Consider the following 69,584-nt stretch of genomic DNA (forward strand, 5'->3'; position numbering starts at 1 on the left):
CTCACAATTTACAGCTGGAAAATGGATGTATTCAGAATGCTTATCATGCACTTATTTGTTTCTGCATTTTTATTTGTGCCTTCCTATTAACCGGAACGTGCATCTGTTAAGAGGAAAAAGCACAGAGATCCATTTCCTTGAGCATCCAAACTTTCTTGTAAATAGACTCAGAGTGTTCCTCTTACAGCAGAGCTCTGTCCTGCCCAGCTGGCCCTCTGGCAAAGCAAAGCACTGTTTTCAGAAGTAAATCTTACAAAACCAGAAGTTGCAGGTTGTTTCTCATTCACAAATACGCATTTCACATATAGACGTGTATATAAAGAGATGCATGTGAAAATCTAGTTGTACATACGTGAAAAATGTATTGTTGTAAGCTGCGTGGGTGACCAGAGGATCAGAAAACAAACGGAAAGCTCAGTGCCTTACTGCTGTGTTCTGCTTTATTTTAACCTCAGCATCATTGTTTCTGTTGCATAGTCCAGAGTGCATTTTCCAAATGATTGAACTTCATCTTGAAATGACCACGTGCGTCATGGAAGCTGCCAATAAAAGGGATAAGGACAACCTGAGCGCTGTTTGCCCATTGCCTCCTCTGGGTTTAGAACTCCATGCAGCAGCACTGGGGGGGTCCTGGAGCCCTGATGGTTGGTCTCCAGCTGCAGAGCGGTGCCCCGTTGCCCCCCAGAGACAGAGTGTCCCAAGCTGCCCCCAGCCCAGTGTGTGGGAGGAGGTGGAAGTGTTCTACTCTGTCCTTCCCTTCCCGTAGCCAGGCAGGCTTAGCTGGCAATGGCTGCTGAGGAAGAACCCTGGCCACTTCCCATAATCAGTGATGCTCTGCAATGACTCCATCCGGCTGAAAGCCCCTCATGCCTTCTCTGTCACAGATACCCCGTGTCCCAAAGCAGGTCCCAAGGGCCCATCCTTCCTTGCATGGAGGGACCAAAATACCATCAGCAGAAGGTCACTGAGGCTGCACAGCCCAGGCTGGTGGCTGCCCACACCCTGTGCGGGAGCCCACAGGTTCCTGTCCCCCAGCCCTGGGAAACCCCACAGCTGCGATTCTTCCTCAGGCATGGGGAACCTGGACCCCCATATCTGCACTGCATCCCCTGGGATCTGCAGTCTGCGCTGGGACCAGAGCATGGTGCTCACCTTCACCCTCAGCATCCTGGGCTGCTCTGCTCTGCTCCTGGCTGCTGTGAGTGGGCAGCAAGGTAAGGCAGGACCTTCACCTTCCTTCTACATCCCTCCTCTGCCTCCTCGCTGCTCCTCTCCATGATCCTCTGGCTTTCCCCAGTGCAGGGCAGGCAGATCCCTTGGAACAGGGGGATGTGGGTGTGCCAGATCCTGAGCATCACAGAGGTGATGGCCTTTAGCTGCACCAAGGAAAGGTCAGGTTGGATGTTGGGAGAAATTTCTTCTCCAAAAGAGCTGTGATGCAGCGGCACAGGCTGCCCCGGGAGGTGGTGGGGTCACCATCCCTGGGGGTGCCCAGAACTGTGGGGATGTGGCACTGAGGATGTTGGTCAGTGGGAATGGTGGGATGGGTTGGACTTGGGGATCTCAGAGGTCTTTTCCAGCCTTAATGATCGGATGCTTCTGTGATTCTATAAAAAAAGCATCTGTCATCTTGGTCAAAGCCTTGCTCCTGTTCTCTGTGTGGGGCAGGAGAGATCTGGGGCTGGCTGGTGCCAGAGTAAAAGCTGTACACCAGCACCTTCCCTTGGCACTTGGCTGAGAGTGCTTGGGCCCTGCAGGTTAATTCTGGACGGGAACTTGGAGCTGAGCTCCTGCAGCAATCAGGAGGAATGTTTTGTGGGGCAGCACCAGGGGATGGGGCACAGTCTTTCATAACTTCTTCTTGGAACAAGGGGCTCGGCCTGCATGTTTGAGCTGCCAAAGTAAAGCAGGGCATGAATGAAATATTACTCAAGAAGCCTGTTCCAATAATAGCTTGTGTTTGGGATTTGTCAAGTTGAAACTTGTTGTGATAAACAGAAGTGAATTGGGATGGGGCAGAGCAAACAGACTGAGCTCTGCTGTTGATCTGACAACCTGAGGTGCCCGGAAATCACAGCCCAAACCCACAGAAGCTTGGTTTGCCTTTGCCATCAGAGCTGCTCCCCTGCTGATTTGGGTTTGCAGGCTGATTGGGCAGCGCTGGCACAGCACTGCAGATCTGAAGGCTGTGTGGCTGAACGTTGCTGTTGTCTCTATTTCCAGTCAGACAGCGCCGATGCCCAGTGCCACACATTGAGAATGGGAGGAGTACTCCTTCTCACTACATCTACCGGCCCGGGGACGTAGTAAGATTCACCTGCAATACGGGCTACAACTTGCAAGGCTCCCACACGAGTATTTGCCAAGCTGACTTCAGCTGGAGCCCACCTTTGCCAGCATGCAAAAAGGGCAAGTGTTCTGTGTGTGCGAGTGGGGCTGCTGCAGGGCAGTGCTTCCTCCGTGTCCTCTCATATTGCTGAGAAAGCAAAGCCAGGATGTCCCTGCTGCTCTTCCAAAAGTGGGAGGGAGGGAAGCAGCTCTGGAAAGACGGGCTGGGATGGGGAATGGAGTTGGCAGCAGCCAGGGCTCTCAGAGGATGCGGAGAAATCCAAGGCTCCAATCCAAGGGGAACGTTGGTGATGTGCTGCTGTGCAACCAAAGGCTGCAGCCATGGGGGACTGCACCATCTGCCTCCCAGGGGGAACTTCTGGACTTCTGCTTATGGCCACACATGGGATGTTTCCATCTTCCTCCCGGAATGGGAAGTAATCAGAGTTTCCCACTTGAGCTGCTTCTGTGCTCAAAGCGTGTTCTCTGCCTGAGCTGTGATGTGCTGTTTCCCTATTGACACAGGGGAAGGAGTGCCTCTCTTATGAGTGATTTCCTCCGGATGCAACGCGATTGTAATCTCGCGCTGTTCTAATTTAACCAAACACAGAATGAGCAGCAGTCAGGCTATCATCCTGACCATCACCCTGTGTACAAAATAGTGACTCCCAGTGCAATTTCCTCTCCCCCTGCAGAGGTGATGTGTCCTCAGCCACCGAACATCGCCAACGGGCTGCACAGCAGCCAATCCACGAACAAATTTCTCCCAGGAGCAGTTGTGCACTACAGCTGCAAGGATGGCTTCAAGCTGGTGGGGAATGTCTCCATCAGCTGCTCAGATGTCGGGCGCTGGAGCCGGCCCCTGCCCCGCTGCCAAGGTGGGTGGAGGCAGCCCTGTGGGCACTGCTGCTCTGTACCCGCAAGATGTGGCCCTGCACTGACAACCATATCCATGTTCCCACAGCCATCGGCTGCCAGAGTCCCACAGTGCACAATGGGAAGGTGCAGGCACTCAAGGACACCTTCGAGGCTGGGGAGACGCTGCGGTTTGACTGTGATGCTGGGTATGCTGCAGAGGGCAGCCATCGGGCTCGGTGCCAGCCTGGGGGGAGCTGGGACCCACCAGTGCTCAGCTGTGAGCGAGGTGAGTGCACTGAAGGACCCTGCATGGTTGCTATACAACCCCGTGTCCATCACAGCCACTCATCCCCTTCATGTGCCTCTCTCATTCCATCTCCTCTTTGCAGTTCAGCCATGCCCCATGCCTCCAAAGATCAGCAACGGAGATCATGATGGCCATGGCAGAGCAGAGTTCACCATGGGGATGCACGTGACGTACACTTGCAATCTCGGCTACTACCTGGCTGGCAACGTTGAACGTGTGTTTTGCAAAGCAACGGGGAAATGGAGCCAGCCCAGCCCACACTGTGAAGGTACACGTGTGTGAAGGTCACCCTGTCTGCATACTGTCATCTCACTCTGTGGCCAGCATGGCATGACACATCTGCTGGCCATGGCACTGAGCCTTCAGCAAGGGATTCGATTCTCCTGAAATTAAGTATTCAGTTTTATAGCATGCAGAGAATGAGCTTATACCCACGAGCCCTGAGCTAAGTGTTTCTGAAGCTACAGGTGCTGTACCTCTAGCATTGGGTCTAGCAGCACGGCTCAATCCTGGGCAGTGCAGCTGGGGTTGAGCCATGTGGAGTGCTCCAGGCACAGCCCAGCAGGGACTGCTGCTTCCTCCAGTTAGAGCAGATTTTCCTGTACCAATTCCCTAAGAAATAAATGATATGACAAAGCATTTTAGTGCCAGTGTTTCTGAGTGAAAATAGACCTTAAACTCTGAATATTTCTACAAAAATATAAAGCTAAAAATGGCCATTTGTAGTGCCAACATGAGCCCAAGCCATTTGCAGTCTTCATTTCTGGACTAAGCCCTGTGTTACTGAACCCAGTGCCTGGCCAAGATGCTGAGAGCCACCGGGCCAGATTGAGATAACACACTGGGTCTGCAAAGGCAGTTTCAGGATGAGGCTGGTTGGGCTTCATTAAATCAGCTAACATTTCCTTGTCCTGAAAGGAAAGCCTGGGCAGCTGCAGCGGGCAGAAGGGACACAGAGATGTGCAGGACACTGGATACCAGCCCTCTGCCCCACCTTCACCTTTTCCATGCTGCCTGCTGAGCTGCTTTGAGCTGCACATCCCCACAGCATCGCTTGTCCCACATCCCTCATGGCTTTTCCAATTCCCCTGCAGAAGTGACGTGTCCTCCGCCACCGAACATCGCCAATGGGCTGCACAGCAGCCGCTCTTCTGCCAGGTTCCCTCACGGCACCGTTGTGTACTACAGCTGCAAGGATGGCTTTGAGCTGGTGGGGAATGTCTCCATCAGCTGCTTAGATGTCGGGCGCTGGAGCCGGCCCCTGCCCCGCTGCCAAGGTGGGTGGAGGCAGCCCTGTGGGCACTGCTGCTCTGTACCCGCAGGATGTGGCCCTGCACTGACAACCATATCCATGTTCCTACAGCCATCGGCTGCCAGAGTCCCACAGTGCACAATGGGAAGGTGCAGGCACTGAAGAACACCTATGAGGCTGGGGAGACGCTGCGGTTTGACTGTGATGCTGGGTATGCTGCAGAGGGCAGCCATCGGGCTCGGTGCCAGCCTGGGGGGAGCTGGGACCCACCAGTGCTCAGATGTGAGCAGGGTGAGTGTGTGCAGGGCCAGGAGGACCCTGCAGGACTGCCACCCATCCCAGTGCCCATCACAGCCATCCGCCCTCTGCACGCTCCTCTCTCATCTCCCTGTCTGCTCCCTGCAGTTCGTCCTTGCCCCATGCCTCCAAAGATCAGCAATGGAGATCACAACCGGCACGGTGAAGGCTTTTTCACCACGGGAATGTCTGTGTCATACACCTGTGATCCCAGCTTCTACCTGGTTGGGAATGCACATGTGGTTTGCAAAGCATCAGGGACCTGGAGCCAGCCCAGCCCACGCTGTGAAGGTGTGTCCGTGCTCACTGTGGGCAGACCCCCCCCCTCCTACTACCTCCAGGTCCTTATAATTAATCCCACGTGAAGTGCTGCATGGTGGAAATTAATTTCAAACCCTTCTATTATCAAAGCAGGGCTAGGGATGTTTGGATAACGCCATGTAGATTTGTGCTGTTGCACTATTAGCAGCCCGTGGGTTTGGGGTTTTTATTTGCTTATTTTTACTCCTTTTGCTCATCATTTCTGCACATCTTCCCTTCCAGCAACCATCTGCTTAAAGCCGGATATACAGGATGGGTGGGTAGTTGATGATCACGGACTCATCTATGCGCCGGGGCAAATGGTGACGTTTCAGTGCCAGGAAGGCTACAGCTTGCGGGGCAGTGCTCAAGCCCTGTGCCAGGAGAATGGCAGCTGGGACCCCCCAGTGCCCCTCTGTGATCCACTCCACAGCTCCGTGCTGCCCAGAAGGGCTGAGAGCTCAGGTAACGATTCTGGAGCTGCCTGGGGTGGGTGGCTGCTTGCTAGCCCCTAACCCAGCAGTTAAATAATGTGTTAAATCCTGTAAGAAAGCAGAAGATTTAGTTATCTGCTGGGAACAGGAGCCTGAAATCTGGAATCCTTTGGGAAAAAAAAAAAAAAAAAAGATGATTCTATGGTTCTGTGTTGTGTTTGCTTAGTAGCGTCTACATCAGGCCAAATAACCAAATGTTCAAGGCAAAACAAACATCTTTTCTGGTAATGGTGCTCTCTCTCTGCTTTCACCCAGTGATCCTGTCCTGCCTAACTCTGCCTGTTTTCTCTTGGTAGGTGGCTGTGGGGTTCCCACCAGGCTGACCTTTGCTGAGCTCAATGAGGAGCACAGAAATGAGATTGATTTCTCTGTTGGGAAGACTGTGGGATACACTTGTCGGCCCGGATTTGCTAAGCACCCAGGAATGTCACCCACAATTACATGCCTGCAGAGCGGAGTGTGGTCAGAAGCACTCGAGTTCTGTAAAAGTGAATAGCTCCTTGATTTGGTGTTGTTGTTCCAGAAAGGAATAGGTGCTGGGTTCTGTCCATGCTGCAAAAACCTTAACGTGATTCTGGTGTTCCAATCCTATGTGACTAGTAAAGCCATGTAAACTTACTTGTTACTTGAAACCCATTTTGGGGGCAATTGGAAGTGTGGGAGGATTACTGGAATAGCAGTTGCATCTCTTGGGCTGTGCTATAGGGAGAAGCCTACAGGGAGATTCTCTCTCCCCCAGGGAAACAATGCAATCACCCCGGGGAACCCGAGAATGGCCGGATTACAGCCCTGGCAGACCTCTTCTTTGGGTCAACAGTGGTCTACAGCTGTGAAGAAGGGTAAGTCCAGAGTTCGGGTCTGCTCCTTAAAAGGTCAAGCAAGATGTGTTAGGTAAGTCTCCCTCTTTTTGGCCTTTTCATCCATTCATTCTCAATGCATTGATTTTACAAAGAAGCCCAGCTATAGAGCTCTGTACCCATATGAGCACATAGGGTTTTCCCAATCTTTTGCTGTGAAAAAGGTAGACAGGTGCTGAGCTCAGAGGGGAATCTCTCCCACAGTGCCAGGGTTCCACTTCCAGCAGTGCTGAACCCACTGCAGGAGGTGATAGCTCAAAGCAAAGTGATTGGAGTGAATGCGAGTCCTTCTACCTCCAGGCACAGGCTGATCGGGAAGTCCAGCCGGCGATGTGAGATCTACGGGGGACGCGTTGCATGGTCCGGTGACATTCCCACCTGCCAGCGTGAGTAGCTCCCGGCTCGGTGTCTACATGGTGCTGGTATTTGTGTCCCAGCAGCAGCTCCCAAATCTCTCAGTCAGAGCTATCCCTGCTCTGCGGGCATGAAAATATCAGAAGGGTTTGATTTCATAAAGAAATATTCTGGGAAGAAGTACAAAATCACAGAGAGAAATAGATTATTGAAAGTGAGGGGTCACGGGCAGTGATTTCTCAGCAGTGCTTGTATAGATTTTGCACAGAAGACTTGAGGTTGTTGGGTGGTTGTTTTACTTCTTGAACAGTAGAAAGGATAAAGCATGTAGAAGCTTCCTCCATAAGAGGAATTTCAGTCGTTCCACCTGTAGGCCAAGTGTGCCCTCCAGACTGTGTGGTTTTGAGTACTTCAGTGCTGTGGTTGAATGCAGAAGGTTCATTGTGCCCCACTGCAGGTATTCCCTGTAAGGCCCCCCCCAGCATTCCCCATGGGAAGCACACGGGACGGCTGCTGGATGAGTTCCACTACGGCACCTCGGTCACCTACAGCTGCGAGCCCGGCTACCCAATGCACGGGAATGCCTCCATCTTCTGCACCACCCAAGATGGGAAAAACGGGGTGTGGAGTGGGCCCCCCCCACTGTGTGGAGGTAGGGCTCAGAGGGAGCAGGTGGGAGTGGTTGGGTGCAGCAGCCCAACCATTTTCTGTTTGGAAAGGCGAGGAGACCTCAAGATGGTTGCATGTGTTGTCTGGGTGCCTGCTGAGGCAGGGTTTGCTGCTTTGGGGTGGGAATTGTTGTTTCAGGGTGGGATTTATTGCTTTGGTGCAGGATTTGCTGCTTTGCTTTTGGCAAGAATTGCTTTGGGGCAGGTGCAGGCAGGATGCTGTAGAAGCACGCACCGTCTGCAGCACTCCCAGCCTCACCTTCCAGCTGGGTCTTCCCTGCACTGTCAGACAGTGCATCATCAATAGGAAAATTACCTTCAGGCTTGCATCTTGAAAGTGATCACAGATGCAAGTGCTTTGCAGTGCGCAGCTGTGCCCGCTCTGAGGACAGCTCTTCCCTTCCAGAAGCAGGATGCTCTGCCCCGCAGATCCAGAATGGGAGGATAGTGCCAGCTCCTCGGAGCACCTACGCACACAAGGAGACCGTCACCTTTGAATGCAAGCCAGGCTACGTCATCCGTGGCCCCAGAGTGGTGCAGTGCCAGCAGAACAACACCTGGCAGCCCCCAGTGCCCATCTGCGAGCAGGGCAAGTGGCCAGCCAGCACTGCGGGTGCCACCCTGCCCCAGTGTCCCCTGACCCTTTGATAAGTTGTTGGCTTGTGTCCCCGACAGCTGGCTGCAGGACACCTCCCAGGCTGGCGTTTGCTGAGCTGAAGGAGCCCTACAGGAACCAAACTGCCTTCCCTGTGGGTGGGACTGTGGAGTACATGTGCCAGCCTGGCTACGCCCGGCACATGGGGATGTCACCAACCATCACGTGCCTCAGGAATCAGAGCTGGTCTGTGGCACTGGAGTTCTGCAAAAGTACGTCCTGCATGTGCTGTTGGGAAATTCATACTTCTTGAGTGCAAAGCCTTCTGGTCCTGTGGGTTTATTCCTTTGGGGCAACATGCTGTTTTTTGAGCATCCCCAGGGGATTTGGTGCACAATGCTGATGTGCAGTGCTAATAGCAGCTGTGTCCTCTTGCAGGGAAGCAATGTGCAAACCCTGACGACCCACAGAATGGCAGAGCCATGGTCCTGACTGACCTCCTCCTTGGGTCCAAAGTGAATTACACGTGTGACGAGGGGTGAGTTTGTGGCCAGCTGAGCTCAGCTGTTATTTGAGAGTAACGCAGAAATTAAGTGGCAAAATGGCTTTACCATTTTGACCTCATAAAGTCAGAAGTCTTAGCTGCTATTAATAAGGCTTGTGAAGAAGTCTGGAGCCTCTTCATGTAATTACCAGTGCTTCTGTGTGATGCAGATACAAGCTTATCGGGCGTTCGCAGAGGACATGCGAGGTCTCTGGCACACGCGTTGCATGGAGCGGAGATGCTCCCACCTGCCATCGTAAGTGGGGTGGGATGGGGCTCTTGGGGTGTATAGAGGAAATGGAGAATCTTTCAAGGCAAAGGTGCCATTGCAAAAGATTTCTTGGGTCACTCTACCTGTGAAATATTTCATGTTTCTTATTTCTTATGCTTTGTTGTTTTGGATATTTCTGAAGTTGTTTTCAAAGACCTTTTATCTTGGTCCAAATGGGGACATTGTTCATGTTTCAAACTTCCTATTCCTGTAGCAAGAATTCCTCGCTGCTCGTGCGTAGGAATGTTTGGTCAGTTTCTCTCTGTGTGAGTCACAGCGGTTATGGAGAGGGCAGTAAGAACTGTGCCCCCACCCTTAGCAGGATAGTGAGGAAATGACTGACCCAAGGTACAAATTTGCCTTCCCACACATTATCTCAGGATAATTTCGGTCATTTTGCTCGAAGATCTTAATTGCTGAAATGAGTTTACCTTCATCCATTCCTTTCTGGAAATAAAGGGTCCCAGACCCCAGTACTGCAGCAACAGTGCTAAAACCTCACATGTGTACTCCCAGGTATTGTCTGTGACCCACCCCCAGACATCCCACATGGGACGCACAGTGGGGGATTGATGGATGCCTTCCCCTACGCGACTGTGGTCACTTACACGTGTGAGTCAGGCCGTGTTTTGGCTGGGACAGCCTCCATCTTCTGCACCACCGTGGATGGGGAGCGCGGTACATGGAGTGGGCCGCCGCCGCGCTGCGGAGGTGAGTGCTGCAACGATGGTGGGAGGCAGGTATTTATTAATGGGGTTCATTGTCCTCCTCCTTTGGTTTCTGAAGGTTGAGTTATTTTCTTTTCCATATTTAATAATATTCTCTCCCTCCCTTCTGCAGATGTGCAGTGTCCTCCCCCTCCAAACATTGCCAATGGGAAGCACAGCAGCCAGCCCTCGGACACGTTCCTGCCCGGTGTGGCTGTTCAGTACACCTGTAAGGATGGCTATTTGCTCACTGGCAATGCATCCATCACCTGCACTGCTGCAGGAACCTGGAGCCAGCCCCGGCCACGCTGTGAAGGTATGTCTGTGTCGGCTGTTTGGCACCTGGGTCATCTCTTTCCCCTTGGCTCCAGGTTTAACCATTACTCACCCAATCCCCACAGAGGAACAGCCAAGGGGTCCCAATATTGAGAGCTTCTCGAGCACAACTGGATAATGAGATTTCAGGTTTTGGGGGTCAAGAATATGGATCGATATTGTTGACACACCCACGGTGTTGATGGCCAGGCTTGATTGCAGTTACCACCCTGGCTGGGCTTTGTGTCCCAAATATGCCTCGTAATCTTCACTTTCAGCACTAGGTTGCAGAAGACCTGAGATTGAGAATGGAAGAGTGACTGGGCCAGAGTCCGTCTATATGACTGAGGCCATCGCTGTCTTTGAATGCAATTTTGGTTACGCCTTAAAGGGCTCTCAGGAGTCTCAGTGCCAGTTTGGGGGCACATGGGATCCTCCTGTTCCCACCTGTGAAAAGAGTAAGTGTAAGCGAGGTGGTGGGTGGTGGGTGACTTCTGAATCCACCCCAGCAGGTGCAACCACCTCACATTGGAGGTAAATGGACCCTAAGAGTCCCCTTAGGTAGCAGGACAGAAATGGAGGCAGGAGATGGGTGTGGGCTGGGTGGAATCATATCCAAACTTTGGCACCTTTAGATGCTTGGGAACAGCTAATGGGGAAGAAACAAATAGCAATGCAGCCTCCTTACACAGGGTGTAGACCTGGGGTGTAGACCTTCACTACGTTTGATTTTTTCCCCTTCCTGTAGTGCTGCAGTGTCCTTCCCCTCCAAATATCACACACGGTCAGTACAGCAGTGAGGATGTGAAAGTGTTTGTCCCCGGAACCTCTGTGAGGTACAAATGTGACCCGGGGTACGTCCTCACGGAGAAAACAGCAGTGACTTGTTTGACATCTGGAGTGTGGAGCATCCCTTACCCGCGGTGCGAAGGTGAGCAGAAAGGCTCTGGCCCATGGGCTGCATGCACAGAGGAGCATGGGGGAGTGGGTGAGCAGGGATTTAAAGGATTTCAAGTCCATGCACTCCTTTTCATGTGGATGCTCACTGAATTTTGACCTCATAAAAACACAGGGGGAAGCCTGGCTCTGGCAGCCACTTCCCCAGCTCAGGCTTTGCTGCTCTTTGCTCCCAGTGGTCACCTGCATGAGCCCTAGCATTAAGCATGGAGAAGTGGCTGAAGGGCAGCAAGCTGTCTATCATCCTGGGACCATCATCACCATCCGGTGCCACCCAGGCTACATGCTGCGGGGCAGCCAGGAGCCCAAGTGCCATTCCGATGGCCGCTGGGTCCCCTCTATCCCCAGCTGCGAGCCAGGTGAGCGTGGGCACAGCTGCTGCTGGCTCTGTGGGAAGACAGGAACTGGGCAGCCCTGTATGGGGACAAGGACGCACAGGGATCCGTTGCTTTTGCATCATGCAAAATCACTCCAACTTCATTCTCTCCTCACACCCTGCTAGCGCTGCCTTGCCCTCCACCACCCACCATTGCCCACGGCACACATGATGCCGAGCTCGGGGCCAACTTCACCAGTGGAATGTCTGTGAACTACAGCTGCCAGCCTGGCTTCTCCCTGCTTGGGGACCCCACTGTCCGGTGCCTGGAAGGGAGCTGGAGCCTCCCGTACCCACGCTGTGCAGGTGAGAGGACGGCACAGTACAGCATGGCATGGCATGCAGCCCCCAAGCTACGCTGTGGAAATGTTGGGGGTGAACTTCAATTCCAGCACAATGCTCTCTCGTATCTGAGCCTGCAGATTCCTACACTCTAAGGCCAACAGCCAATCCCAAAGGATGTGTGGAGGAGTGTGGAAGTATAAAACTGGCTAAATTAAGGGTTTTTAAAGACCATATAAATTTCATGCATGCATCGTTCCACGCTAAGAGTTATTCATGTAGATAAATGTCAGAACACAGGATAGAAGAGATGCTCCCATCCCTTGGTTTTGTAATAGAATCTACCAGTGCTCTTGCTTCTCAGCTGCATTTCACTACCAGCCTAATTCCTCATGTGCTTTTTTTTTTTCCTGCAGTTGGATGTGGGACACCAACAGTGTTACAGTTTGCTGAGTTAAACAAGGAGTATAGGGATTGGACTGAGTTTCCAGTTGGGACCACAGTGAAATACACCTGCCAGCCAGGATATGCCAGACATTCACAGATACCACCCACTATTACGTGCCTTGAAAATCAGACATGGTCTGAAGCTAAGAAGTTTTGCAGACGTAAGTTTTACAGATGCTTCTTTGTCATTTAAATCACAGTGTGACAATGGAAGCCCTGTAGCTTGGTGGATTTTTTTGGTTCTCTACCCTGGAGATTTGGTCAGATCCCTAGAATTCCAATGCCACTTTTCCTTTCATGCTGAGTTAAGCTGAAAAACACCTCTTGTTCTGTCCAGGGAGAAGGTGTGAACATCCAGGAGAACCAGAAAATGGCAGAGTTATTGTTACAACAGATCTCCTCTTTGGATCAACTGTGAATTACACTTGTGATGAGGGGTGAGTCCTGGTCAAACTGTGCTGCTGTGCCCACTGAGGAGACCCAGGGCCAAGTGAGCTCGGGTCCACACCTTCAAAATGGTTAAAAATTGTTGTATGTAGTGGCAAGTAGGGAGGTAATTGGTGGCTGTGGGAGATGCAACCTTCAAAGAGAGTCCCACAGTAACAGGAGTGCTGTTGTTTAACCCCAGGTACAGGCTAGTTGGAGCTTCTCAGCGACACTGCATGATTTCAGGCTCCGGGACACGAGTGACATGGACTGGGGTCATTCCTGTCTGCCAGAGTAAGTACATATGGTGGGAGCTGAGCACAGCACAAAGAGATTCAGAACAGTGTTTTACTTGGGACAGCATGACCACAGGAATGGGTTCAACCTCATCCATCCCCTCCTGGAAGTGAATGGTCCTGCAGTCCCCAGCACTGCAGCAGCAATGATACTAAAACCCCACATGTGCATCTCACACAGGTATTGTTTGTGACCCACCTCCCGACATCCCGAATGGAACACACAGTGGGCACTTGATGGATGCCTTTCCCTATGCAGCTGTGGTCACATACATGTGTGAGCCCGGCCTCGTGCTGGCTGGGACAGCCTCCATCTTCTGCACCACGGTGGATGGAGAGCACGGGGCCTGGAGTGGACCAGCACCACACTGTGGAGGAGGTACAGCTTCATGGAGTCATAGAATGGCTTGGGTTGGAAAGGACCTCAAAGATCATCTAGTTCCAACCCCTCTGTTATGAGCAGGGTTGGAATCCTGCATGGATTCTTTCATTTTTCCATACTTCTTTTTTTTTTTTTTGTATGGATGGATGGCTTTGCCCTCTTTCCCCAGATGTGCAGTGCTCTCAGCTCCCAGGCATTGCCAATATGGGAGGCACAGAGGCCAAGGCATGGCAGTCTTTGTCTGTTGTCCATGCCTGTGATCCTGGCTATGTGCTCAGTGGAGCAGTGCTGCTGAATTGTACTGCTGCTGGAGTGTGGAGTGACCCTGCCCGTCGGTGTCTTTGTCACTTGTGGATATGCCATGGACACAAAGGGATTACGGGAGATGTTGAATTTGCAGAGATTGAGTTCTCTAGTAGTAAATGGGAATAGTAAACAGAAAAAAAAAAAAAAAAATTCTTTCCCTGCAGGGCAGCTGTGTCCTTCCCCACCAGTGATTGACCATGGCCAGCATGACGGCATGGACGTGGACTTCATCCCTGGAATGTCCGTAAATTACAGCTGTGACCCTGGCTATTCTCTTACTGGAACAGCAGCTCTGTACTGTACTGACAATGCAAGCTGGAGCAGCCCTCAGCCCCTCTGTGAAGGTGAGCTGTCCATGCCATCAGTGCCACAAAAGGGAGGACACCGTGGTGTTTCAGCAAGAACCAAGGGTAGCGGGCTGCAGCAGCCTTTGTCAGGAGCAGAAGAGCAAATGAGTCAGGATTTAAATCTCCAGAGCCCTCTATTCCCTGCATAGCTGCTACTGGAGCCAGCAAACTGCCATTGCACAGAGCCGAGGCTGCACATCAGCTTGCTTCCAGCACACACTGGATGCTGTACTCACTTTAGTGGCACTGTGCAAGCATCCTTCCAGCATGTTATCCCATTTGTGCTCTTTTTCAGACCTTTTTCTTCTCTTTTCAGTGTTACAATGTCCTTCGCCTCCAATTATCGATGGAGGCAATCACGACAGCCAGGATGTGGAAGTTTTCTTTCCTGGGATGGCTGTGAACTACAGCTGTGATCCTGGCTACAGCCTGCTGGGGGAAGCATCCATTTACTGCAACGAGTCTGGAAACTGGAGCCTGCCCGCTCCTCAGTGTGAAGGTACAGTGGAGGGGCAACGGCTGGAGCCGGGCTGTTTGGAAACCTCTGGACATGCTGATGGACACGATCTCTCTGTGTTCTCCCTCCCAGCAGGTAGCTGCGGTGTTCCTCCAAGACTCAGCTATGCTGAGCTGGCCAAGGAGCACCAGAACACGACAGCCTTTCCCTCTGGGAGCACGGTGCGCTACGCCTGCCGCCCAGGATTCATGAGACTCCCCACAGTGCTGCCAGTTCTGACGTGCCTCAAAAACCACACGTGGTCTGATGTGCGAGAGTTCTGCAAAAGTGAATAGCTCCATCCGTTTGGTGTTGGTTTTGGAAATGCGTCTAAATTTAAACACATGGGTTTCTAAAGAAATTCTTTGGTGCAAAAATGATTCTTACATGGCTTCACTAGTCACATAGTTTGGACAGCTGTTGGTCTTTTATAAAAATTTTTGCTGGTGTTTGCACGTGGACAGATCCTTAAGATGTTTTCTCATAGCATATTGTAGAACTGCAGGAGAAGAGTTTAAACTTAGCCTTGTTCTTTCCCAGGGAAAGAATGTAATTATCCCGAAGCACCACAGAATGGCAGAGTTGTTGTTCTGACAGATCTCCTGTTCAGGTCCATCGTGAACTACACATGTGAAGAAGGGTGAGTCCCACGCTGCCTCTGCTGATCCATTTACTGAGCTTGTGTTGGGCAATTTAAAGCGAGGGGACACTGCTCAGCTCATGCCAGTAAGCCAGGATTGGTACTTTTGGCCCAGGAAGAAGGAACCCGGTGCTTTTCATCCCCACATATCCCACTAAGAGAATTATCCAGAAGCAAGAGAGTGTTCTTGAAACGCTGGGGTAGTGCAAAGCCCAGAGTGCATGCCTTGGTATCAGCTGCTATTCCTTCTGTGTAACTCCAGGTACCGGCTGGTTGGACAGTCCCTGCGGCGCTGTGAGCTTTCTGGAGCAGATATTGCATGGAGTGGTGATCCTCCCACTTGTCAGAGTAAGTAGGTCGCAACTAAATCTGGTCTAGAATTGCCATATCAAGTCCTGAAAATCAAAAAGTGGCATTTCCTTAAAATAAATAGAGCCTTGGTGAATAAGACATTCTAAGAGTATTCCTCTGAGGTTGTTTTGTTTTGCATGCTTGTTTGGTTTCTTCTACAAATTTTCCAGTTGCCAGCTTTTGATCTTTCAGAATTATGTGGATGGAGGAGTTGTCAGATGCCTGCCGGGATTTGTTCCTTTTGTTTCACAACCACAATAGATGAAGGAAGAGATGTGTCTCGCATGAGCAGAGCTGGGCTGAGATCTTCCACTGCACTGTTATCCAAGCCACAAGACTCTCTTGCAGGGGTTGATCATGGCAATTAAGATGTGGTCGTTCCTTCAGATGGAATTGCCTTGGAAAGCATGAGCTTGGTGCAGTAAAACAGTTGTGAGAATGCTTAACTTGATTTCTACAACACTTAACATGTTTACTTGGAATGTATGTGCATTATTTTGTTTATAGACACAAAATTATGTTTACATGTGAAAAACTGTGATAATCCCATGGTACACAAAGACACTAAAAAGCCCTTCATTCTTGAAATCATTCTTCTGTGAGTCGCTGAGTTCTGCCTGTACAACTCTGCTGAGAGTCTGCCCTGGAGCAGTGGCCAGGATGGGTTTTATCTGGGCATCAACTACAGCATGTGCTTGCTGTCTCTTTAAGGTGATGAATTTCTTTTCCAGAGGTGGTGTGTCCAGTGCCACAGATCCAGAATGGGAGAGTATCCATTCCCAAACAGCGCTACAGATACAAGGATACTGTCAGCTTTCAGTGTCATGAAGGATTTGTGCTGAAAGGCCATTCCACGGCCCAGTGCAAAGCTGACAAAACATGGGATCCTCCCATGCCCGTCTGTGAGCAGGGTGAGTGCCAGTGACTTGGTGACATTGCAGGATACTCCTGGTTGCTGCTGCCTGCTCTCTGAAGCCACATCTGGCTTTCCCTTTCCTGGTTGCTCTGACTGCTGTAAGGAGAAAGCAGAAGGTGTTCCTTTCACCTATGACTCCTTCCTCACACAGGCGCTAAGCCAGGTTGAGGGCAAAGCAGTAAGTGGGATTTGTGCTTTTCTTCCCTGCTTGTTGCAGTCTGTAGTCCACAAGCTCTTCCATTTCTGATAGATAGAAACTCGATAGCTGTATGGCAGGATGCTGACTATAAGAGAAGAGGGACTTATTTGCTGGAAATATAAAGGAAGGATGATAGGAAATGAAGGTAAATTTGTGCATTGCGTGTGTTCAACAAATGTGTATTTTCAACTCTTAATGCAATTATCATCCTGCTGCTGCAACGAGTCCAGGTAGGTGATACACGGGAGGCAAGACTTATCAAACCTTAACTGCTCCCCCCACACGGTCCTGTTTTTTGAGGGGAAGAGGAGTAATTATCCATTTTACTCCTTTCTTACACCATTGTTTTTTCATAATTTAGCTTCACCTCCTTACCTTTCTCCTCTCCTCTTTCAGTGGTAAAGTGTCTACCTCCTCCAAACATCATCAGTGGGGAACACAGTAGTCTCTCAGATACTTTTGGCGTCGGTGCAGTCGTGCACTACCACTGCAAACCTGGCTTCTTCCTCATTGGCAATAAGTCCATCCGCTGCACACCGCATGGGGTCTGGAGCCATCCTCTACCTCGGTGTGAGGGTACGTTCACACTCTTGTCATTGATTCTCATCTTTCTAAACGTGTTAAGCATGTGGTGACACATGGTTAAAGAGTTGGCGAAACAAGTTGTTTCTTGAGCAAAATCCACCTAAGGAAAAAATGCGTTCTCTGTGGCCAAATGGCCTTATCCATCCTGCACAAGTTTTGCAGTGTAAACAATTCTCTCTGCCCTCAATTCCACAGCTGGCTGCGTGAGCCCAGGGGTTGGGCGTGGAAAAGCTATTGGATCAGAATCTTTCTACATGCCTGGAGACATCATCACAATTGAATGCAACACTGATAATATCTCAAAAGTCCTCCACAAGTCCCAGTGCCGATCTGGGGGCACATGGTTTCCTCCACTCCCTGCCTGTGACCGAGGTAAGTGCGTGTCACCCATCCTTAGCACCTGTCCCTTCTGACCTTGCGCTATTTGCAGCACATGGCAGGATGTTTAGGGGGCAAGAGGAATCTTAGTTTTTAAACCTGAAGATCCATCTACCCTAATTTTTCCCATTCTTATCACTGCAGTATAACTGGTGCCTCACTTTTCCAACATGAACTTAAAGCTAAGGTCAGCCTGGTTTTGTCAGACGTAAGGGACCTGTATGGATACTGCTGTAAAATGGTCTTACAAATGTGCAGTTCTCATTATATACACCAGCTAATCACTCTTCTTATCCAATGCATCAGGGAAGATGATGCTCCTTTGTGTAAGAAGAAATTCGTGTGACACCAAGTCAGATGCTGTAGGGTGAAGTAGATGCATGAGGTTGGGCAGTGGGCTCTGTGCATTAGTGTCAGTGGTGTGGAGGTGGGCATACAGTCATGCACAGGTGCTTGGAGGTTCTCCTCTTGCCTCCAAGAGTGCTTTTTAATCTATACTTCTCTCTCCTTAGTGCTGCACTGTTCCAAGCCCCCAGCTATCCTCCACGGGGGCCACAGTGGCCTGGAAAAGCAGTTTTCACTCCTGGAACATCTGTAAACTACAGCTGTGAGACTGGCTTCTCTCTCATTGGGATGGCATCCATTTACTGTACAGAGTCTGGAGCCTGGAGCCATCCTTTTCCGGTCTGCCAAGGTGTGTTTTTGTTGCAGAGAGCTAAGAAGAAAGTTTAATACATAATGTGTCTGAGGGAAAGATTTATATAAGGACTAAATCTGAGTCCTTTACTACTACATAAGTGATAAGAACAAGATAAAGTTTATCCATGTTCACAAAACCTGGTGGAATTAAAGAGCTACAGAATTGACTGTTGAAACTAGATGAAGAAATGGAAAGGGAAAGAGCAAGGCTGCAAGAGTACAGTGCCTTAGCTATTCTCTGGCTGTCTGTGAGGATTCTTATTTCAACACTATCATCTGTCTCTCCCTGACTTCCAGTCGTGAAGTGTCCCCACCCTCCAGCTATCACCAATGGGAAGCTCCAAGGCAACACTTCAGACACTTTTTTCTATGGAGCATCTGTGTCCTACAGCTGTGATTCTGGTTATTCACTCACTGGGGATGCTTTCATCACCTGCACAGCATCAGGAACCTGGAGCCATCCTCCTCCTCGATGCAAAGGTGCGTGTGTGAGATATGTGGGCCAAAATCTAAGCAGTAAAATGTTCTGCTGCTGCTAACGCTGAATTCCACCCATTTATTTGGCTTGGGAACCATTTCCACATCACAGCTAGTGATGTCAATTACTAATTGGCCCATATTTTTATATAACTGGGAAGAGTATAAAATCGTGATAAAGAAGTAGGATGGGATCTACTTTATGATACCAGGCAGAAGGATATGAGTACAGTGGAGGAAATTCGGGAAGGCAATTTTAATTCCCGCATGTTCTGCATCTCTGCCTTCGTTGCTATGAATTAGTTGCATATTAACATTTCTCCCTTAAAAGCTTTTTCTCCTTGAGGAGTAGAAACATTCTCTCTTCCCCTTTCCATGCCCTGTTATCACTAGCAGGAAACAGGAAATGATTACATCTGATGACTTTTCTCTGACGGATTACCTGTAGTTTACACGTGAGTCTTACTACTCCTTTCATGGGAAGTGCCTCTATTTCTTTGACTTGGCACTTCCGCGTAGCACAAGGTCAATTTTACTCATCAGGCAAATGTGACTCATGGCCCTTTCACGTATGCAGCAGGATTTCTAGTGTGGGTGTTCCCGCGTGGAAAACTGGGCGTTCAGCAAAATAAATTCACAGGGCATTTCCTTGGTAGAACTGTACAACATCGATGACTCAATAGAAATGCTCCTGGATAACAATAAGAGGAGATAATACCAAATACTTTCATAAATAAGCCAGTAGCTATTTAAAAGAAACAGAGTCACAGAAGAATTCTCCCTGTTATTCAACATTCTCATGTTTTTGAGTTGTCCTTAGAAACTATTATGTGTGGTAGTAAAAATAAATAAGCCATAATATAATGGTCAGAATTTACATGCTGATGTTACCTACTCTGGTCTCCACTGAGAATTTTCTCCTGTAGAATCCTTGGTCTTGGACTGCAAAAGGTGATCAAACAGACCTGATACATCACTCTTCTCTAAGTGTCTTGCTAGCCTGGCATCAGAAAATCTCTTTCTCTGGCAGGTCTCCTTCCAGGCTACAACTGTACTCCATGGGGGTAACCAGTGGGAAGAAGCTAACCCGTATAAACCTCTACATGGTGGCATAAGACACAAAACTCCTTTTGTAGCCACAAAGAAATGAATCATATTTGGGAATTAGAATTATTCAAAAAAGAACTCAAGAACAATGACTTAAATAACCCACACTTCTACTTTTCATATCTTACATTCCCTCACACTTAATGTCCTTTTTGGTTATTTCTAATTTCAGAGATCAGTTGTGTATTCCCAGAAGTTCAAGGTGTTAAGAAAACCACGGCTGGAAAAACGTACAGAATTGGGACTAACATCACTCTTGAATGTGATGACGGGTACACGTTGGAAGGCCTCAGTCAGATTCAGTGCCAGGAGGACTTCAGCTGGGACCCTCCCGTGCCAGCCTGTAAACTCAGTAAGTGAAATGTAAATCAAGCAAAGAACAAAGAGAAAAATGCAAGTGCATAGTTTCATTCTTGTCTGCGAACTGTCTGTACGATGTGCTCCCAAGGCCTCTTAGGTCTGTTTAAAGCTGATTTTACCATGGCAGTAGAACATAACAAACAAAAATAGCTATTTTTATCAGGTTAGTTTCAACACTATTTTCCACAGTCTTTCTGCAGTTCAGGGCTTCTGTTTTCCTGGTAACACTATCATTGATGTTAACTTCCCTTTCAAACATGTAAGTGACTTTCTATTAAGTATATATATATAAATAATGGTGCGCCTTTTTAAAATTCTGTATTGTCAGCCTAAGCAGTAAAAACTTTATCAATGAAGTGATTAAAAACTGTTGAGGAACACTGTATTTTATTTTAGAACTGTTTACTGATTATTGCTTTTCTCTTCCTCCAGCTTCACCCAGGTCTGGCTCAGTAGGGCTAGGTAAGCAGCTCAGAAGAATTTCTGTGGCCAGATCTTTGGCTTCATAGCCTCAGTGGCACTATTTTCCTCTTCTTACTCGAAGATATGCTTATTATGTCTCTTGTGCTGATGGGTTTTAAAACACACAGTGCAAATAATACTTTCTTTCCTCTCAGGAATTGCAGCTGCAGTCGTTCTGCTTCTCCTGGGTGTGACCATTGGCTGGAAAATTATTTCTAAGCAGAAGGAAGGGTGAGACATCCTGTTGGGTATCCATTCACATTCTTCTCTGCCCAGTTATGATTTCTGTACAGTCAAAACACCAGAATTAGGAGGCTGGGTCTTTCAGTTTTGTATTCTGAGCTTTAAGTTGCCAGCTGTACTAAGTGCATCAACGTGGAGTCAATCGTGTGGTTGTGTTGTTTCATTTCCAAAATTCTTCCTAAGAGGAAATCTGAGCGTTCATTATGAACTGACACAGCTCACTGTTCTTTTTCATGCAGCTACTACCGTACATATGAAAACTACAATCATAAAACCTCTCCGGACTAGATGACAGAACAGAAATGTTCACATCTTGCATGGCAGGTATGGATTAACACGAAATATCTGCTAGGGAATTTGAGTTGTCCCACTATAATCCCTCCAGCTGAAAACTCTTTCCACCCAAACTTCTGGTAAGTCAAACACAACTACACAACCTCAGCTGAAAACTTATCTTTTGTTCTTTGGCAAAGGCAGCTTTGCAATCATTTCCTCTTTGAAAAACAAAAAAGCATTACCCAGGAGAGCAGGCCCTCCTCCCTTCCAAAGCAATGATATGATAAACACTGGTGTGAAAGCTTGAGGAAAGCTAATTTTCTCATTGTTAATTGCTTTCTCCCCAGGCTGAGCCCGGTGCTGCCCATAACCGGCATTCGAGGCACTCCTCCACACTGGGACTGAACCAAGAAAGCACTTCAACACAAATCAACCTTCATGCTCCTCCTGCTCCATTAATTAAAGCAGTGTAAGGGTCTAACGAAGCTCAAGCTGTACAGAAGCCCATCAGAGGACATCCCGCACTGCACCTGCTCCTATCTCTGCAAACCCTGAGCTGAGGGAGAACCGCAGCGCTTCTGTAATAAAACCTGAAGGCAGGATGGCAGCTGCTGTATGTTTTGTGTCTCTTTTTGCGCCCACCTCGACAGATCCGCGTTATTATTTTAACAGCGCAACGCGCGCAGCCCGTCTTTCTGAGGAAAGTACAAAAGCCCCCACACAGCCGTTTGATGTTTTGTTTATTTTTTTTTTCAATCAGCCTTCGTTCGCATGGGCTGCACCACAGAACAGACTTTGAAGCGATTCCGTCAGTCGGAAGGTGGCTGGGCGTGCCCTGCCTAAAAAAAGCCGTCTCCTTCGCCTAGCAGCTGGCGTTCTCACGCTCCCCCCTCAGCCCGGCGGCCGCTCCGCCCTAACGAGGAGGGCCGGGCATAAAATGGCGGTCGCCGTTTCTCAAACGGGGTGGGTGTCTAGCGTGCATGCGCAGCGCTCCGTGCGCCGTCGCCTGAGAGAGGGACGCGGAGCTGCAGGCATGGCGGCGGGCGCTCTCGGAGTCGCGGTGCTGTTGGCGGGGCTTTGCGCGGCTCGGGCAGCAGGGTGAGCGATGGGAGCGGTGATCTGTGGAGTGGGGGAGGTGAGGGGGCTTCGCGTGCCCGGTGGAGGCGGGGAGCGGGCGGGGAGCTGCGGCGGCGGCGGAGGGAGAGTGGGCGGCCTGTGGGGATCGAGGAGACAAAGGGAGCAGCCGCAGCGCGGGGATGGGTCGTTGTTACGCTGGGAGGACGCAAGTCGGCTGTTATATTACGGATTTTTGACCTTTCTTTTGTGTGCATTTTGTTCTTTTGCGTGTGGGGAGCTCGGGGAGGAGCTCCTTTGTGTTCGTTGTTTACTTTTGCTGCTGTGAGGTGAAGAGGAACATTACTCGGCGTGGATTGTGTCACAAACTTAATCAAAACCACAGAAAAATGGGAACTAGAAATCGGTGTATTGTTGAGGTAGAATGCGAAACGGGAACTGAGCAGAGCAGCAATGAACCTGCACTGGTGTGGAGTGGGTGCTGGGTGTGATCAGGGTGGGAACTGGGTACCCAAAACCTTAAGAACTGCAAAAATAGTGCTGGCTTTTAAGAACTTCATTACTTTGTGGAGGTGCCCAGCTGCATGGGGCTCTGGGCAGCCCGGTCTGGTGGGCACTCGATGGGCTTTAAGGTCTCTCCTATGATTTGTTTGTGTTAACATCCTTAAAACCAACTGCGCTACCCTCGCTTTGCCCCCGCTTGTATCTCCTCATGCTGATAAATATTGCTTCCTTCCTTCCCCTTCTGCTCCTGCAGAATCCTGCACGCTTCCAGACAGTGTTCCGTATGCAGAGCTCGTGGAGGACATCAGTGCAAACAGCAGCTTTCCTGTTGGAACCAACGTGAAGTACACCTGTCGCCCTGGCTATAGGAAGATCCCTGGGATGCCCGTAAGTCGAGTATGTGGCGAAAAACTCAACGTGGTCACAAATAGAGACGTTCTGTAAAGGTAATGTGTGTGTGTGTGTGTGTGTGGCCCTGTAGTGGAAATGTTAAGTCATGGCCTGAAGATTGAGCACCTAGTGGGAAGGCAGGGCCAGCCCAGGGGAGCTCAAGTGCATGCAATGCACTGAGTGACTGGAAGAGGTGGGGTCAGGATCCAACTCTTCCCAAACCTCATTTAAGGATTGGTAATGGAGTTAGGGTATCTCTTGCTGGAGATCCCTGCCTGCCTGAGGCTTTCCAAAGGTAACCAGCTCTTCATTTCTGTATTCGTGGCTGCTGATTTGGACTTGTTCTCGTTTGCTGTAGCTAGAGGTTTTGCCACTCTGCTCTTACCATCCCATGATAGCATTACAATCCTCTTGCTTTTTTTTTTAAATTTGTTTTTCCTTTGTTATTTACCAATTTCAGTAGGTTTTGAGTGAGAATTAATTTTCTGTATAATTTAAAATGAAGCTTGAAAAGTACTAGTGACTTTAAGGGCAGTGTGTGCCAAAGATACAGTCTTTGTGTATAACTACATATAAAGATATAGGCTTGTTCTTTTTTTCTTCCCTTTCCTCAGCAAAAAGTTGTATGCATCCAGGAGAATTAGAATATGGCTTTGTTAATGTGACAGATCTTACATTTGGTTCAACAGCTACTTTTTCTTGTGAAAAAGGGTAAGTGTTGGGTGTTTTGTTGTTTGTTTTTTTTTTTTTTTTTTTCCTATTTAGACCTGATTTGAACCAAACCCAAACTGAGGTTCTTGAGTTGTAGCAGGACAAATCACAGCAAAACTTGGTTTGATTCCCTGGTTTTACTCACATCAAATTAGGCTTAAAGTGTTTAGCAAAATTTTGTCTGTTACCTCTAACAACTTCTTTTTCTATTGTCCCTGTGGCACAGGAAGGAAGTGTATACACATTGCACTTCATTATTACATTGTATAGTGGCCTGTTTGTCTGTGTGTAGCAAATCAGCTCAAAAGCATTAACCTCTCTCTGGATTTTTCTTTCTTTTCTTTTCAGTTTTTCTTTAACATTGGTGACTTGATGGTATTAAGTGCATGTCTTAAAAGGGAAAGGTTTTGTCTGTTTCTTTAGCGATGTCTCATTTGCTTCTCTCATTTTCAAAGTTGAGTCTATTAACAAAATATCTCTAAAGATAACATTCTCACCACGAGAGAAGTGTGGTGTGTCGTGTCTATGTAGTCATAGAACAGAATTATGTAAACAAGATTTCTCGTTGCTACCTGGAGAAATGAATGTTCTTAAGTTTCACCTCTTTGCATATTTTCATCTGTCTAGGTACAGGTTATATGGACGTAGTCAAATTTCCTGTGTAATTAAAGATAAAGGTGTTGACTGGGATGGAAATCTTCCTTTATGTGATAGTAAGTAAAGTACTGCTGTATTTATGCTTTGTACTCAGACAGTGGTAGTTTATTTTATAATATAGCTGTGTGCTGTACATTCACTGGTGAAAGAAATGATGGTAAAATACGGCAACATTTAATTATTTTTTTTTATTGAGCTATTGGGGATGTGCCTGAGGAATCAGCACTGAAAAGTCTCAGTTATTGTCATAGTAAGTTAATAGCTGTTAAAGCCTACCTATTCTTGTTACAAATGACCACAGGTCTTTCTCAGTTAGAACTAAGACAAGTTACAGCTCTGTGTTGGACTTAAAGTGCAGTGACTTGAAAATCAAAACTCTTTGCTTATGGGAGCAAAATTGTTAGCTGACTTTTATGATTTTGTTCTAGTAGTTCCTTGTGGACCACCTCCAAGTATAGCCAATGGGCACTACACTGAAGCAGACAACTATGTTTATCAAACAACAGTAACCTATAGTTGCAATAATGTACAGAAAGGAGAAGATCCCTTCTCGCTGATTGGTTCACCTTCTATCTTCTGCACAGTTGACGAGAACTCAAATGGCTTTTGGAGTGGACCACCTCCACGGTGTAAAGGTTGTTTCTCAAATATAAATATATCTTATAGGACTCAAATTTCAATATCTGCTTCTTTTGGAACTGGGGAGCTGAGGGGGTGGATGGTTTTTCCTACAGGGAGGAGGAGCTTTTCTGCTGGTGTAAATTGATAAAATTGCAGTGCACCTCAGATCAACTGCATTATGGATATTGATGGAATATGATATACAGAGTGGCTTAGAATTCAAATTAAAACTTAAAAAATGAAATAGGAGCACACAGTTGGTAGAAGTGACAAGGACAAAGTGAAGGAGCTGAGCTCAAGTGCCTAATAAAAGCATGTGTGAACAACCACCATGCTAGTGCAGAAATAAGTGTAAAGTTTAACAAGCACGTGATCTTGCTTTGTGTTTGCAGGGAGAAAAGCCGACGCCTGCATCTTGTCACTTGAATGCTAACCAAAATAATTGAGTTTTCTGAAATTCTGCTGCTGTATAGGAAGAACTGTGTGGGTTGAAGTGGGACACGCTTTTAGTTGACTGTGTACTGTTGCAAGTCAGTGGCTTAAATCAGGGACAATCTGCACATTGGAGAGAGCAGGCTTCTTGGGCAGCCCAGTCCAAATGGTTAGAGGACTTAAGAAACTTTGTTACAAGTACTAAAAGTGCTGTGACTGCTGTGAAGATAGTGTTAACAAATGTTTCAAAGCTGGTTTTCCTCTTACCTCTTTCAGTGGTCATCTGTGAAAACCCAGAAGTAGAAAATGGAAGAAAATTATCTGGGTTTGCATCTCATTATAGCTATGGGAGCATGGTTGTGTTTAAATGTGATCCAGACTACGTCTTGTCTGGGGAGAATATAATTACTTGTCAAGAAAATAGCACCTGGTATCCACCAATACCAACTTGTAAAAAAAGTAAGTTTTTATATATGAATCCAACTTTTCTTGTATGTTGAGAGTGTTGTTAAATCTTAGCTATTACACTGTAGTTGAAAGTCAGAAGCTAAGGAAGTTGACAGTGAGCCTCATCATGATAGCTATTCCAGGTGTTCGTCTGACTTAACTCCTAACAGTGTTTGGATGAGAATGAGTTGAATTCTAGACACGCATGCAGAAGCTGTGGCACAGATGTACTGTGGTGCTACTGCATTGTAATAGCATCCTGCTCTTTGTTCAAATGATATCATGAAGAAATGAGGAGGATAGATGTACATTTTGGAATCTTGATAGAATGTACAAGGGTTGTGCATAACGAAGAGATCAGTTGGATCCTTCCTGTGTACTCAAAATCATTATGCGTCTGCATCTGTGCTCATACCTAGCTCTTCAACTTTAGCTTTCCAGGCATCAGAATGCTTGTAGATATTTGACCAAGCAAATTATTATTAGGCCTAATTCACAGGGACCATTGAAGAGCATTTTCTGCAGTCTTCTTCCTCCCGCTCTGCTGGAGGGGCAGGGAATGTTTGTTTGTTTGCAGAATACAGTCAGAGAATTCCATGTATGTACATTCTAATGATATTCTCTCAAGAATGAGAGCTACTTCTGCAAAGGATGTGTTTGAGTGCTTCATAATGGATGAGTCTGATGAGACACCCGAGAATGATTCGTATGAAAAATAATAAATCAAAGATTACAGACTTCTTATATAAGGTGCTGTATCATGTGATTGTGCTACCCTCATGGAGTGATGTTTCTTTTAAATCTTCCATGGGAAACACTTATACTTAAAATTATGGTAAAGGTGGATGAGAATTCTAACAATTCAGATACACTAATAGCATTGAATTATACAAAAGCAGTGTATACTTAGAGAGCTAATGAATTATAAAATATTTAAGATTTCTTATTGCTGCATTTGCTTTTAAATTTATATTTTAGTTAGTGAAGCATGCAGTGCCCCAGAGATCTCCCATGGAGCAGTGGTTCCACTGAAATCTGCGTACTTAAGAGGAGAGTCTGTTCAGATAAGCTGCAGTCCTCCCTGTGCTTTTGCTGATGGTGGTACAGAGGTCACAGTAACGTGCCAAGGACAAAACACATGGAGTTCTAAACCAAACTGTGCATGTGAGTAGAATTCATAATTAGGAAAATCAAGTGACAAGTTTGAAATGTCTGATGTAGTGTTTGACCCCTGAAGGTCAGAGGCCTGTCAGTGTGCCCAGCTGGTCACAGGTTACGTTAATAAGCTGTGAGCCCCATGGGTTGGGATCTGAGTAGCTGTGCAGAGTTTTGTGCCTAGCTGGAGTCCTTCTTTAGTCTTAGTTTTATGTGTAGAAATGAATACAATTCAAGAGCTGCTTTGGAAGACCTGTTGTGAGAGTGCTTTCTGAACATTCTGCCTTTGAAGGTGACAGACTTTATATTCTTTTTTTTTTTTCCTTTGCATCATGTGATAACTCGTAATATGAACAGAAAGATTTTCATTACTTTGATGCAACTTTTTATCCCAGTGAAGCTGAGGTGTATGTTTCTGCTCATGCATCTGAAGCATGTCCATCATCATACATTTTTTTGTTGCCTCTGGGCAGCAGGAAGCCTTTGCATGTAATATCTGAATGATGAACTGAGCTTCTGATGCTTACATGAATGTAGGGACTTCTTGATGGCAACTTCTTTAATCTGTTCTATGTATCAGCTCTGTTCTCAGACTTTTCTTCTTTCTTTTTTTCTCACTTCCAAAATATTTCCTTTCTAGGTGGTCCTGAATCTTCTGATTCCTCTCCAGTCATCAGCCATGGTAGAATAATTGATGGGAAAAAATCTGTATATTCCATAGGGGATTCAGTTAAAATTGAATGTTATGCAGGCTACACATTACATGGTGCAGCTCGTATTGAGTATATTGGAGAAGGCAGATGGAGTCCAGAAGTGCCAATTTGCAAGTTAAGTAAGTATGAACTGCAAGAATTTCCAATAGAATAAAAATGCATATAGAATATTTACTTCTTGGGGACATGCTTCTATATTCAGAAGTCACTTAGTGCAAACTTCTATCTTTATTTCGGTGTAAGAAAGATAGATTTGGGTAAACATGCTTTTAATAATTGGCAGACTTAAATAAAAGCTGCTGTGCAAAACTGACCTTCTGCAGGGGTCATCTTGACAAGTGTTTGATTGATTTGAGACGCCCTCATGAGTACTTATATAATACATTTGATTAAGAAGCTTGCATTCCTCATAATACTCATCTACTCTGTTTTTAGGTGCTTACATTATTGCCATCATCTGTGGTAAGTATCATATCATTCCTGAATGATGTACGATGTGGACTTTGTTTTTTATGTGGCATTGATATTGTGGTCATCACCTGGGACTAATAGCAACTGTGTCTGGAGTTCTGGTTGCTTTAAAAATGTTTATCTGCTCCTAAAATCAAGCTTTCTACCACCACTTCTTTATAAGTTCATTCTAAAAAAGTAATGACAGTGTTGTGAGCTGTGGTAATACTCCTGAGCTGGTGGTGTTTTGCCATCTTGCTGATCACTGTTCTTGAGCTGAACTCTGCTGAAGAGTCTTGTGCAAAGTATCAAATACGTAATTGGGAATTAAGCCATGTGAATTTTTGAGCATTGGAAGAGGAGGATGCTGTGTAGGGTTCTGGGTGTAGGCAGCATTAATTTTTTGAGGAGATCTTTCTTATGAGCTGTTCACTATCACTCTAAGGCTTCTTTTTAATTCTTCCTCAAGTGATCGTGGCAGTTCTGGTGTTCCTGGCAGCCTTCTGGATCTTTAAGAAATACATTTCACAAGAAGGGTAAGTAAGCCTTTTTCTATTGGCAATTTCTGTGTGACAGCAAAAGCAGTGCTAACATATGTAGTTGCTTAAACTTTATCTGCCTCTTCCTTTTTCAATTGTGTGATGCCTGTATGTGAGCTTAGCAGCTAAAGCACCTAACAGCATATTTGACTGTTTCCCTATCTGTTACTTAGGTAAGATGCTAATTATCATTCCTGCTATTTTAAGAGATGGAGAAGCACTGTCCTTAGGCTTGTATTTAACAGAAGTACACTTAGCAATGTTCACATCTGCTCCAAAACATGTCATTTTGTATCTTAAACCAGTGGTACTATTGGTTTATTTTGGCTTCACCTGCTTTATTTTATTTTATTTTTGCCTGAATAAGCATCTGGTGTCACTAAGGAAAGTCTCCTTAGGCTTTAAAAGCCAGAGTGGTTTAGGTGATCTGGAAGCCTTGCAAGTGAGCATCTTTGCTTCTGCAATGTACCAATGGTAGTGGAGGGAAACGAGATTACTGCTGTGTTTTGTACTAGAAACAACTTGAATAAAATGTCATGGTCTTATTAGAGCCTTTTCCTTGCAACTATACTGACCTAAATGGTCCTATTGTGTTTGAACAAATAGCAGGCATTGCTACTAGAATGGGATCGTGTGTAGATAAACTTCAGTCATTTGCAGCAGCAGTGTTTGTTATCTTTACATTACAGACTGCTTAAGATTGGGTGCACAAATAGTGGATTTTGTTTCTTTATGAAGCATACGTTGCATTTTGAACTTTCTTTTCAGAGTAACTGGTTATGTATGGTTTTTTGGTAGGGAATTGGCAGGAGAATTAAATGCTTTGTGCATTGCTTCTTGTAGTGATGTCTTTTTTGTTGGATTTTTTTAACCTTCTTAGAAAAAAATACTGTTTTCTTGGAGAAGCACTTTGTAACAGATAAAATACTGAAAACTTAGAGCAAGTCAGGTGGAACAGTGGGGTGTTATAAATATGATCTCACCAAAGCTCACTTAAATTTCAGTAGTTTTAGTAAAAACAAGTAAATAAATAAAATCTGGGGTTTGTGAGACAAAGGGATGCTTTCAGTAAAGCTAACCAGAGGAAATACTCCTGCACTTCATATTTGAAGTGAAGTACATGCGGTGCTACTTAGGACAAGGCTGAAACTAGCTCAGCCCCAGAGAAGTTTTAGTGGCATTATCTTCCCCATAGGCAGCATGGCATCTTTTCAGTGACTCCAGTGGCTGAGGCTGTGCTGCAAAGTAATGCAGTGCTTTTGAGTAATTGCTTTTCATCCAGTGCTTGGATAACTTGTGACCTTGATAGCCCAGATGCAATCTAGTATTACTATGGCAGCACTTTTTGCCTTCATCTGTGAGGAAACTGCTCAGTGTAGAAAAAGAAGGGATCTAAAGGAAATACATCAAAAAGCAGAACAAAGTAACGTTGTATTCCTGAAAATCCCATGCCATCTTACTGTGCCCTGTGCTTTCCTTCAGCTTCATCGTTGTGAGCACCTGACTGTTAAGTGCCATTCTTGTCTGAAAGCCCAATCTAATCTCCTTCTGCTAGGGCCCAGATCTCACTCGTTTTCTGGATTCCTGAAACAGCTGAGCCTTTCTGAACCACTCTGCTTCCAGTATCTCACGTTGTACCTTGGCTGTGTTCGTCTTCAGCATACAGCAAAAGCTGTGTCTTGCCTTTTTGCTGCTTCTGTGTTCAGTCTGTCAGTTTCATAGGATATTCAATTAGACTTTTTTCCCCTTTTGCTGTTCAGCTCGTATACAGTTGATGAGAGTTGCAAAAAAGCATGTATTTTAAATACAAATACACCAGCTGAGATGGAGGAACTGCACAAATGAATTAATTGAATCTTGAAAAGGTACACACTTCCCACTTCATTTGGACATTTGCATTAAGCTTAAGTGTCTTTTTATGGTTTACCCTGAATTTTAGGAGTATGGAATCCAGTGGACCTCAGTTTCCTATAGAAAAAGCAACAAGAAGCATTCATTCATTTCCTCCCTTCAGAGGAAACATCTTTTCTGCAATTAGCTCTTTCCAAAATCTGGCTCTTTGAGCTGTGTTGCTGCAGGACAGAACTAATACAGAAGAGATCAACTTGACTCTTCCTCATCAGTATTTTGTTATTACTGTCTTAATGGTTTGAGTTTGCACAAGAAATGTTTTTGCAAACTTGTGTCTGTGTTGCTTTTTTCCATGGCAAAAATTCTGAAAAAGTAGTGACTGAAACATTAGGTTTCTTTTTCTGACTTGAAGTCTTTTCAAACGAATAGTCTTGTATTTTATTTAGTTATTAAATAACAAGTGACTTCTGAGTATTTTTGGTAAGCTTGAGAAGGCATATATGGAATTAAGCTTAAAGTTGATTCCATAAGAATGTGTTGATGAATACCATCTTTGTCTCTGAAATAAGATGCTCCTAATTGAGAATTAGTTCTCTGGCATCAGTTTTCTGGGTTGGTTGGCCTTACTTCTGGGGAGAGAAGGAATTGGGAATTCACCCTGTCACGAGCAAAAGGGAGGATTGGAAATAAGAGAAATAACGTTCTGATAAAGCTCCCAAGGCTTTGTACAGCTTCTAAAACTCCTCAGAGACCTCAAGTAATGGTGCAGATGTTTGTTGGTTTTGGTTTGCTTGTTAGTTTGCTGTGGAAAGAAAAGCTGTGCTATTCAAGAGTTTGAAAATAAGTGGATGTGGGTTTCAGTGGTCATGGCTGTGATTATAAATTTATGATCCTCTTGTGTTTAAGTACTGCACACTTTCTACAGTGAGCTACAGAATCAAATTTTTGCTAATGCTTGGCTTCTGGCTATAAAATACGTACTAACCATCAGACTGCATATAAAACACATGGGTTGCTCACAGTGTAGCCTCCAAATGAGTTAGGAATCCTGTAACTGCTCTGTCTGTGCTCAGCTGCTGATGATATTCTGGCATGGTTTCTTCATCGCTTGAAATGGTCCGCTTGGATCAAATCCTCTCCTAATCCTTGGGTTGTTCTTTGCACTCCAGAGGCTGAAACTGGAGCCCAAATCTCAGTAAGTGTATTGGTTGCATAGTAGGAAGCAGACGAGTGAGTTAGTTTCGTGATTTCACCTGATGATTCGACGCTACATTTGAGGATGTGCTTCCAGAATAAATGTAAGAGCTATTTAAATGTGAAATCCCTGATTTGACTTATTTTTCTGTTTGTAGGAAGAGTGACAGCACTCCACATACTGCCAAATATACGAGCTGTAAAGCATGAATGACTTTCTGAGGGTGGGAGGGAGTTTGCAGTTGGATGTGCCTATCAGAAACGAAAACGAGCGCGCTTATTCGCCTACGGAAACTTAACATACCTCACCCTGTGCTTTATGCTATTGGTTAACTGCAATAGAGAATAGTGGGATAAAAAAAAAAGATCAGAATTGTCTGCTGTTTTGTTCTGGGTCGTTCATTGTCTCCTCTGTGTATCTAAAATGGACTTAGAGGCTCTTCCTGCAGCACACATCGCTGTCTGTCGGCGGGAGCACTTACAGAAGACGATCCGATGTTAGCTCTGCTCACTAAATTTCTCAACCACTTTTGCAGTTGAGGTGGTTTAAATATCATTTCTTACGTTCTGCAATGTTTTAAGTCTTTGTTTTTTCTTGAGAGATTGGTGCAATGTAAGGCTGTGTCTGTTTGAAATTGTTCCAATTTAGATCTCGTATCTGCTGCTTTCTTGTTTGCCAAAGTTGATTCTGTTTATCTGATGAATTAAAATGTGCCTTTGAATCAAAGTTTTATAGCTTTTATAATGCCTTTAAGAAGGAAAAAAAGACCTTTGGTATAATCCCAGAGGAGCTGTAATGGTCTCGTTGCAGTGGGGAAGTGAAGGTTTCCCTAGCAGGGGTATCTCCTGCGTTTGTATTTATTGGCCTGTTGACAGAAGGAAATCAACCAAAACCTGCTGAGAATCTGTGTGCCCATCCTTGGGATGGCTGATAGTATTATGATTTTTTTTACTTTGAGTCTTGATGTCCATTTCAGAGATATTTATGTTGCTTTTCAGAATAGAAACGCTTTCATATGAGTTTAGCTGAGCTAAATGAGGACGGTTTTGGCTTTGCGGGTTTGCTGCCAACATGCAGGCAGCTTCTATGCACCCATCTTCCCAGAAGGAGCAAGTCACCTGGCGTCAGGTGGCTGAGGTATTGGCTGGGGTAGATTGGCACTGCTATGGGGAACAGGTTGTTTCAACAGCAGAGAACTAGGTGGGGTTTCATTGGGCTCTTTGGGACGCTCCCAGCAGTTGTTTTTGAGCGCTCCTAACAGTCTCCAGTTATGAAGAAGGGGTTTTGGGTGTGCAGAAGTGCTTGCTGTTCACGGCCTCTCCAATAGCTGATGCTTAGTTTGCCAATTGCTGGTAAATACTGTGAAAATGTAATACACTGAGAATTGAGTGTTGCTCATTAGCTGGCTTGTGTGTGGCATTTCCAATATCTCGCAATATACTGAAATAGACTAAAAGCTTGAGTGAAATGATTGTATCAATTTGGCTTTATTTTTATATCCTTATGAATGTAAAGACGAGTGATGGCTTGTATTATTACAAATAAAGATATTATTTGGCAGTAAGTGTTTGTCTTTCATTTGTTGTGTGGCGGACGGCTGTGTTCTGTTTTCCTAGAGGATCACGTGAGTTGGGTACGTGAAAAGTCAGGTATGAGGTTTGTGCTCCAAATGTACTCTTGTTTCTGCACAGAAATGTGTAGTCAGCTACCTCAAGGTGAAACCTGTCAGAGGAAGGGCTAGAAAAGTAACTAGTGTGCTTTATTTTGTAATTCATGATTGTTATTATCTGCTACAGACTGGAGCACTTGAACTTGGTGCTTAGCAGAGAGGCTGGCTGTGATGAAAGCATCGTGTTGTTGCCATCTGCTGGTGTGTCAGTGGTTGGTAGTTGTCCACATTACCAAAATCAGCGTTAGTGCTGAGTGTAGGGTGTGTGATGTGCAAAGGGAGCTGGGACTGAAATGAGACTCAAAGAGATTGGATGTTGTCCAGCAGGAAACCACGTCATCTGTCTACCTGAGACAGAGCCTGATCCCAAGTAGCACACAATTTTATTTGAAAGAAGAAGCTGTGAGTAAATAACAGTTTAAGGCAAACAAATGGGGATACAGCGGGCAGGAGGGAGGCTGGCTGTGCTGCTGTGCGTGAGTCCTGACTTGCTCGAGGTGAGGGACCTCAGATGGGTGTTGGAGCAGATGCTCCGCTTTCCCCTTAAGCATCCCATGGTGCTGGGTGTCCTCCTGTGCTGCAGGATGGTCGGTCAGAGGTGTAACTTCGGCTCAGAGAACAGGAGAGCACGCAGGATGTTTGTGAAGCAAGGTCGTGCTTCTGCTGGTGTTTATTTATAAGGACTCTGGGGCTGGGGGGAATGAAGTTTTCCATTATTGTTGCTTTTCCCCCTACATCATAACCGATTTCAAATGGTGCTAGACAGAAACTGAGACTCTGAACACCAAGAGAAATCGGTCAGCCTGTGTAAGAGACATTTTTCTGGCTCAGAGAAGATCTTCTTGCAGATGACAGCTATGCATTCTTTAGAGAAGTCTATTCAGTGCTCTACTGAGTGCTTCATCCACAGCAATCGCCCTTTCTGTGTACGTAAACGTGTTTGTCAGCAGCGAGGTCAGGCAAAAGTAGTTTAGTTTGGCTTCATTTTTGTGGTTTGAATGCAAAAATATAAATGTCTAGCAAAACATTACTGGAAGAGAGCAGCAATAAGCTCCAAAAAAAGTAATTTTAGGAAAAGGAGTGGATTCTGTGTGCATCAGAGTGATTTCATCACTATTATTGAAGGCACGTGTGGGTTTGTTGACTGTTGAGATCAAACTGTCAGGGGGAGCTTCTGTGTTTGCAGAACAAGTCCTTGGAAGCTACAGAATGGTAATGCTACAATGAGAAGATCCCAGAGCACACAGGGAAAGTACATTTGCTCCAAGTTAGTAAATTAAATGGTAGCTTCTTAGTGACTGGATAGGAGAAGAAATGTACTCTTTGCCTGTCAGGGTGTAAGAAGCACAGTGCTGGTTTCCATGCAACTTTTGGATGACTTTACTCTGAACAACTCGAACTCGGCAGCCATTGTTTATTAAGTAGCAATACATTGGAAGGAAGATTTTCCTGTTGTGGCCCTAACTTTCAGGGTGCATACAGTGACTGTATAGTGTCTAGAAATCAGATGGCATTACAGAACGGATGGTTGGCAGAAAAAGAAATGATGGGGGAAAGTGCTGGTTTAAGAGGATAGGCTGTCAGTGAAGTTAGCAGCTGCTTGATCTTCTCCCACGCTGTAATTCTTGCTCCTAGAACACTGATTTCAAATGGTGCTAGATACAAAGTGGGAAAATCTAAGCCACCATGTGAAACCAGCTTCCAGAGGAAGACAGATCTTGCACGTGGCTGCAGGCTGAAAGTCCTTCATCTCCACCGTACCTGGAGAAAAATTAATTTATTTGATGTTATTAGAAAGCGAGACGGTGACCGTCGGGTTAGTTATTTTACTGATGTGTTTTTGAGCATCTCATGGACAGCTGAGGCTCCTGTAGGAGAAATGAGACGTGTGCTGCAGAAGCCCAGTGCTCAGCAGGACTGTTTCCTTTGCTTGCCAGGTAGAGTAGTAAAGCTCTTACCAGCAGGTGGTAAAAAAAAAAACATCTGACTTCGGTGGTGCTGATTTTGGAGGAGGGGGGGGAAAAAAAAAGTTTGTACCATCCGGAAGCAATCTACCATCCCATTCAGACACAGTCAGTCTGTATCCCCTGCCCTAAGGCAGCGTTGTGGCTTTCCATCACTGACTGATCTCAGTGTCAACGCAGGACGGGTGGACACGCAGCAGTCGGGTGCCCTTGGTGACGGGGAGGGAAGTGTGACTGTCATCATGGGTCAGCTCTCTGACGTGGGCTGTAAATAGGGTGATCTTATAGAGCGGAGAGGGCAGGGCTTTGTGAGAAGACTGAAATCCTGTCAGCAAAAAGGAACTTTTAATGAGAACAAATTATGTGGAAATGACTTTGAGTTGTGGGCCAGAATGAAACCTAAAAAGGGAGCGTTTGAAAATATAACTGTAAATGGTTCAACAAAAGTTGCTGGGGAGGTGGGAGAGCGTGAAAATGAGCGGCTGACGGCTATTGGGAATGGAAGGGGGTGTGAACAGAGCTGTGGTGCAGCCATGGTGGTTACCCTGCAGCAAACGTGTGGGAAGAGATAGCTGGCTGCAGGCCTGCCAACCACTACACACATGCAATTTGCCAACTGTCAGACCCTGGCCACTGTCTCTAACCTGTGCCCAGGCAGAAGCTGGTGTGAGGTGTAATCGAGGTCAGCAGAAGTGGAGTTGGGAGTTTTACTTATTGATACCCCTGGGTTTTGGCGACTCTTAGCATTAGTTTTGTAACCACACCAAGAATCTGCTTCAGTATCTACATTTTCTGATGCACACCCACAGATAGCGGAGGAAAGCTCAAGGAAAAAAGCATGTCCTTCCAAGAAAGGGGGGGTGGAGGAAGGGGAAGGAGCTGTACTAGATTACAGTCTGGATATTTACTGTAGTTTCTAAATCCATTAACTGGGGCAGCAGGGTGAGAGAAAAGTGGAAAGCAGGTTCCCTCCCCAGTGTCCATCTTGCTGGCACAGTTATTTATGAGGCATCCTATATTATCAGCATAAAGGTTTACTACTGAGAAGCTGGGCTGTGAGGTACTGCTGCCAGAGGTCGGCTGTGGCACTGCAAGGACCAGTGCAGCATCCTTTGGACTCAGGCTCAAAGTGAGGGTCACTTTGTGGCTGGTTTTGGTTTTGTTTTTTGTTTTCTCAATATCGAGCACGTGCCTTAACAGGAGGAAGAAAGGTTTAGTAAGGTTTTTAAAAGTTGCTGGAAATGTCACTTATGTTTGTGCTACTGTAAGTGAGAGCATCTCTGGAGATGTGAGGCAGAGGAAGATGGCAGGTGCCTCTGACCCCTTCCCCTCTGCACCTCCCGTAGCAGCCAAAACTTCTAGAAATAGCATGCAGCAGTTAAAGACCAATGGCTCGCTCATTATTTATAGTTTGATTAAAAACAAATTTCCTTTTGGCATGACGAAGATGACGCTGTCCCTCCTGCAGGTTGCCTGCAGATCTCCCTGGGCCTCACCAAGCTCCCTTTCCCTGCATGCAGCTGGGAGGTGTCAGCCCTTGCTGCCAAGCTGCAGGTACACCTTACAGGAAGGATCTGTGACATTGTGTTCTCTTCTTTCCAAACCCAATAGCATGCTGGGGCAGGCAGTGTGCAGGAGGAAGGAGAAAAAGAGAGCAGCTCAGGACCATGTGATATACATAGCGTGCATGTATGCAAAACCAGTGTTTGTCTCAAGCATTTGCTGGGTGTGTTGGATGTGTGTGTGTGGGGACACGTGCAGAGACAAGCAAATACAATCAGCTAGAGTTGGCTTTGTCAAAGTATTCCAGAGTTTTTGTAAGTCATAGCAAAGAAAGTACAATGTTATTGTTGTCTTTTTTTCCTCCTTTTCTGACATATTTTAGCAGCAGCAGCAGCGTGCTATAGCTTCCTTCAGAAGAACCTCTCTAAGCCTTTCAGGACTCCACTCTGCTTTATATCCTCTAGACAAGACAAGGCAAAAAAAAGGCAAGAAATCCCTGCCTGCTCCATGAAAGGGAACCTCCTCTCTAGCCAAAGACCTTTAATGTAGTCTGCAGGAACATGGCAAGTCAGTGTTGCAGACCCAATTTCTCACAACTGTTTATATATAAAGGCAGTTTCTGGGGATTCTGCTGTAAGCATTTTTTTTTTTTTTTTTCCCCTCCATTTTGAAATGCCAGAATTAAATTCTTGATCATCAATTTCTGGTCTCCCTTGCAGAAAATATTCCTGTTCTGCATGCAGAGCTGAGGCAGAGAGGCAACCCCCAGTCAAGGGATGAGTCAGACCAGGCCAGGTGCAGGACAGAGGGGTGTGACAGTGCAAGTGGTGACCTGTAAGGGAAATTGAAATGAGTGAACTTCTAAGCTTTCAAAAAAAAAAAAAAAAAAAAGCTTCCTCAGCTCAGGGGAGCGTGTAACTGCATCTGTTAGTTGTGCAGCTTTGTTACTGTGTGGAGTTGCGTAGGTCAGGTATGGACAAATGTGCCCTAACTTGCAGTCTGGGCTAATCATTAGTGTGTAATGCCTTCTGCAGCTGCAGCACTGACCAAGGCTGGGTGCAGGCAGGTAGGTGCTGCACTGCTTTGTGGGTTTGATGCTTGCGACTAGAAGACAGCCCTAGAGATGCTGCTGCTATTCGGGGCAGCACAAACATGCACTTCCCTCGTGAGCTCGGAGCATAATGGAGACTTTATCCTTCGTTAGGACCAGAATAAAAAACTTCAGGTCACATTCCTGAATGAACAGTTTGTTCTTTTAGTCCTACTCTTGCAGCCTAAGAATTGTGCTGGAAATAGTAAAGTGAAAAACAGGCGCTCTGAGTCTATGAACTCTTGCTGTCTGTGCCCCACCAGCAAAAAGAAAAGAGGGAGCTTGAACATTGCACCATGGCATGCTGTGGTGTACAGTACTAAAGTCTGTAAGATTTCTAGTCCCACACAGCCTATTGGAGCAATGGGACAGCTAGGTCTGCTTGACATTTGGGTCACTGATTAGTTTTTACATACAGTGAAGCCAGAAAACAATCTTTTCCAGATTATTTAGGGCATGCCCTGTGATATGCAGCATCGCTGATGGCTGGAATTGGGTTTGTGTTCAGGTCAGAGTTGCATCTTTGCCTTTCCTCTTTGCAGAGTGGTTTCACCCGAGCACATCTGTGTGTGGTTATCTCTTGGTGCTTTGAGTGAGTTCTGGACTCCGTTCCTACTGTGGTTTTGGTGCCTACCAAAGTTCCTGAACAGTGCTTAGCCCTGGCCTGGCAGTCAGCATAGGTGTTGTATTGGTGGTTTGGATGCAGATAACCTTGTCTTGAGGGCTAAATAACACTAGGATCAGCTCGGATACATCAGCTGATGTGATGGGCTGTAGCAGCCCTCGTGTAGAGGTTCTATTTTTTTCTGTGTTGGGATCTAACAAAAGAGGCTTAAAAATGTCTAAGAAACCCCTTAGGTGTAGGAGATGGTTCTTAACTGTGCAATACTACTAATATAAGTGTGATTTATTTGCAAGACCTGCTTGGTTTTTTGTCTGTTTTTAATCCCAAAACTTTGTGTTAGACTATTAGGGGAAGGATAGCACTTATTTGCTATTCTCTCGATTTACTTGTCCTAAAGCTATTCTGAACTGAAGGGAACATTAGCATGGTGATGACTGTAGGAGTACAAGCCATTAGCATTACAATTTCTGATCTTCTGCTTCCCATCTGCTAATCTGAAATTGTTTTGACCTGTGTGCAGTCATACAGTTCTCTTCCACCCTTACTTTTGTGAGAGTTCCTTTGCAAAGCCACAGCCTGCTTGGAGGGCACAGGAAGCACTGAGCTGCTGAATCCCATTGAGGATTTCAGATGACTCAAAGAACGATGAGGCACATTCACATGAGGGAGAAAAGCCTTGCAGTTGCGTGACCTCGGTCACGGAGAAGCAGTAGGAAGGGATAACAGTTCAGACTCATCCAATGCAGCTATGCACAGCTTGTTTGAACAGCATGTCACACGGCTAGCCACATCAAAAAGTCTCCACTAAAGCAGCTGAAATCAGGAAAGTAATTTTCTGTTCCTAACTTCTGTACCTAAGCACCACCTTAGAATTTACAGTGTTATTGCATGTCTTGAAAGAAGTCACAGAGAGATGACTGTGATTCGTGTAGTCAATTCAGGAACACGGTGTTTCTCTAGCACTACAGGTCCAGTTACTTCAGGTAATGTCAAGAAGGGAAGTCCCGTTTTTCTTTGTCATTGAAGAGACAAAATAATGTCTTGCAGAAGTGGTGAACGTAAGGAAACAGCTGCTGCCATTTTTTAACTGAAGTTCGACCTGCCCTTAAGCCAGATGTGTGCTCTGCCACATTCTAACACCATTCACAATAGAAGGACCTAGCAACAAAAGCTGGAGAAAATCTCTAACCCAACTCCCCCAAGCAGTTTGCTTTTTGCCTGTTCCCAACATCCTCGTCATCCTTTCTATCACAGAAACATCCCTACGTTCGAGAGCCACTGCTGCAATGCATCGGAGCTGCAGAACCAAATGCAGAACAGCGTGCTGGTGGTGGACACGTAGTGTGCACCATTTGCACTGGATAAAGATTGTTTGTGTGGGGAGCTGAAGAGATGTGCTTAACTCAGAAATAGCTCTCTTCCTTGGAAAGCTTAAGGTCTGAATCACACTGTGTTGGCTCAGTTTTTAGCAGACAAGCTATTGCATATGCCTCCCTGTAGGCGAAGAGTCGTCACTGGCATCAGGATTAGCAGCCAGGTTCTTTTCCTTTGGAAACTGGAGAGTAATGCTGCAGGCTAAGGCAGGCTGGAAGCATGGTCAGAGCAAGAAATGGCCCAGGGCAGGATTGCTGGAGGTGGGGTCGTGGAACTGCAGGCAGGAAGGATCTGCTTGTGTTGGTGCTTGGCCTGGGATGGCTCTGCTGGACCTACTACATTCCTCTGTTTAAAAGGAGCCAGCCAAACTGCTACTGTGAAGATGGGGACAAAATAAGTTATTTTGCTTAAGATCCTTGAGGCATTGAGTACTCAGTGCTGCCTATGGAGCTGAGAAGACTAGAGCAGGGTATAAAGTATCCCTGGTTGATGTTGCCCTGAGTAGCCCATGAAAAAAATACCGCTGACATGGACAGGTAGAAATGCCTCAGAAAAAGGTGGAAATCTGGCAGGGGATGAAGCAGCCTTAGAGCTGAGGTACCTGAAACAGAAAGCACGAGATGTAGCAGCAGTGTGACAGACGCTGCTGTGGAGTCCGCCTCCTAATGACTACAGGAACAGAAATGCAAATATATGCACTTTTTTTTTCCCCTTTGGAACAGAGTGTAAGTTGATGCCTAGTCCTTCAAAATACATCACTCCTGTCTCCTGGCAGTCCGAAGGAAAGAAGGGGAGAGAGACCCAGTACAAAGTTTTTGAGCAAGTTTTTGTAGTTTACTCGAGAAACAAATTACAGATCAGGATTTTAATACTCTGCTGAGATCTGGCGGATTTTGCACCTACGCTTTTGAACTCTACTGCAGTAGCCTCACCTTAACTTTCACGCCTCGCCACCAGGTTCAGGGCTCAAGCACTGCAACTGTTGCAAGAAATGTGGACTGGGAGTTCCAGGACCCGACAATGAGTCAGGAATGACCTTGCAGCGGGCAGCTATTGTACCTCTCGGAGCTGTGCCAGTATAAACGGCGCTTGCATCTCAGAGTGCAGTTGAAACCATTTTGTGAGATTCCCACGTTGGCCATTTCTGCTGCCTACTTTGCACCACTTCGGGTGGGTCGGTACAGGGCAGGGTGTTCCCTTCTTACACCATAACAAGAGCATGGTCCCAGCCCTAGGTCTCAAATATCTGCCTCTCTACCGCTACACAGAGAATATGGGTAAAACTCGGACCTCTCTTGCATGCAACTCTGTCCATTGGCACCAGTGCTACAGATGCTCAACTAATACAGCTTTAATCTCAACCTTACCCCTGCCACACCCATATTAAACTGTAAGAAAATGTCCTTATTAAAGAAAAAAAAAAAAACAACAACAACACAAGGCGGCAGTGAATTTTCTGGATAGGTCTGGAAGCGATTTGTAAGAGAAGTGAGGAAGGAATACTTGGCATCTGGACATTCTAATGAGTTTTCCCAAATAAGAAAAGCATTTCCTCATAGACTGTAAGCTTCTCACAGCATCAGTAAAGCTCCTGACACAGAGCACGACGCTGTATTTGTATGACATGGAAATTAACAGCAGCAGCAGCACTGCAGGCTCAGAGCCTACTCTGTGAGCAACAAAATGGCTAGGGGTGCTGTTGTGTTCATCTGAATTCCTTCACCGTTTGTGGGTGGTAAAATCAGTGGGTGCCAGTATCCCTGCCATGTCAGGTATGGTTGCGAACTTAAACATCGATGTTAAATTAATGCTTCTAACGTTATTCTAGCTTGTGCCTTCATCAGCTCAACCCCACCGAGCAGAGACAGCAACCAACAGCAAAATCGGACTGCGTCACAGATGTAACATGACCATCGGCAAAACAAGTGCAGAAAGATATCATGGCTGTCTCATCGTTCAGACAGCCTTCTTTAGGATCACAGAAGAACGAGCTGGTAATGCTTTTACTTTTATGTCACGAGCGTTTGCAATTCTTAACTGTACCAAATTTTGCAGGCTTTGAACAGCCTAAACTCAAAAGAAAATGGCACGTATTTTGCCAGCAGACCCAATGCACTGATGAACGCTGCGTCACAATGCCGCACTAAGGCTGAGAGTATAATAAGCCCTGCTTTAAAACGAAGGGAAACCGAAATGTTGAGAAATACCTCAGTTTACCCAAGTGTCAGAGGGAGAAAGGATAGACAGCTTTTGCAAGACCTTCTGAGGCAATACACAGGAAACCACTGTGGAGCAGCTAGCCGCGTACAGCTAACATATAGAATTCACATGCACAGAATACTACTGTCCTACAGAAATATGCCCTGTCCCCTTCTTAGCCTTGTTTCCTGCAAGCCTCACAGATTCACCTGCTGATAATAACCTCAATTCCTGATTAATGCTATTTACAGACTAAGTTTAACATTGAACTAACTCCTCTCTCTGCCTCCTTTTCCTGCCTGCACTTAGTTGCAAGCTATCATTGTGGCCAAAAGATAGGAGCAAAAATAAATGTATCCTTACATTGAATGCAGCTGCTCAAGAGCATGCATACCCTTAGTGGCGGCCAGTTGCACTTTCTTCCAAAGGACTGCGAAATGCCATTAACATGCACTACCTTTGCAAATTAATGGGGTCCTCCAGTGGGATGGAAGGAAAAACATGGAGGGTTCTCCCTTCAGATAGGCTTAACCCACTGTTCTCCCATGTAAAAAAGAATCAGTTCTTAGCATAGCTGCTGGCTGGACAGAATTCCCTCCGCGGCTGCCTTGCACTGTTCCCACAGATGTGTGTATTTATGCCTGTCCATCTTGCTGCAGGGACCACCATTGCTGCTGCTATTCCAGTTGCTCCCCTGCTCTGCGGAACTGGCGCTGCAGGAGACAAGGATGCTCCAGCCAGCGAGGGCTCAGTGAGTCAGGAGGGGCTGTGACGACTGCACCAGGAGCTGAACCCCCCCCGGAATCTGGCAGGAAAGGAGAGGAGGCGAGGAAGGTAGAGATGGGGAAGAGGAACAAACTGGGGAGTGGCACCTACTGTCTGTTTGCTTCTTCCCTCCCTGCTCTTGCCACCGCACTGCTGTTGGAAATGGCGTCCTTCCCTCTGGGTTACTGCGCAAAGAAATGGTCGGGCATAAAACCGCAGCGCTCGCGGCCTGTATCAGCCAGCAGCCCCAACCTGGGCAGATGCAGTATGCCAGCACAGCCCCTGCCTTCAGCCTGACAACCAGAGGAGAGGCACTGCTGTGACCGTGGCAGTGCAGTGCTCAAGCTGGATCTAAACCCAGCGGTTGTTGCTAAACAACCGGTCCTGATGCTTGGTATGTCAGTGAGTGACGATTATAGATTAAATGCTTATGCTACCACATCCTTAAACTTGGTTAAGCCTTGGTGTGATGAAGGGCTATGGGATAATGTGCCCTGCTGTACAAGAAAGCAAAGTTACTGCTCTGTACTTAATCGGGTGACTTCCACAGCTAGAAGGAGTTCAGAGCCAGCTGTGTCCTCAGAACTTCCCAGCACATCTTCACTGATGGGCACTTGAGAAGAGAGGTGAAAAAACAGGCACAGTAACTGGTGCAGGGCATGTAGCGTTCTCCTGTCGGCATCTCCTTGGCCACTCTGGCACAGCTGCCTGCCCGTACTCTGTCCGTCCTTCCCTCCCTGTCCTGTCCTCCTTCCTGCCCACATCCTAACTCTGCCCTTCCTTCTGCATCATTTCCAGGTGCCCCGAGCAGCTCGCGGTGCAGCTCGTGCTTAACCACCGCCTAAGGAAGAGGAAAAGAAGGAAGGAAAGGAAGAAATAAAAGCCCCGAAGCCAAGCGCTTTCCGTGGTGGAGCTTGGCAGCTCTGACACGTCATCGTGACAACGGCACAGCAAAGCGAAACCTTCCCGGCGCCGGCACGGGGCAGGCAGGAGGCGGGGACCGAACCCGGGGACGGAACCGGGGCAGCAGACAGACCGCACCGCACGGCCGGACCGGGCCGGGAGCCCCCGGCACTTTGGGACGAGCGCAGCCAACATTCGGATTTGACACCAGGCTCTCAGCCAATCCGAGAAGGCTTTTCACCTGCCATCGCCTCCTCCGCCAATCAGACGGCGTGTTTGGGCCGAGAGCCCTCCCCGGCCAATCGGGAGCCGGCTGAGCCACTTAGTTAATGATGCAGCAGTACAGGGAAGACTATCACATGTGAGCTGGAAGGCTGCCAACATGGAGACACGGAGAGAGCAAGGTAAACAACTTTCCAACGCCAAAATGATGACATTTAATCCCTAAATGCTAGCTTCCCGTCTCGACTCATCCTTAACCCCTTTCAGCTGGTGTGGAAGCGTCTGGAAGGCACCGTGTACCTGTCCCCAGTGCTTTTAAAAACTGGCCGACGTGCCCTGCAATGATCACTGCGTCACCGTTTGCCACTTTCTGAACTACGCAGTGACAAAGCCCTGATCCCAGCTCACAGGGTGGCTGTTAACCCCTGCACCCAGCCCTGCCTCCACGCCAGCCCTCGGGGGGACGCCAGGGAATAAAAAGCCTGAGCAAAACACGAAAACAGCAGTCTGCAAAGTTGTCATCTCTCTCCCACGACTGCTGCCCTCCTCTGCATTACAGCAATGCTGGCAAGAGTGGCATTCGTACAACCTGTGCCGACGTTCCATTGAGAAAACAGCTCTGACGCAGAGCAGAGCAATCATACCCAGCCGAAATAATAATGAAGGCACTTGGGGAGCTGAACTTAGGGACGATGGGGAAAGGGGACGCCCTGCAAAGCATTACAAAACGTAGATGCAGCTCCAGCCCCATCCTGATCAAAAGGTACGTACGTGGGAAAGACGAACCGGACCGAAGAGCTCTGCCCGTGCACCAGCTGCGCAGCGTTCAGCCCTCCGCTTGCTGTGTAGCGCCGCAGAATAGAAGGTTCCAGAAATTTCCTTTCCGTTAACCCTTTCGGTGTCTGCCCACTCTCCCTCCCCGCGGGATTAAGTGCGCCGGGTCTCCAGCATCGTCAATGGGCGAAGCCTCCTACGCCAACCGAGCCCAGATACGTTCTCTAAATGACACCGTCTGGTGACAGGAGCTCCGTCCCTGGTGTTGGTATTACTTCTCTTTCTTGAGCCCTCTCTCCCTCTCCGGCTGCTTCTCTCCCCTCTTGCTGCAGCAGGGCTGTTGCTGGTAGACCTATCGACGGAGCTTGCTCTCTCGCTCTCTCGCTGAGCTCTGTGACGCAGCTCTAAATTCTCCAGCCTGCTCCCTGTGTTATAACAGCGGAACTGCAGCCTTCCAGGGAGCCCGTGCCAGCAGTGCCAGGGCCAGGCACACCGAGGGAGCCTCACTCCTGGACGCTGCACCTTTTTTTGATGATTATTATGTTCCTCACCTGTGCTTCTGTGCTGCCTTCCGAGCCTCTCAGCCTCGCATCTCCCTCTCTGCTTCTGAGTCATGCTTGCTGGGTTAACTCTTTTAGGATTGGTAGTCAGCAACACAAATCTCAAATGAGTGCAGCTGAAACCACAGCCAACTTTGTGGTGGTTTCTGCTTTAAAAAAACCAAAGCAAATCTTCTTGGCTCTAAGAAACAAAAACACACACACACACACACGTTCCAGTAGAGAGTTAGTGCTTCTCGATTAACTGTTTCGGTGTCAGGAACCATTGCTTGATGTTCTGAAATAAAGGGATCTGGGCCTACATCCTGCAAATACTCAGTCAGCATTACCTTGTAGCACAAAGCAACTTAAAAGGAACCACTCATAGGAATGGATGCAGGACTTCTGGACATAAAAGCACAAAAATGCTGCTGGATCCACGTGATCATGTTATGCTGGTTGCAAGACATTGATCTGACTGTGGTTCAGCCACTGAGCAGATGCAGTGTGTAGGATAAGGTACTGAAAGTGCTAGGAAGCTATAGGCTCTACTTAATCTGAACAGTATTAATAAGTGTTACCGCACACACAGATTCAGAATGCTCAGTGTAGGCAGGGGAACTAATAGCTGCGTTCTGGGAGTCTCCAGAATCCAATCATCTCTGTCAAAAAGGTTCGCCAGCAGCTGCATATTGCAGCACAGCAGGCACAGCCAGGCAAGCAAAGTCCTGCTGCTGAGTGGCTCTCCTCTCCCATAGCCCTCTGCCTTGTGTTAGCTCCAGTGCAGTCAACTTCAGCACCAGGCAGAGGAAGCGCTGCTGCCGTCTCGGAGCCTCGAAACCGGAAAATGTGGAGGAGGATCAGTGGTAGATGGAGCATCTGGGAATCAAAGCGGAGCTAATGGAAAGCCAGCCCTGCATGAGGGAGTTCATGCGTCAGACTGCATGTACAACAGAGCCAGCAGCCCGTTTGAAAACCTCGGAATCAGGAGAGATCACTACGCAGAGGCATCTGCCATTTTAGTGCTGAACTCTGGAGCTGGCTGTGAGCTTTGGGCTTTTCACTACAACCAGGGCTGAAGTAACCGCTATTTTTTTTTCTCTTTGCAGCGTCTGAAGAGCCTGAGCTATTTTGGGATTTGTCTGTACTACACTGAAAATGACACCTGTTACACACAGACATAAATGAGAAGAATTGCAAGCTCCTGGTTTCTCAGATACAATTCTACCACGGAAAAAGGATAGGAGCTGGGGATGTGGGAGGACAGCGTGGGATGCTTGGCGTGGGGTGAAGAGCTGACCCTTGTGAACTGAATAGTCAGCAGTACAGGGAGCACAAGGCTTGTTGTATCTGATGCAGATCTCCCTGTGACCAAGAGCAATAATGCTTGATCAACGAAATGCTGCAAGATAGGGTTTCTTACACGACCAAATGCACGGGACTTCAAGCCTCATAGATCTGCTCCATGGCCAAAGCTGCAAGCGTTAACTGTTTCAGTTAGTTGTAAGAGTGCTTTGGCTACTTAAATGAGTCACTCAGCAGTGATGCTCTGAAGTAGGCCAGCGTTTTGTGCGAGGTTACGCAGTCAGTTTCCGTTACCCCTGAGTTATTTCAGAAGCTCAACCAATGCACAGAGGCAGAGAGGATTTCCGTGTTCCCCATTGCTGTCTCTGCCTGCAGCCGACCTGCAGTGCCCACGGAGGTGCCAGCAGTGTGCAGACCACCCCGCAGCCCCCAGGCACTGAGCATGGCAGTGGGATGGACAGAGCCTGAGAAGTTGGGACAGCTGATGGGCATGCTTGGCTCCCAGCAACGCTGGTATATGAAGAAAGTAAAATGGAGCTTTGGTTTATTTCAAATTATAAGCTTTTGGTTGCTTTCAAGGGAAAGGCAGTGTTTGTTTAATGGGTTACTTTCATTTGAAAATGACCAGCCGTGAGACATTTCTGTCTTTACCTGATCATAAAGTGTTCACTCTTTGGAGGCACTTCAGCTCCCATGAAGGATCAAAGCTGCTGTGCCTGGCGAAGCACTCAGGTATGCAACTAAAAACACACAGAGTGATGGAAAGCTTGGTTGGGATATGGCATTGCCTGTGAGCTGAATAAGCTGAAAAAAAAGTGATTCCATGGTAGAAATCGAGGCTCCTGTTTTAAGTGGAGCCTATGGATGTACATGGTACCACCTCATTATTATTATTTTTTTAATCATCAGGATTTTGGTTTTGTAAAGACTGTGAGGAGCAATGTCCAGTGCTAGAAAGGGAGCTTGGCAGCTGGAAAGAGCCTATGGCAGTGGTGGGAGGCAGCCAGAGGGTCTGTCTGTGTGTGTTCTGGTGGCTGTATCCATTCTAAAGTGGGACAGGTGTTTGGGAAAGGACTGGAAAGCAATCCATCAGCGAGCAGAAGTGCAGGCTTGCTGTTGTTTGTACGCCAACAGAACGTAGAGCTGCATCCTCAGTTCTTTGGCATCTTCTGTGTTATTTTCTGCTGTCATGCTACAATGGCCTTAATAGCAATAACATATGGAGGGTGAAGTTATGAAAATCTAACACTTGCAAATGTCATCCAATGCCTTGTGGTGTTGTGGGTGATAAAATAACCTTGGCTGTCCCTGGAGAAAGGTCCTTGGTCTTTTTAATGATAAGCAGAGCCCCAGTGGTGCTGCGCAGTGCTTCAACTTCCCTCTGGTGAAGGCTTGGCTCCAGTTCCACTTTAAATGCCATCAGCCACACCTTCCTCCCAACTGCAGGAAGCTGCGATTGTTAAAATCAGGGCATGTTCCTGTTTAACTAAAAGGCTGAGATCAAATAAGCCAAAGGCCTCAGCAATGCCAAACAAATTCCTGCCCAAGACTCAGCAAGTCTGTGCAGCTGTAAATGTGTGCAGTGCCCGACCCCAGCGTCCACGTGAATGACGTCTCAACGCGTCACCCTGGGAGCTGGCAGTCAGGAGAATGTGGGCAAGTTAATGTCACACTTACTGAGTAATAATGCTTAGCACAAAGGTCTTCAGCTTGCCAACCAAATGTCCTGAAAACCAAGTGGTGATGTTTCTCAGGTGCTGACGTGGCATCCTGCATTGTATTTGAAATTAATGCAGTTTTGTGTATGGGAAGATTGAATCAAATAAAGGTTCAGTAATTTGGCTCGGATTGCGTGTGGGTTCAGGGTCAAAGCTGAGATGGAAATTTGGGAGTTCCTAAATCCTAAATTTTACTCCAGCTGCGCCTCTTGCTTTAATTGTAGTCCTTACTGAAGTCAATTAGAGAGACTTAACAACTATCTGAAACAGAAGCTGCCGGAACAGTGTGGCTTTTAGAGGAAATTGATAGGAAATCATTTAGAGGAGGTACTTTCTTTCGTTTTTCAAAGAAAAGCAGAAATAAAACTTTAAAGTTTTGCTTCTGTTCTCACGTGGACGTAGGCAATGACAGATGGGTTGTGGTCCCACAGTGCTGTCCTATCACAGAGACAGTCTGGATTTCAGGATCCCAGCTGGGTCCATGGGGGGATGTTCTACACAGTACAGCGTGCTGAATTTCCTTCTGCTGCAACAATAATAGGAAAGTTACCGAGACAGACGTTTAGGTTTAGCATGCTGTTGTTTTGTTTTGCTTTTCCTCAAAGGTTTATTGCTATCCGGATGATTTTCATTAGTGAATGTGAGAGGAATGGCTTCTGGAGTGTTTGCAGTGATTCCTGGCTGTGATGAGCTCAACCACCATCTCTGTGACACACATCTTTGCCAGCCCAGCGTGTGCACACAGTGGTCCCATCCAACCACAGAGCAGGTAGGCGTATAAATAACAATACAGCCCCCCTTCTGAAGCACTTCTGAGCTTGTTTTTGTGCACCTACCCAGGTGTGCAGGGCAAAGAATTGGCTGTTTATAAAGTTCATTCTGTTCTCACTGTATTGCAGGCACTGATCAGCTGTTGGGTGGGTTCTCATCGTCCTTTCAGGGTTTGGGGGTTTCAAGGGAAGGAGGTGGAATAGCTGCCGTTGAGATCAAAAACTAGAGGTGTGGGTTGGATCCCAGCAACTGCCAAGGGCGTAATGGTGTTGGGCAGTGGGATTTGCATAAAATCTTTGCATTTTCTGTGCAATAAGGTAGGCACCAAAATGGAAACCTGCAGCTGACAAACCTGGCCGTTCCTTTGAAAAGCCGTAGTCTGGCATTTGTCCTTTGAAACCTAAGAAAATCCCAGCTGGAAGAGCTGAGATCCTTTTCAAAGGGATGGCACCACAGGAACAGAGAGGCTGCTTCCAAGCAGAGTGAATGCCCTGTGATGAAGTCAGGTTTGGGGCATCAGCATCCCCCAACCCAAGCTCAGCTCACTGCCTTGCAGCAGTCCCGACCCTCCCGAGCTGTGGGTTTTGCTCACTTCCAAATCCAAGGAGCCAACAGTGCTGAGACAAAAGTAATTATTTCAGCTATTAGCTGCTAAGAATAGAGCCCGCGGGGGTGCTCTGCATGGCTGAGGTGCACTGACAGCACAGTTGGAGGTAGCAGGGATTGCAGTGGAAGCACAGAAATAGCCCTTCTCCGCACTCAGCACTTTGAAGCTTCATGAGTCACCGAAATACACGGTGAGGGGACAGGTAGGGGGCAGAGGAAATTGCCCCCTCCTCCTTTACATATGAAATATAGAACATTTCCCTATGCAAATTGCTGGATTTTGGGGTGGAAAACAGCATTTTGCTGAGGACCTGGGGAGAGCTGGTTCTCATATGCATCTTAACATCTTGCCATGGTGCTGTTTAGGACAAATGGTTGCAATACCACGACGTTTTCACTCCATACAGCTGCTAAGGGGAAAGTTTCCTTTTATGCTGTTTGTGCAGTGCAGAGTACGATACATTCCTGCTCCATGACTACGTTTCCAAACTACGTAGTAAAAGGAATAATAATGAGAGTAAAAGTTGTACAACTCTTTTTGTACAGCAATCTGCGTGTCATTTTAGTGCTGGATTTCTCCAGCTATTGTACGGGGGAAAAAAATACAAGATAAAATAGAAGGCTGATCTGTAAAAACACCCTGCCCAACCAAAACAAAACAAACGTACCCAAACTGGAGCTTTGAAAGAGAATTTCTGTATATCAATCCTGAGTACAGCCACAGAAAGGGTCAAGCTAGATAGAATTAAACATCTCAGCTGGAGCAGGGACAGGGCAGCAGACAGCTTGCTAAAAATAGATTAATCCTAATTACAGCCACACTTCTACTTTTCCAAGGTTTCCTGTTTCACATGGGGACACCGAGGTCGTGAATGGACGGAGGGTCGCTGCGCTCAGCCCCCAGCCCTGGAAGGCATCTGAGAGCCGAGCTGGCCAGCAGACCTCACCGAGGTGAGACCTCCCCCTTCCTGCCTGTGCTCTGCAGGATAACCCTGCACTGTCACTAACCCGGCTGTTGTTGCATTCCTGCTGGCTTCAGGGCGTGCAAGTCTTGTCTGAGTTTCGTACCTTCCTGTTGTCCTTGAAACTGGGATTGTAAATTATTTTGGCCGGCGATAAACTGTCTTTGCTTGTCCAGTGCTGAGCTGCTCTGGCCTCTCAGTTAAGGATTCCCCTCGCTTCTAAAAATAAGTAATTATAAGATATTATCTCCTTGAAGTACTTGTTAGAAAGAGAAGGAAAAAGACGCTCCTTTCCCATCTCTTTTCTCCTCAGACTACCAATTTATATTTTTTTAGTTTGCTTCTAAATGGGTTCTTTCGATCTGCTCTGTTCTGCAGCCGTTCATACAGCAGGAGAGCACAACAGCCTCCAAATTAGAACACGTACTTTGCACTTATACAACCAGAATCATTGGAAGACCACAAGTAAGTTCTAAAATCCAAGCTACCGTTAAGAAAATAAAAATTAAGTTCAAAAATATTTCTATGGAAGTGCCCTGGTTACTTTTCCCAGCCGGGAACTATTTTGCAAACAAATCTTGATTAGAAGTTGAACTTTTCTGTATTTTTTTTATTCCTAAGAAAACATAGATATTTTCATTTTTCAATATGTTTTTGGTTTCCTTATTTGACCAGTTCTGATTAGTCATCTTAACCCAACTGTAGATTGATTTCCCTTTCCAGAATGGGAAACCTTTGTTTTCAGTGATTCCTTTGGATAATCCGCAAAGTAGAAAACAAAACATTAAACATTACAAAACAAAACAGATGAAAATACTTTCAGCTTTGCTCATGTTGCTGCCAACTATTTTTCTTTAAAAAAAAAAACACCAAACTAAACAACACAAACCAACCCCTTCTCAGCCCATGCACGACTGTATCGTTTTACTCCTTTAAAGGGGAAGGCATGGCTGAGATGAGTGCTCTGCAGTGGCCAAGGTCTGGGTTTAAGCTTCTGAGCCAGCATCTGGTGCTATTCCTCCCCAAAAAACAAGGCAGTAAGGGTATATTCCAACAAAGGTGTGAATTTTTAAGGCTTCCTTCAACGAGTATTTTGAATAGCAAACCAAAGATCAGCCATATTATTAAGGGACTAATAGAGTTCACCCAATTTATTTGCCCAAACCACCGCTTTTAAATTTTTTTCCCCTTATTTTCTTTTTGTGCTTCTTACAGCCAGCTCAGGAAAAGGAGGCATTTAACACATCAAAAAGCCTAGAGTGATATTTCTAGCAGGCCTCTGCCTCCTCATTTATACCTGTGAGAGTGCAGTTCTCTCTTTGGAAGGCAGCACTGACTCGGTGCACTGTAATATGCCAAAAACAGCCTGGCAGAACCTCTCCTTCTGAGGCCTTTGTGCTGCCATCCACTGCTGCGTTCTCTGAGCAGGTTGCTGTGAAAGATAAATAGCAGAGTCCCAAAGTGATTTAATGGAGTTTCCAAAACCTTCTGTCAGTAGAAGCACTGCTTGGCAGAGGAACTTTAACTCACTCCAGGCTTCACTTCCCCTTTCCTTTGACAGGTTTTTCCCAGTCTGGAAGATTTCTACCAAGTCATGAAGATGGTCATGTTTGGGATGGTCCAGTGGATCCTGTGCCTTGTGTCAGCTCTGTCACTTGGGGAAGATGGGACAGCAGTCTTTGAGCTGAAATCATCTGCTTTGCCTCCAGAGCACAGTTTGATATTGGTGTTCGTAGAAATATTGCTGAAAGCAGTTTGTGGACTCAGTGTTGCTCCTGTTTTTTTCCTATATGGTAGGGTGACACATAGCAGCTCTCCTGTGCTGTTGAGGACTAGAAGATGCCCATGGGCTGGGCAGGTCTTCAGCAGTGACTTTGGGGGAGTAGGTGAGCATTCTGTTTTCCAACAGAAATAGCAAACATTCCTCTCTGAAGACATGGCTCATAAAAAATGGTTCTGGCACTGACCAGCTCCCTGGGATGGGCTTTTGGGCATTTCTATCAAACGTGGATGCCAGCTCTCAGCTTACAGACCCTGGTGCTGAACACATGGGCGTTCTGTGCAGATCCATGTGATAAGCAGAGAGCCATAATCTAGAATTCTGGACTGACTTGGAGAGCTCCTTTTTAAGACTCAGAGCATGAACGTGTTGGAAAAGCAGGGAGCATGAACTTGTGCACCTGAGGGGGTGGATAGTGGCCTCCTCCATCCCAAGTGTGACAAAATGAGACCTCTTACCATGAGATAAGTCCCCACAGCACAAGATGCTGCACTCCATGCCACACTGGCTCAGGTTAACCCACAGCCCTGTTTTCCACATGTAACCATGGTAACCCGAATTATCTAGCAGAGGTGCACACCAGGCCAATTTGTCACAGCTGCTCCTCCAAACCCACCGCGTCTGGCATCTCTGAGCCTGCAGGTAGCAGGAGGACATCTCTGTGGCTTTGCCATTCCTAGTGCAATCCCAGTGCAGGCAGTGGGAGGTGGGGAGAAGGAAGAGGAAGAGGACGAATGCCAGTGCAGTTCATGCACAATGCTGGCTCTCAGCAGTACGATTAGTTACTTGGCAACGAGAGCAAGGTGTGTCAGAGTGGATGGGACACAAACACAGGCACCAGCCCCAGCAACAGCTCCAGAACTCCCAGCTAATATGGCTCGTCTGGTTTTGCCATGGAGCACTTAACTGAACGAATTAAGTAACACCTGGAAGCAGCCTCCCACTGAGCACATTACGCAACAACCTTGTTGCCCATATTTTCCATGCAGTGCCGTTTGGTGAAACTGTTCAGCAGAACAAAAAAGTTGCCCGTCCTGCCCTTCTCATGCAGCTGAGAGATGGCTGGTGCCGCGCTGGGGGGACAGCGTGAATTTCTGCACTGAAATGGAGGGATTTAATGCTTGCTTCTGCTCAGGAAATGCTATGGATCTGCTCAATAGTAACAACTGGTATTCCTCAAAAGAGGGATAAGCCTTCGGATTTCCTGAAACCTAAATCATAAGACAGGTTTTGCAAGACTTTACAGTAGAGCCAAATAGCACCAAAGGGAGAAAGGATCCGTGGTGTAAAATACACCTATATTCTTTTGTAAACATATTAACATGGTTTCCATGCTCATTTCTTGTTGCACAACAGTAATAGAGCAGTTAGTTTTACCTCTGAGACAAACAACTGCATAGAAAAGTAAAAGCTGGTGTAAATGAGCAATTGAGAATTACCTACACATGAGCAGCGCTGCCCAGGGGACGCAATGGGTGCTCAATGCCAGGCCCATTAACTCTGAAGGACTGGTGGCCAAGGCCAGCAAAGCACAGGGAAACTGCTGAGGTGAGGAATGCTGAATGGGACGTCAGCATGCACTGGTAATTCTGCCTCCCAATGCCAGGACACGATGAAATTCTGCATGCCTCTGGGGGCTGTGACTGTAGGTCACAGCATTAAAGCATCTGCATTAACCTCCTTGCTTTGTTTTGATTGTTTTCCTGCAGCTCCCACAGGTGAATCTATGGCAAGGTAGACGGTCCATGGTTCTCATAGGAAGTTAAGGAGTTGCAAAATGGGAGCTTCTGCAGAAAAGTGTCTTGTGGCATTTGCTGTGCCCCATTTATACCATCAATAAGGCTTGGGTGAAAAGAGGGAGATGCTCCAAGGGGACACGGGGAAACAGATTGGACGTGACAGTAAAAAATAAGGCTGTTGGAGGCACACAGCTGTGAGTCAGGAATGGCTGAGCCTTGAGTCCAAGCCTTTGACACACACTCCCTCCATAGGTCCACCTTCAGGAGCGCCAGGCTCCCTCTGGTTCACGTTCAGCTGCTAAGAGCCATTCTATCCTTAGCACTGCCCTCCCCAGAGCTGCCATGAATGTGTTCAGCACTGTGAGTCCGGAGCTCCACAGCTGCAGCCCTGCAGCCTTGGAGTGGGAGCTTTCCTTGGCAGCTCCGGGTGAGACGTGGGCTGAGGGCACCGGGCGGAAGGAGCCCATTGCAGCCTGACCCGTGTGAGCGCACGTTTGTTTCTGCGCAGCCTCTCTTGCAGATCCGCCGAAATCTGGGTTATATAATGCCACTGCTGCCTCGAAACAGGGAGGTTAAAATGAGGTCGTCCAAGATGGGAACTGCCTGCAGCCCGCAGCCGCCTCGGGAGGACGATCCGCTGCCTGCGCCGAGAGCTGCACGCAGGGGAGCACTGCAACATAAACATACAGAAACATAGGCCGGGATGCTGGAAGTCTCCTGAGTGCTCAGGGTGTGGAATCAGGCCGATTTCTTTATTTGCATCTCCTTGTTTACGTGACAAACTGCGCTGAGCAGGCAGCGTGACGGGCTGTGGTCACAGGGCGCTGCGGAGCTGCAGGGTGCCAGATACACAGAGCAGCTCTGTGCTGCAGCCAGCCCCAGGTGTTACCCTTTGGTGCACTGGAAAGTGCACCATTTAAAGCATGTTTCAAGGGTTCAAGGTCTACGTTATTCCTTCCATAATTGCTTTATGACTAATATGCCTCAAAAAGGCCTCCGCATCAAGAGGATCCAGGTAAGAAAGTATAGGACTGTAAAAGAAACGCGGCGTAATTCTTCCTTTTTACTCTTTTTCCAGAATACTAATGCAATTCCTACGGAGCAAAGAATGGAAGCTCTCTCCTGTAAATGCATTTCACAGAGATCACAAGGTGGAAAACATGGGGCTGTTTGAAGGGAGCTGCTCGGGATGAGCATATCTGTGAGCTTCAGCACTGGGCATTTGGTGATTGGATGACTGGAGGGGATGGTTGTGATGGAGGCCACTAAAACTTTGCTGCAGAGCATTGCAAAGAAAGAGAGACAAAAGTTGCATTACCAAGAACACATGAGTTTGAGGAAGACCTACTACCTCCTAACAGCATGTGAAAACTCCTGGTTTCCCATTGCCATGGCAACTCTTTCCTTCAAAGAGCTTCTAATTTGTTTCCAGATCCTCCAGCTTCTTGGCTGGTGCCAGAACAGAACAGTGAGGGCTGGAAGGCTGTCGGCAGGACAGCAGCTGTGGAACAGTCCTTGTCTTTGGCAGCAAGTGATGGACAGTGCTTTTGTCCCAGCAGGGAGATTTCTATGTCACCATCACTAAATTGGATACATGTGGGATGATTGCTGACCACAGAAAGAAGCAAAGATGAACCACCTACCTGCTGAGGGCAGAGGATCAGTGCTGCTTCAGCCTTGCTCCTTGTTGGGGCATTTGAGTTATGCAAGTTGCTTCTGGTTGAGGTCCCATCACGGGATGTTTTTCTCCAAGGTGCCCCAGTTTGTGCAGCAACGTAACTGCATGTCAGCTTTCACTGCTCAGCATCAGCTCTCCCTTCTGTGTTACTTCTCTGCTGTTTTTCAGAGGGAGCAGTCAGGCTGAGAACCCACAGGGCAGCCTGATGCAGTTTTGCAAACCCTGCCCTATCCTGGCAGGGGGGATGCTAAGGCAGGGAGTGACCCTGAGTAAAACCCTTCCTCAGATGGACTCAGATACGTCTGCAGGATGATGTAGCAACCCATAACGTAGGTAAGAAGCGCTTTGCAAAAGAGCTGTGCACGAAAACAAGTCTGAGCAAAAGGAAACTTAAGCCTCTTAAATATTAAAGTTCCAAAATTAAACCCTTGTTTATATAACAGTTGGGTCACTGCTGCAGAACAGGGGAGTTTGCAGCCTTGCACCAAAAAAGGCTCTCATGGAGCCAACAGCTGCTCCCGAGGGCTCAGAGCAGGTGGGGAACAGAGCTGCAAGCCAGGAGGATGCTCGTGGGATTCAGCCGCCCTGACATGAAGTCTGCAGTCACCCCATAAAACATTGCAAGCCTTTGGGATGTGCCTTGTAGCTTGGCATAGCTTCAGAAAATGGGGCAGGCAGGAATGGGCCTGGTATCCCAACTACTTCGGTTTGGCTCGTTGCAGGTGATAGCACAGCAATACAAGGCAAATGCACGCACAAAATACGGAGAACTTCACGAAGTTTCTTTGCTGCTGAGTTATCTTGAAAAAGCCACCTAGGAAGCCCAGCAGATACACCCCTACTTATTATTTTGTAAGAAAAGAGCACAAAAGAACTTAATCCAAAGTAAATATTTAACCAAACAGCAATTAACTAACAATGATGGATTGTAAACAGCGCTGCTCCCAGGCTGAGCTGCGGCTCTTGTTCTGTTCCTCTGGGCTCCAGCTGCCCTAGGGGGGAAGGCAAGTTTACTGAGTCAGGTTTGTCTCTGCCACCTCGCTCTTAAAAGGCTCTACAAACACAAACGGCGTCGGATGTTCTGAGAGCGAGGAAAACAATAAAGAACACAGCAATGCATCGCGCGGGAGTTGTAAGGCTTTATGGAACAACCGTCCTTGGGAAGGAAGGCTGAGAAAAGACAAAGCTGTAAAGGAACTGCTTCCCATCTGGGCAGCCTTGTGTGCGTGCATCCCATGGGGCAGCAGGGCCACTTATCCACAGGGAAGTAGTGATGATCATAATAAGCATTCAAATATTATTAAAATATATTCAGAATTATTAATTAAATTATCGTCACGTCCTATTTCTAATTGTTATGCTCCATTATTATTATTACGCTCCACTCGGACAAATATCCCCCCGCAGATCACTACTTCCATAATAATACTTATTAATATTGTTGTTATCTCTTATTTCCCAGCTCCAGGTGCCTCCGGCAGCTGAAGCAGCCTGGCTGGGCTCTGTCCGTGCCCCTACCTGCACGGTGGGGGAGGTGTTAAGGGGCGAGGTGTCCGTGGGATGCGCAGGAGATGCTCCCATCCCGGCCCCGGGGCGCTCAGATCCCCGCGGTACCCGGCCCGTCCCCCCCGGCGCTCCCGAGCGGTGGAAGCGGTGGCCGTTCTCTCCCCCCCGCACTGCACCACAAGGTCACCCCGCTCTGCCTACACGTCCCAGGAGGCCGTGCCCCCCTCCACAGCCCATGGGGTGGTCGGGAAGGGGGCGGCGGACGGGCGAAGGAAGAGCTCCCATCGGTTCCATCGGTGCGTCCCGCTCAGCCTTTTCCTCTCGTTTCCCTCAGGACGTCCGGACCTGGGAGATCTTTTTAAATCCTGAACGGAAGAGACAAACCTATCTGGGAATTTTCTGCAATTTAAAAAAAAAAAAACCAAAAACAAAACAAAACCAAATAAAAGCATCGGGAGATGAGGAGCAGAGATCCGGTTCCGAAGGTCGGTGCTACAGGGCTACAATCCTTGCTTGCTCTTCGCAGCTCTTTGTGTCTCTGCGCGTTGCCGTGGCACCTTCCTGCGCCCGCAGCCATCGGAGGTGCTGCTCCCGCTCCCCCTTAGGAACAGAGGGGAAATCATCCCCCATTTAATGGATGGGAAACTTGGCACAGTGCGGATGAGGTGATTCGCTGACAGCGCGTAAGGAAATTGCACGAGTGGAGCATTCCCTCAGTTACGCCATCCTTGTAACTGCATAACATCCCTCTAATTCCAAACGGAAGGTGTTCCCTGCGCGGGGCTGCATTGCTGAATGCAAAGAGTGCAGACAGCATTAGCTGCACCCGTGCATTCTGCTGGGATGGTTTAATCCAGGCTGCATCCCCTGCATCCTCAGCGTGGTGGGCTCTGCACAGAGCAGCCTACAGACCGCAGCCGAGGTGGGCAGGGGTGCAGTGCTGCCACGTGCAGCTGTGACATGGGGGGACCGGGGGATGCTTGGCTTCTTGGGATGTAACGCACTCACATGCAGCACAGCCAGCTGCAGCCTGCTTTGTGCTGCAATCCATGCAGGAGGAGCAGCGTGCTGGAACTGCCCCGTGGGATGGAGGCAGCCAGGAGAGGAGAGCAGAGCCCCTGGATGCAGCCACATTGTGGGTGTGCAGCACTGAGCCCAGCCCTGCGTGCTGCCATCCCGCCTGTGTCAGGGCTATGCCACGATCCAGGCTCCCCTGCCCTCATTTGAATTGGCCCGGCCTCGTAATCTGCTGCTAAGTGGGACTGCGATGAGCACCGAGATAAATTTAGAAAGAAATCTTTGTATGGGTCAGAGGAAAAACACCGCAGCCTCTGGAATCCGAGCAGAGCGACTCCGTGGCTCCTGCTGCAGCCTGCGGGCAGGGAGAGGAGCTGGGGGCTCTCAGTGCTGCGTGGATGCGATCAGCCAAGGCTCCCACCCAACAAACCCATTCGGTTCTGATAAATCCAGGATGTGTTCGTGTGCAGTGAGGAGGGCTGTGGTGCATCACTCCTCCTCCAGGACCACCGGCCACGCCACAGCAGTGTTGTTCCCTTACAGTTCTGCTAAGCTGTTAAATTGTTTTTAAACAAGAAAAAAAAAATAATAATGGTATTAGCGGTGTAAAATCCCCCATGAAATCACGCATCCTCTTTCCCTGCTACATTCCAAGCACCATTCAAAAGCGTTTTATCATGTGCTCATAAAGGGTATGGAACCAATGCGAGAAAAGGAAAAGAATCTTCTGAATGATTTTCCTTTAATAAGCTATTAGGACCTTGTACTGCTAATTAAACTATTAATTAGATGTCTTATCGTTCCCAAACATGTTAGCACGTTGCCAAAGCAGCAGAGAGCCTCTGGGGCAGGCAGTAGATAAGGAAAGAAGGAAGATGCAAACGTGAAGATTAAAAAAAAAAAAAAAAGAAAGAAAAAAAACCGTGAGTAAAAGAAGCAGAAATAGCAAATAAAAAACACAGGGTAGGTTATGCATTATTTAAATTACAGGAATAAAAAAAATACATAAGCTAAAAATAAACACCCCAGGGATGTGGGCTGCCTTATGCAAGACGCAGGAACTGACGGGCAGCAGCACTCGCAGCTACACGGGTGCCAGCCCCTCGTCCTAGCAGAGCACAGCCAGCAGATAGCAGCATTGCTATACATATGTGTGTGCAGCCCAGGCTGTTGCAGTTTCTAAGCGGTGCAGGAGCCTCAGAGCACGGCCTGAGCACTCGGTGCTGCTGGGAGCAGAGCACAGCAAGCGCTGGTCCACAGGGCTGCAGCCTGCGCTGCTGCCTGCACGCTGTAAGGCTATAATGGGATAGAAAATGCCATCGTAATAGCAGGGTGACAAAGGTACAGCTGCAGCAAATGAGAATGAGCCTAAATACAGCAGCCACAGATGCAGAAATAAAGAAAAAGTGCTGCTTACCCTCAGAAGGCCTCAGCAGGCAGGGATCTCCAGCAAGAGAATCCCTCAGCCCCACTCCAACCCTTAAATGAGGTGTGGGAAGGGGTGAATCCTGACTCCACCCTTCCAGTCACTCAGGTACATTGCTTGCACCTGAGCTTCCCTGGGTTAGCCCTGCCTCCCCACCAGCTGCTCAATCACTACTTCAGGCCATGATTTAGCATCTCTGCTACGCACACCTGTGAAAATCCAACATAGAAGTACTTGTGTGTCCTCCAAACAGCACTGCAGTGCATCTCGGTGCCCCCTATGTTTCAGCAGGACGTGGCCTTGCTTTTGATGGCTGTCACAGTGCAATGGGGCAGGGTTAGGGTTAGGGACTGAGCTGGAATTTTAGCACCCACACAGGCTGGGTGCCCTGGGGGAGCAGGAGAGCGGAGCGAGTGGGCTGCAGGTGGGACAGGGCTCTCGTGCAGGGCAGGTCCTGTTGCTGGGGGGCTCTGCACCAAATCAACGGAAAAAGGATGAGGAAGCAGAAAGCAGAGCAGGGAGCTGCTTTCTCCCGATGTGGGACAGGCTGTTCTGCTGTGCAGGGCTCACCTGGCAAGGTCGTGCTGGTTTTGCTATGCACGGAAGATCCACTGAGAGAAGTAGTTAGTAAGACTTAATTAAAACTTCCTTGCTCTGATGAATTTGATTGGCTTCAGCAATGCACTGAGCAAACCTGAAGCTCACAGTAACACTGTGTGGCAGCTCAGACACAAAAGTATCTCTCACTGCTGAACAAAGTCTCTGCTTTTAGCCTGGGGAAAGGTCCGGGGCTGCCTGCATGGCACCAGGGCTCCGTTCTGCTCTGTTCTGGTGCACAGATGTGACACTCGATGGCTGCGCCAGCACTGAGTGAGCAGAAGAAAAAGCCACAGTCCCAGCAAGGTCCACGAGGAAGAGATGTGAGGGGTCTGATAAGGAAGGAACAACAGCAGTGCTTTTGCCTTGGCTGGGGCCGCCCACAGCCCCTTCCGCAGCGCTCGTCCTACAGCCCTGCTCGGCTCTGTGCCCACCAGGATGTTCCTGTGAAGCCTTTTGTTCTGCCCCAGCGGCTGATGGCTGGTTTTCTTGTCTCAGTTTGGCTGCAGGACGAACCCAGAGCTGTGAAAAACGCACCTGAGCTTTGATTAGGTCTCTCTTTTCTGATGCAGCCGATAGTGCTGATTAGATAAGGGGCTGCCAAAAGGAAACAGAAAACACACCAGGAAGGACCTCCCCCCCCACTCTGTTCTGTGCTGTATTGCCTCCAGTAGAGCCCCAGTCCGGCTCATGGGTTTTTGAGGGCAACTCCTGCACAGCAGCTACAATCATTCAATGTAGGTATGTGGGAGGAGCTGCAGTGAGCTGGGATATAAGTGAGCCCCACCTGAGCCCATGCTTTCTGTTGGGGGACCCCAGCTCAGCCTCCCCCACCTATTGGCACTGCAGGTCAGTGCTCCCCTGGGTATGGGAGAGACAGAGACAGCTAAGCACAAAGACAGAGACAGGGGCAGCACAATTCAGATGCTGCGGAGCCCAAATCTCTGAGCAGATTATGCTCTGAAAAACACAGCAGCCAAAATAAGCACTGCTTTTACAGAACTATTCCAGCAGCGTGCAGGGAGGAGTGAGATCTTCCTCCTCTACCCAGAGACCCCACGCTATCCATTCCCATGGATGTGGAGATATGGGTATGGATACCTGTGGGCACCCGCCCATGTCCGTGCCCTGCAGCTCTGCCCCATTGCTCAGCCCCACTGTGTGCACGGCAGAGGCGGTCATTGCAGTTCCAACACCATTATTTGGGTGCACAGAGGAAGCCTTCTTCCTCCTGCACGCACACACACCCTGCTGTCAGCACAGCCCCCAGCCATCAGCCTGCAGCCTCGTTTATTTCTCCAGGAATTAGCAGCACATGGTAAACATCAGAAAATCAAACAAACGCCGTTTAATAACTTGATGCACGTCACTCGTCCAGCAGACGTGTCGGACAGCTTTGAGTCATCACGTTGTGCTGCAAAACAAGGGCTCAGTGAGGTGTGGTCCTGAGCCCCACGTCCCAGCGGGATGAACACGCGGCGGCTCTGAGGACACTCATTTGTAATGCTTCTTTTTTCTCTTTTTTTTTTTTCTTTTTCACTGAGATGATTAAAATGAGGGCTGGGAGAAGCAGTTCACAGGGGAACGGCGCTCGGTTTGCTCCTGCGATTGGCATTTCAGCATTGGCTTTTTGTTACTGTAAAGTAAAAATACTTTGTTTTTGTCTGAATGAAAACGTCCATCACGGAGTCCAGCAGATGTCTGACCAGCAACCCTTTGGCATCTTCTGTTCCCAAAGTCCTATGGAGGCCAAAGCTCCATTTTGTGGGGTGGGTGATGAGACCACATGATGATGGATCACTACTGTGGTGTTAATGCCACCTCCAAGCTGGGAGATGGGCGAGACATCACCTTGAAACATCTACCTGCACCCTGGTGGGGTCAGTAGGGCTCAAGGTCTGTTTGTATTTCAGCCTTCAATGCCAGGTTGGAAGTGTTACACGGAGCTTCAATACATTCTAAGAGACGAAAGAATGTCAAAGATGGCACAAAGGGTGAGGAGGGGATTAAACACCCCATGCTCTTAAAGGAAGAAGACATCCTGTGCTTAAGGACGAGATAAAAAAACAGAAATCCCTGAAACCTGAAAGGTTCGTGTCACCGGAATCCCAATCTAACTATTTAAATCACGGTACCACCGAATCCTGGGGCTGCTGGTGCTCAGATCACCGCTGCAACTCGGATCGTGGCTTCAGCCTCCTCTGTTCAGCTGCATTTCTCACCGTGTGCTTTTAACAACAAGAGCAGAGGATGGCAGAAAAGAAGTTCCCTGTGCGATCATTGGAAGAAGGAAGGAGAGCACAGAAACGGCCCCAAGCAGCGCTGGAGCGCAACGTGCTTTGGGGCGACGGTGAAGTTCTTCACGGAAACGAGAAAAAGAATATAAAAAAAATGATGAAAAAGTTCAGTGTGAGGCACTCGTGCACTCCGTGGGGTCACATGGAGCTGTCGGCCAGGCTCTGCGCCGTGCCGCGGCCGTTGCGGGATGCGCCGTTCTCCTGCGCCCCGTTGGCACTCGGCTTCTCCTGCGGTGCAGGGCTGCCCTGGCTGCCAGTCTCCAGGTCGTAGTGGTCTTCATCCTGCAGGCAGCAAGAGAAGTGGTGTTAGGGAGGGAAGGTGGCTCTGCCACCAAGCAGAGGGTGGGTGGCATCCTGTGGGCACGGGACCGGCACCCGCTAACATAGAGCCATGTGGACATGGAGCCCTGCTGGCAGCCAGGAGCTGTGCTTGTCCTCTGGGACCTGAAAAGAGGAGCTGTCAGGTGGGTGCTGGTGGATAACCCACCTTGGGTTGGCAGAGCTGCCCCAGCACTGAGTGGCTCTGCTTTCCTCTGGTGGCCAAGAAGAACCACCATGGAATGAAAGCTATGGGATTTTCCTACTTCACTTGCCCTATCTCTTGCAGCAACACACCAGCAGCTCAACACTGCACAGCATGGAGATGCATATGGGCCTGCCCATACACAGCTGTGCTCTGTGGCTCTTTACTGACACTGCTGCAAGGAGCAATCATCATCTCCTACTCAGGCACACTCACTCCATGTGCCCGTAATGCAGCAGGGCCCACAGGGGTGCAGCAGGGCCCATAGGGATGCAGCAGGGCCCATAGGGATGCAGCAGGGCCCATAGGGATGCAATAGATCCTTTGGTGTTCAGCAGAACCTGGTGATCCTGGGCTGTGGGCAGAGATTGCAGCCAACAGCAGAAGAGAGAAGAGGGTGGGCACCAGCACTGTGCATCCCATGTGTATCCTCTGATCTCTGTTCATTTCTCACCCCATATCTGTGGCAGTGAGGTCTGTGCTACTCATGGCAAAGTGGTGTGACACTGTTCAGCATCTATAACAGCAGCTCCCACCGTGTGCTGGCCCCATTGCCACCATTCAGGGCTGCACCCAGCAGTGCTGGGCTCCAGCTGCCTCTTGCACAGCTGCACATCTGGAGCGAGACCTTTCTGACAACGAAGCACTCCAATGGCTGCAGCACCACCCGTGAGCAATGATAGGAGAAAAGCCAGGCCCTGAAATTCGTGGCAAAGGAGTTCTGAGCGCTCAGGGTGTAACATGGACATAGGAGCATTTCTTCTTTCTTTCTTGATAACGTTTTATTAAGCGAGGGGAGGAAGAGCCTTTCTTACAGCATCAGTAAATGGGTGGCGGGGCGCCGGCTCCTGGCTACCGGGCGCTTTGCCACCTGTAGGCACTGACCAGCCTCTGTCCTGCAGGGCTCCAGCTCCGCCGCCGCATCAGGAAGTACCCAGCCGTGCCCAGAGCTGCCAGCAGGAGCCCAGAGGTGACCAAAGCCGTCAGTGTCTTCCGAGAAAAGTCCTGGTGGCTCCGCACGCTGCCCCGTTCGAGGGATTTGATTCCGAACTGAAAAAAAAAAAAAGAAAAGAACACTGCCAAAGAGAGCCAAGAGCCTCGCAAACAGGAAACGTGTGCGTCTGCTCTGCAGCTTCCAAACAAAGCTGCTCTTCACCTCCTTGGGAGATGCACACAAACAAGGCAGGGCTGTGCTGCCTGAGCTCTGTGCTTCGCTCACAGTGCAGTATCTGCTGCTGCACGCTGAGGTTTGCTACCCCACACCTGAGATTTAGAGCACGCATCTGCATGGATGGAGTATCTGTGAGCTGCTGCAGCTCTGCTGGCTGCCTTCATTTGGACACCTGGAGCTCGGCTTTAGGAGCCGGCAGCAGCCTCACTGCAGTGCTGAGAGCAGGAATTAATTAACATCACGCAATGCTTTGAAGATGCAGAGTTCCAATTACATCCTAAGAGTTATCATTAGGATCTAGCCCTTTTTAGAGAAGGATACTACCCAATTTTACAGTGACTTCCAAGCAATTCTACCTTCCGTGCTTGCATCGAGGATCCTGGGGCACTGTTGCGGTGATTTTGGGCTCACTGCTGCCTGGCACAACAGTGGACTCCAGGCACTGAGACCATCCTGACACTGAGCTGCCTAAACCCCACTCCCAGGGCCCGACCTCTCTGGGCATTTACCTTTTCCCATTGAGACTCCTGGAGCACATCCATAGCAGGATCTGCAATTGTTAAACAGGAGAAGTGCATTACAAGGAGCGTCACATTGCAGTTGACATCAGCATGAGGACCCAGGAGCCACAAACCCCTTCACCCCTCCAGGTGCAACGCCATGGCTGAAACAAAACCCCAGAAGAAAGAGCTCCTCCCAGGCTGCAAGTGAGAATTGGTGCCCTACGGAGGCCTCCCCAGCCCCTCTCTGGGGCCTGAGGCATGGTGATGTCTGGGGCTCAGCTCCTGACCTGTGTTCCCATCGAGGATGAGCAGCAGGCACTCCTGGTCCACCTCGGACATGGCGAGTTTGATCTGGCAGGGTGGGGGAACACGGTGAGCATCCTCTTCACAGATCGTGCTCCATAAATCTGAGCCCTTCGTATCCAAAAAATGTTTCTGCAAGGTTTTCAAACAAAGAGCCATGAAACCAAGGATAAATGAAATTAAGATATTCATAGCAACTCTTGCAAGTGACATTTAAACAAAGCTAAATTTAGGATCTGAATGGCATGGCAAGTCCCTCCAATCTCTGGACGGAGCAAGCAGCCTGAAGAGCCCCATTGTTTCAGGATCCCAGGCAGGAGCTGAGAGGGAGGGGAAATAACAAAGAAGCATTTTGCCTTCCTGTTTAGGAAATGTCTTCAGAGTTTTCTCTAGGTTGCTGATCAAAGGCCAGGCAACAAAACACGCATTTCTCGCTTCTTAGAGCTGAGCCTTCGCTTGGATGGAAGAGGAAGAGGAGAACTGCAGCCTTTCCCTCCCATGGGCAGGTTCCTGTATGGGACAGGACTGTCCTTCTCCTTGCAGCTATTTCCAGATGCTGTCTGCCAGCAAAGCCACTGACCCCATGCCCCATCCCATCCCATCTCACTCTATCCTATCCCATCCCATCCCACTGGGCCACAATCACAGCCCCTCTGTCCCACACACAGCTCCACGCCGCCTGCCTTCCCCTAGAGTCCCACACCAACAGCCACACTGAGCAAACAAAAATGCAGAGATCTGTCCACGGCAGAATAACAAACAAATCAGTTTCAGCTGTCTCAGTAGAGCTTGGCGTGGGGACAAGGAAGGCCAAGATGGAACATGAGGCCCAAGTGTGTACTTTCCTTTCTCCGCTGTGGAAAGAACTCATCCACGTATCAGAGTTTCCCTTTGCAATTAGCAGAGCTGGGTGCCAGCTCATTGCTCATTTGCTTTGGGAAAAGCCAGCAGGAAGGACACAAGGCCATTCCCTCTGATCTGCCCCTTCTCGGCAGCTCCTATCAGTTCCCAGCTGCAGCACCCACCACCAAGCCAAGCAGTTTGGAGCAGGGCATGCACTTTGCTATGGCCCTGTAGGATATCCTGCATGCTATACCATCCATGCTCGTGCAAGCCATGCAAATGCCAGGAGGTCCAGTGCCACTAGATGGCAAGCTGAACTCGGGAGCTTCCATACCAACCTGGCAAACCATTGCCACTGTAAACAATGTCATTTAACAGGCAATTTACAAAGGGAAGCCAAGCAGGAATTCACCCACTCAAAGTGGTCACAGCATGGCTGACCAGCAAAATAAGACTCATCTTTGTCATTTGTACCCAGGGTGCTGCCAAGCCTCTGTCCCATAAGGTCCTGCCCCTGTTGGGCTCTCCTGCAGCTCCTGCATGGAGGGCACATCTGCTCCTACTCACAGCAGCACCACAGCTGCCCCTTCCTTGCTCCTATAAATGGTTTTGGTGCAAAAAGCCGAAGGCTGTTACAGAGTGCCTGGGATTCCTCTGGGAGTCAGCACGGACAGGGACACAGCTCTGCCCCCAGGCTCCTTCCCTGGGCTGCTGGCAAGACAAGAAAAGGCGACTGTGTTCCCAACAGAGCAGAGGAAGGAGAACAATAAAGGCAGTTTCCTGTCAAATGTGGTGGGAGAGACTTCAGAAGCCAAACAGACCCCAGAGCTTCATAAGGAAAAAGGAGGATTTATGCAACCAGAAAGCGAGATTCCGTTGGGATCCCTTTGGGATCCTCCAGGGGCTGCTGCAGCCATCCTCCCCTTTTATTTGGCACAGCCCTAATGCTTTCCCTTAGGATGAAAGTGCAAAGCTCTCCACCCCAAACCGACCCCCAGTACAGTGACCCCACCTCCTCCAGACTGCGAGTGATGCAAAATCCACCCCTGCTGCCCCCCACCTCCCGTGTGCCTCTCCATGGCAAATGTAGGGCAGCCACTCACACAGGTGTGGGACTCGTTGAGCCGCAGGCAGAGGGCTCCGCTGTCGCTCACTTCTTTGATGTTGTGGCACGTGATGGGCTGGAAGTCAGAAAGCAGTGCTGGGATTAGCGAACCACTGGAGTATTGTGTGCTGTCCAAAATGCAGATTTTGAAAGCAGAAGACCCCTCCAGAATGCTTGTGTTGTCTCCTCTGCTCAACAGCTCACAGCACAATGCTGAAGGTTCCTGGGTTGCCCTACGTAGCAGGGCTGCAAGCAATTTGCAGGGCTCTGCAGCACCTGTGCTTTGCTCTCTCATCCTGGCCAAGGTGCATGCACTGCATCACCAGCTTTGTTCATCCCTCCCTACCCATGAATGCCACAGTGCAGACCCAGACAGGGCTGGGAGCAAGACACCCTCTGTGATTGCTCACAGCCTGATGCGAAGCCACCCACTCTCCCCACTGCGTGGGATCACCAATGCAGACCATGTGCAGCCCTACCCCCCTCCTCTCACCTTGCTGACACACCAGATGTGTGCAGCTGTATGGTGTCCTCCGAGACCGCCGTCAGTCTGGGGGTGGCCGTGGAGCTGAGCGATGTTGATGCAGATGGGTGTGCAGCTGCTGTCGTTCTGGGGTGCAGTGTTGGGCTCAGCGTGGTGGGTGCCCCACTGCTTGTGTCCTCTGGATGGTTGTCCAGCAGTGGTGTGGGGGTCTGGCTGCTCTGAGTGCTGCTCTGGGTGCTGGGATGGGTGCTGGGATGGGTGCTGAACTGGGGGCTGTGCTCACTGCTGAGTCCTGGGGAACTGGGGCTGCCTGATGTGGGTTGAGCAGTGGCTGCTGTTTGGAAGAAATGCAGTGAGAAAGATGCACAGAGAAGCTTAAGTCCTCTGCAATCAGTGCGTGGCATCGCGCTGACTGAAGTACAATATTGATTTGTCATAGCCAGCAGCATCAGAAGGCGGCGTTGGCTGTGTAAGAAATGCATTAGGCTTGCTTAGGTTGCCTAATTGTTACATGAGCTCCATAATCTGTGCACAATGGGCTCAGTTCCTGGGCACACACTGCAACACTGCCAGGGTGCCATGGCCGACCTCCCCCCTTGATCTGGAGCCATCAGAGAGCTGGGGTAAAAAATTAATGAGGCCATCGTCCCATCCTGTCTTATCTGTTTGATGGAGAGAATGGGGCTGAGCCACCAGGCCTGCAGGCAGCCAGAGCTGTGCTGCTTGGCTCTGGTGGCTGCACAGGAATAAAGCAATGGGTTTTCCCAGTGGGTTCTTTTTCTGAGCCCATTCTCTGACCGCTGGGTTTCTAAGGGCACATCGTACCCATGCACTGAATAAATCTGATTAACAACGGAGTGATTACCAGGATTGCTGTCCTGTGTCGGTGCAGTGCTGCCCATGATGCCGGTGGGTGCCACACTGCCAGTGCTGCTCTGTGCTGTTGCCACGGCCAAGGACACAGCAGTTGAGCTGTCTGTGGGGCTGTCAGCAGCGGTACCTGGGGGAGAAGAAGCATTAGGGGCTGCGGCCAGGCCTCCGTCCACCCCTGTCCCATAGCTGCACAGGGAGGTTGAGCTCACAACTTTGCTTTCTTCTTGCCCCAAGTTGGCCTCGAGCTCACGTGGGTCCAGAGAGCAAACAGCTGGGAGAGCATCAAAGGCTCCGCGAGCACCAAAGCTCTGGGAGCACCGAGGATGGGCCCAGTTCTGCCCTCATCCTGCACACCCCGAGCTCCATCAGAGCGCTGCACAAAGCCGGATTGTGGAGCAGCTTGAATCGATAATCCTTGGAGGGAAGACTGAAGCCTTGGAAGAGATCTCTGTGTGTGCCTCGGGAAACAAAAGTTGGATCTGCAGCCGCAGGCAGCGTGTCAAAGTAAATAGAAACATTCCCATTGGCTGCGGCTCAGGCTCTGACTCATGAGCAAAAACATCTTTGGAGGTAAAGCAGAATGTTTGGGGAGTTGCTCGTTGCTCTAACTTAAAGTTTATATATTGCTTCCTGGTGTGTTCCAGAGATGACACTTCCAGCTTTCCTTTCTGCTGTGAACTTCATGAGTCAGTGAAAACACATTTCTTCCCATCTCTTAACCTTTTACATTCCTATTTCCACTTTTGCAAGCTGCTTCAGTGTCTCCTGCGGGGCTGTTGCTGTTTAAGACTCTTATCCAGATACTAAAGACAAACTAATATAAGATACGTTGTTTCGTTTGTGTTTCTGCCCAGCA

At 48.1% G+C, this 69,584-nt stretch overlaps 3 protein-coding genes and 2 long non-coding RNA genes across 5 annotated transcripts in view; 3 read left to right on the forward strand and 2 right to left on the reverse strand.

Moving 5' to 3' along the window:
* Positions 1–1,117: 1,117 nt before the first annotated feature.
* On the forward strand, positions 1,118–21,762 carry CR1 (complement C3b/C4b receptor 1 (Knops blood group)). The gene is given in 43 exon segments (XM_085210158.1): positions 1,118–1,214; positions 2,224–2,409; positions 3,024–3,206; positions 3,293–3,472; positions 3,576–3,761; positions 4,588–4,770; positions 4,857–5,036; positions 5,151–5,333; positions 5,586–5,807; positions 6,133–6,324; positions 6,576–6,675; positions 6,994–7,079; positions 7,505–7,699; positions 8,122–8,304; positions 8,391–8,582; positions 8,749–8,848; positions 9,025–9,110; positions 9,642–9,836; positions 9,966–10,148; positions 10,426–10,605; positions 10,896–11,078; positions 11,281–11,463; positions 11,607–11,786; positions 12,179–12,370; positions 12,547–12,646; positions 12,838–12,929; positions 13,113–13,310; positions 13,784–13,963; positions 14,283–14,465; positions 14,559–14,750; positions 15,003–15,102; positions 15,365–15,450; positions 16,185–16,364; positions 16,965–17,144; positions 17,349–17,525; positions 18,044–18,091; positions 18,094–18,225; positions 18,528–18,710; positions 19,987–20,166; positions 20,607–20,636; positions 20,792–20,867; positions 21,119–21,203; positions 21,503–21,762. Coding segments are annotated over 42 exon segments (6,372 nt in total). The 5' UTR covers positions 1,118–1,141; the 3' UTR covers positions 21,168–21,203; positions 21,503–21,762.
* A 268-nt stretch (positions 21,763–22,030) lies between these two features.
* On the forward strand, positions 22,031–33,458 carry LOC100549444 (membrane cofactor protein). The gene is given in 12 exon segments (XM_085210149.1): positions 22,031–22,253; positions 22,877–23,141; positions 23,143–23,179; positions 23,738–23,834; positions 24,462–24,547; positions 24,920–25,126; positions 25,821–26,003; positions 26,970–27,155; positions 27,787–27,978; positions 28,295–28,321; positions 28,779–28,845; positions 32,052–33,458. Coding segments are annotated over 12 exon segments (1,560 nt in total). The 5' UTR covers positions 22,031–22,092; the 3' UTR covers positions 32,104–33,458.
* Positions 33,459–33,877: 419 nt separating this feature from the next.
* LOC104914480 (uncharacterized) lies at positions 33,878–46,469 on the reverse strand. Its single transcript, XR_014879878.1, has 3 exons — positions 45,534–46,469; positions 44,980–45,407; positions 33,878–35,324 (listed from the first exon to the last, which is right to left on the reverse strand). It is a non-coding gene; the product is annotated as an uncharacterized LOC104914480 (long non-coding RNA).
* On the forward strand, positions 45,101–57,427 carry LOC146542627 (uncharacterized). Its single transcript, XR_014879876.1, has 5 exons — positions 45,101–45,246; positions 46,631–49,313; positions 50,759–50,872; positions 51,262–51,348; positions 52,445–57,427. It is a non-coding gene; the product is annotated as an uncharacterized LOC146542627 (long non-coding RNA).
* Positions 57,428–61,959: 4,532 nt separating this feature from the next.
* CD34 (CD34 molecule) overlaps positions 61,960–69,584 on the reverse strand; it is a 10,718-nt gene continuing 3,093 nt past the window's right edge. Inside the window, exons 2-8 of the mRNA XM_085210184.1 lie at positions 68,721–68,855; positions 67,876–68,189; positions 67,370–67,447; positions 65,408–65,555; positions 65,127–65,167; positions 64,332–64,496; positions 61,960–63,205 (exon numbers count right to left, since the gene is read on the reverse strand). Coding sequence (XP_085066310.1) covers positions 63,062–63,205; positions 64,332–64,496; positions 65,127–65,167; positions 65,408–65,555; positions 67,370–67,447; positions 67,876–68,189; positions 68,721–68,855 — 1,025 coding nt within the window. The 3' untranslated portion in view covers positions 61,960–63,061. The remainder of the gene's footprint in view (positions 63,206–64,331; positions 64,497–65,126; positions 65,168–65,407; positions 65,556–67,369; positions 67,448–67,875; positions 68,190–68,720; positions 68,856–69,584) is intronic.

The sequence above is a fragment of the Meleagris gallopavo genome, chromosome 28 (genome assembly GCF_905368555.1).
Source record: "Meleagris gallopavo chromosome 28, MGAL_WU_HG_1.1, whole genome shotgun sequence".
NCBI classification, from domain to species: domain Eukaryota; kingdom Metazoa; phylum Chordata; class Aves; order Galliformes; family Phasianidae; genus Meleagris; species Meleagris gallopavo.